At 41.2% G+C, this 72,089-nt stretch overlaps 3 protein-coding genes across 3 annotated transcripts in view; all 3 read left to right on the top strand.

Annotated features, from left to right (window-relative positions):
- LOC308381211 (uncharacterized protein) overlaps positions 1–18,920 on the top strand; it is a gene marked incomplete at both ends in the record, with an annotated part of 32,447 nt that extends 13,527 nt beyond the window's left edge. Inside the window, 6 exons of the mRNA XM_080858732.1 lie at positions 7,644–7,783; positions 16,132–16,277; positions 17,562–17,633; positions 17,872–18,026; positions 18,212–18,327; positions 18,758–18,920. Coding sequence (XP_080714858.1) covers positions 7,644–7,783; positions 16,132–16,277; positions 17,562–17,633; positions 17,872–18,026; positions 18,212–18,327; positions 18,758–18,920 — 792 coding nt within the window. The remainder of the gene's footprint in view (positions 1–7,643; positions 7,784–16,131; positions 16,278–17,561; positions 17,634–17,871; positions 18,027–18,211; positions 18,328–18,757) is intronic.
- Positions 18,921–25,689: 6,769 nt separating this feature from the next.
- On the top strand, positions 25,690–28,239 carry LOC308381210 (CD209 antigen-like protein C; the record flags this gene model as incomplete). The annotated part of the gene is given in 8 exon segments (XM_080858731.1): positions 25,690–25,723; positions 26,067–26,192; positions 26,470–26,544; positions 26,696–26,733; positions 26,737–26,767; positions 27,006–27,157; positions 27,531–27,646; positions 28,077–28,239. Coding segments are annotated over 8 exon segments (735 nt in total).
- A 2,240-nt stretch (positions 28,240–30,479) lies between these two features.
- Positions 30,480–62,321, top strand: LOC308382084 (uncharacterized protein; the record flags this gene model as incomplete). Its single annotated transcript, XM_080859767.1, has 10 exons — positions 30,480–30,590; positions 30,783–30,944; positions 31,740–31,814; positions 32,313–32,387; positions 58,613–58,684; positions 59,295–59,369; positions 61,021–61,092; positions 61,338–61,492; positions 61,734–61,846; positions 62,159–62,321. The coding sequence occupies exons 1-10, from the start codon at positions 30,542–30,544 to the stop codon at positions 62,319–62,321; spliced, it is 1,011 nt and encodes a 336-aa protein (XP_080715893.1). The 5' UTR covers positions 30,480–30,541.
- Between the last annotated feature and the right edge of the window lie 9,768 nt (positions 62,322–72,089).

Raw genomic sequence — 72,089 nt, 5'->3', positions numbered from 1 at the left:
CTCGTGGTTGTCTTTGCTGTTTTTTTATCTAATGTTTTGTAAGTCACTTTGGACGAAAGCATCTTGACTATAACTCCAAATGAAAGTTAATGTACTGAGAGCCAAAGCAACACAACAGCTTCAGGCGCGGTGGCCATGCGAGACAAGCCTGTGTGGAATTCATCTGCTGTGTCTCTGTGAAAATAAGCAATGATCATTTTAGACCCAGGCTCCGCCAACACTTGTCCTCTTTGAGAAGGCCCTTGCGCCCACAAGCACTCAATGACGTACCTTTCCAATGTAAAACTTGCTCACAACACTAGCAGGCATGGAAAAAAAAGCTCATTGTGACAAGTATGCATTCTGTGGAATGTTGCAAGAATTATTTTTCCACAATAAGTGTGTGTTCTTTTTTTTCTGGGCCCTCTCTTCGTGTACAAACTCATCCCTACGAGCGTACTCTAACACTGCACACAACGCCCCCTGCACCCATGCAAGCGTTCCCTGACAGCATGATTAATTAGGCGGCAATTAATGGCTCGTTAAAGTCATTATGTGTGTGCTCAAAATCTCTCTGGCATTTAAATCGTTTCTGAGAGCACAGTGCAAACCTTAGCTGGACGAGGTGTTGCGTCAGATAAATGTCCTTCAGCAGGTATGCTCATTATGTCACAGTCGTCATACCTTGCCAGATAGCTGCTGGATCCAGGCCATAACCAGGCCATAACCAGGCCATAACCAGGCGAGAACCAGGCCATAACCAGTCCATAACCAGGCCATAACCAGGCGAGAACCAGGCCATAACCAGTCCAGAACCAGGCCATAACCAGGCCATAACCAGGCCATAACCAGGCCAGAACTCAATCTGAGAGAGCTGTTTGGGTCCACCATCATCACCGCACGAGCATAAGAGAGAAGGGAAGCAAAGGTGAAACATTTCAGAGATCTTTTGAAGCAGTCCTGCCCTGGTCACAATCACTTCCCCTTGTGACAGCACGGCACAGTCGTGTCTCACGTCTGCAGCAAAAGCATGGCCCTCCCATTGTGATCATGGAAATGGAAATGGAAAATGTAATAGATATTTGAAAAAAATATCCTTTTTTAGCATCTGTGAGGAGAAGTTGTATTTGGGGTCTAGGTGCCAGCAAGGTGCAAGTTACATAAGAAAGATAAAATATTTTGAAGTCCGTAATGCACTGACATGTATTGGCTATGACGTTGGATTGAGCGATGAATTGCCACTTCCCTTAGCAGGAAGAACGTTGAAGATTATTGACATACATCCATTGCCATGGTAACAAGCAGCATTGACCCAATCCAGTCAAATCAAGGGTGCTGAAAAAAAGAACTTAGCACAAACAAGCAGCAATGTGAACAGGCTTGCCTTTGCTGAGTGCATGGCCCCAGCAATCATCACAAATTTAGATTAATTACTATAAATATAGACACAAGCAACCACACGAAAGTTTCTCTTGGGGTGCTGGAGGCTGGCCAGAACCACACATTAACATCGGGAGAAATGGAGGTCACTGGAAAGTGAAGTGCTTGATATAAAAGGGTGTTGCTGGCTTCTGTCAGTGAAGACAGTCATGGTCGTCAGCAGGGCGTTTCAGCCCCACGGCCTTCATTGCATGTGACAGTCTGTGTGTGTGTTTATGTGTGTGTGGATGTGTGTGTGTGTGTGTGTGTGTGTGTGTGTGTGTGTGTGTGTGTGTGTGTGTGAGTGTAGTGGGGGTGTGTGTTCATGTGGTGTGTGTGTGTGTGAGCACATGTTTGTGTGTGTGTGTGTCAAACGTGGTTCTTAGCAATACTTGATTGCTAAAGTGAGGTCCGCTCTGTCGGCACTTGTGAAGTGTGCGGCAATTCATTTCCTGAGTTACCCAGATACACAAATACAACACAGGGGAAATAACACAGCCACATGGTGCATCTCCTCTGAAGAGGACAGATATCAGATGCTGGGAACGATAACAGATGACGTTACCTTCGGTGGTATCTTACAGTCAGGGGGTGGAGAAGTGTAGGTGTTTTGGTGGTGTGTGTGTGTGTGTGTGTGTGTGTGTGTGTGTGTGTGTGTGTGTGTGTGTGTGTGTGTGTGTGTGTGTGTGTGCGTGTGCGCGTGTGTGTGTGTGTGTGTGTGTGTATGTGTTTGTGGGGGGGGGGGGGGGGGGGGGTTTGGGGGTTATGGCCTCCTTTATTTGGATTCACTTCCGATAATATGGTATTCCTAACTGAAAATATGGTATTCCTTACTGATAATGAATTTGCATCAACACGGCTTCTTAAATGAACTAGCACAATGGCTTAGTCAGTGGTTTGCAAGAACTGCTAACAGCAATTTAAGCAGCTTATACAACAACTATCTCCCAGATGTCTCCTAAAGCAAGCAAAGATGTACACAAAATAAATAACATGTATAAATAAAGAAATATACAGTAAAATAAAATGTCAATTGAAACAGTGGATGTTGCAATGGAAGAAAGGGTCTTCATCAGGCCCTAAGAGATGAGGAAGGGTGAACTTTCTTGGTGCCAGAGGAACCAAAAGAACTGAAGTTCTGGGCTGTGCCAAAGGAGGAAGTCCAAAAAGAGCCTCAGACTGGCAAAGATCGGAAGTCGGTGCTTTCACCGAATAACAGGAAAGACGCCTTCAGATCAATGGCCGTTTTAGGAGTGATGTCGGAAGAGAGAGGAGAGAGAGGGCGAGAGAGAGAGAGCGGAGAGAGAGGGAGAGAGGGAGAGAGGGAAAGAGAGACTAGAGACTGGTATCAGAAAGTTACAGCATGTTCTTTTCCACCCCACAAAACAACACAAGCCATCCAGGCTCCTAACACTGACTAACCCCTGCTAACCACCCCCACCCCCACCCCCATCGTTCTTGTTCTTTCCCCTGGTGCTTACGCTCTTAGGCGGATCATCCTGGATCATTCTTGTTCTTTCCCCTGTTGCTAACGCTCTCAAGCGCATCTCACAGCGGATTATTCCGGAACACATTCGGGTGTATCAGCCCTGCATCAGGACCAGATTCCTTCCAGAAACATCTACTAATTGAAACCTCTCGCAGTGAAGCAAGAGTCAGTGGAGAGCTGCACTATGTTCTTCTCTACCTCCCCAAACACCCTTTTGTCCCAAATCTAACCAAAGCCAAGCTTGGCTTTTCTCCCAAACTGCACTTTTCATCCCGGAAAGCCTTCCCCTGGTGATGAAATGGCACTACGTCGTGTAGAAAAGCGCAGCCCTGCACTGCACTCACAATCGCAACCTTGGGCATGGAGGCCGGCCTGCTAGCAATGATGCTAAAACCCAGGAGTGCTAGCGTCTGTTGCTTTCACGTCTCTTAAGTTGTCGGCAGTGGGGTTTACACACACACACACACACACACACACACACACACACACACACACACACACACACACACACACACACACACACACACTAGGAAAGGGATCCCTATTGGCTGCTGAGATACAGGAGCAGTCATTCACACATCTCTACCATCCTTTTATGGATTTAAATTCACTTCTATCTGTGTCATACATGCATGATCCAAGCTATAGCTCCATAGGCAATACATGAGTACAGTAACATATTGACTCAGTCATAATGATGTATAGTTTATAACAGCTCCATAGACAATAGATGAGTATACTAATATATTGACTCATAATGATGTATAAATTATAATATATAATTGATATGCACTTCACCTGTCACCTTAGGGCCTGTATGCATGGTCTCTAAGAGAGGTCTACTCATGAATGATTTTCAGAGACGTTCATCTGTGTATGGCAGCCAGGCAAAGGCATGTGAGAGAAATAGAGATCGCTGTAATGCTGACGTTAAGCTGAAGTTCGGAGTGGCAGGAGAAAACTAGCCCATCGCACGGAACATGGACGCTTGCATAATTCCACCGCCGTGCACAGCTGCCTCGGCGCTACAAGTGCAGGCAACCCCTCAACGTTCAAAACAGAACAGGTATGCAGAGTATGTGTCTCAGCATCACACCCACAGAGGTGAGCGAATGAAACTTTCGTTGTCAGTGACGATGAGTCGTCTGGCTGGGGTGTCATAGCAGATCCACTCGAGGATGACGCAAAAGGTAACTGCAGTGTCGTATTGCTGCAGATCACAGACTTATTTAAATAAAATAAAAAATATCTTCAGATCTCTCACTAACAAAACCTTAAAAACACCTGAATACTTTCACAGAGTGGAAAAGGTGAGATGTAGATGCACCGATTGTGCAGCTGTGTGTGTAAATATTTTTCAGCCGGCATGTTTGGTAGCATAGGGGACCCGTGGCTTGGTTGCACCCCTCTCCGCGTCGCGTCACCGCACCTTCACACACCACTGGGCCGGGGAAACATCCGGCGCAGCTCACGATACCGTTAGCGCACGCTTACGCTCGCCGCTCGGCGTGACCAGATGCGGGAAGGGATTTTACGAAAGTGTACAGTCACGAACAGCCCCCATGCCTTAAGAGCACCTGATTGAGCTGTCAATTGGTTGGGATGTTGGTACCAAGCCCAGAAAAAAGCGAGAAAATTACAGTGCATTCCTTAGAAAGTTACCTTGCAAAAACAAATCTTAATTTTCTGAATATGCCAGTGCTGTCATTTTAAGAAAGACCTAGCAAGATAAACTTAGCAGTATAATGCTTTTGGATAAGTGTTAGTCTAATGGGAAGTTCAAGGTTGCCTTAGGCAACACTTTGTTTTGGGGTGGGGGGGGGGGCAAGCTGCAAGCTAGTTTAGCATTTTTAATAGTTAGATATTCATCCATATCAAAGTAAACTCTATGGTAATGTCTGCTGGTAATGAATCAACATACAAACAAACAACAACAACAACAACAACAACAAAATTGTGTATCCTGTCATGCAAATTGTTTTGTCATGGCACATTGAACCAATGTTAAATATAATAGCATATTTGGCTGGGCCCTGGCACTTCCATAAGTTGCACATTGCACAGAGAGTAGGGAGAGAAGAAATGCTTTCTATGAATGTCCCCATACTGGGTATTAGTTAATTAACAAGTTAAGATGAACAGCACGATATTTAAAAAAAAACACAAATAACAAATCATGTAGTACAGACCATGCATAAGATTCTTACATTCTTACATACATGTGTTGTAATTAATGCTTTATTTATAAATGAATTGCTGGAATCTTGATGTAACTTAACAAATAAGAACAAGTGACCAAAATAATGTAATTGCTATTGAGTACAAAGTTGAAAGTTCAATTCCATTTCAATTCAGTTAGATTTTTCTTTTTTTTTTAAGCGACATCAACTCTTTCCACCATCTCATTTACAGAACCCAAGGCCTAATCTTTTAAGTTCACGGAGGGAGCCAGCGCAAGTCGAGCGCGAGTAATCAAACAAACACAGAGGTTTTGGCACCGCAGAGGAATGCGCCCGGGGACGTTCGAGTAGCACAGCCTGCATGTTTACTGCTGATGACCCAGCAGCACAACATCTACTCTGCTGGTGGCCGTGAAAACAGAGCGCAGCATCAGTGTACTGTATGACGGACATGCGTGATGCTGGATGAGTGTGTAACATCACCGGACTAGGTTTAAACTCACTACTGTGGTCGGTCAGAAAAAAAGCTTTTTCCTGGTATTAAATGACTGAAATGTGCAGAGGAAATGTGAAATCTGTTATCTGTAAATGTGTTAATGACGTGACTCCAGATGTAAATGTGTTAATAATGTGACCCCAGATGTGTTAATGACGGGACCCCAGATGTAAATGTGTTAATAATGTGACCCCAGATGTGTTAATGACGGGACCCCATATGTAAATGTGTTAATAATGTGACCCCAGATGTGTTAATGACGGGACCCCAGATGTGTTAATGACGTGACCCCTGATGTGTTAATGACATGACCCCAGATGTGATAATATTGTGACCCAAGATGTGATACGGATGCCCTGCCTCCAGGAGGGATGTGTGCCTGTCAGATCAGGGCCAAGGCCAAGTCCAGCCCTGAGAGCGCCCGATGGTAAATAACCCATGTGTGTGTGTGTGTGTGTGTTTGTGTGTGTGTGTGTGTGTGTGTGTGTGTGTGTGTGTGTGTGTGTTTGTGTGTTTGTGTGTGGGTGTGTGGTGAACCCCAGGATGCCATGAGTGTCCCTTCTATAGGCATCTTCAGTCTCTATGATGGCGGGGGTCCAGCTGTTTCATTTTCCTGTTTGGCTTTCTACAAAAACGCGTCAGAACAGGAAGAGAGATCGAATGTTTTCCCCAAGGGAAACACACACACACACACACACACACATACACATAAACACACAAACACACACAGACACACACACACAAAAAAACACACACACACACACACACACACGCACACACACATGCACACGCACACAAAACAACACAGAAGCATATGAATGCGCACACACACCCATTAACACACACACTATAACACACACACACACACACACACACAATAATACACACACACACAAACAACAAACACAGATATTCAGACACACTTTGTCTTTTGTCTTTTTCTGTCTCTTTCTTTCTCTTCTCTGTCTCTTTCAGTTTAGTTTCGCAAAGCTTTAAAGGCATGACAGAACAGCATTTATTTTTTGCATTGCCAAAGCAGACATAAGTCAGAACAGAACATTGTTTTCTCTCTCTCTCTCTCTCTCTCTCTCTCTCTCTCTCTCTCTCTCTCTCTCTCTCTCTCCCTCCCTCTCTATCTCTGTCTCTCTTTCTCTCTCCCCTCAGCTTGGCAAGAGCACCATGTCTGTCTGTATCAGGACAAATATGCCAGGCTGGCAGGAGGAAGTGGTTATGAAACAGGCAGCAGCATGGCATCACTGGACAAAGATATGCAAATGCGTTCACACACACACAGCCATACACTCAATCATGTACAAAAACATACATTGTGTATCTATGTATCCCTGCAGTCTTACTGTAAATCCTCACATTAGACAAGATACATTATAACACTGTATGTATTCACAAGTGAAAACATAGACATTGAGACAGTGGCCAAGGATACCACTTGCATTAGGACGTGTGATTGGTGTGCTGTAGTTGGTCAACATAAGAAGCTGATCAGTGATGGATAATCTCTTCTTCTACTGTTTTCACCCAAGCCATAAACCCATGCTTCTCTTACAGATCACCTGGTGGAGCAAAACCTCACATGAATAAAGCAGGTAAGTACAAGTCTAATGAGGGAAAAGACCCTATTGGGAATTAATAACACTTAGTGGTCCATAATGTCAACTAAACTATTTATCAAATTTTCCACAAACCTTCAATAGTACTGACTGCCAAGTTTAACAGCTACCAGGTTACCCACCTTGAACATAGCCTGACCTTAACCCTAACCCTTTATGTAAGTTTATTTGACCCTAACCCCTAATCTAAGTTTATTTGTATTTCTCACATCAATCTAATGCTTTTCTTGAGTGCTGAAGAAGGCCGTTACAACAACATTGGTCTGATACCATTTTATTGCAGTTGGTCCCTGTTTGTGTCACATGCTAGTGCCAGCTAACAGCTGTGACAGCAACACTACCGCATCTCTCACAGATTGACAGCCAAGGTCAGACATAAATATCACACCCACCGCAGTCTGGGTGGATCTTCAGCAAACAAAAAAGCCACAAGAAGCCTCATCTTATCGTAGGGGAACATCAGCTCTTCCTGGTACAGCGTGGCAGAGATCCAGAGCGTGGCAAAGATCCAGAGCGAGGGAGAGATTCAGAGCGGCCGTGCTTCCCCCGACAGGAGAGGGGATTGTGGGATGGCGCAGAGCCAGCTTCAAAGGTATTCGTGTCCTACCTGTGTTTGGGCATCTGAGGCTGTCAGTTAGTCTCACTGAAACCTGATACAAAGGCTTCAAGCCAAGAGGTTGCAAGACACAAGGAGTAGTATCTATATCAAAGTTTTTATTGCAGCAGTGTGTGTGTGTGCTTTCATGTGTGTGTGTGTGTGTGTGTACGTTACTGTGTGTGTGTGTGTGTGTAACTGTGTATGTGACTGTATGTGACTGTATGTGTGTGTGACTGTGTGTGTGTGTGTCTATATGAGTGTGTGTGTGTGTGTGGGTGTGTGTGTGTGTGTTTGTGTGTGTGTGTGTGTGTGTGTGCGTGTGCGTGTGCGTGTGCGTGTGCGTGTGTGTGTGTGTGTGTGTGTGTGTGTGCGTGTGCGTGTGCGTGTGTGTGTGCGTCCGCGTGCGTGTGTGTGTGTGTGTGTGTGTGTGTGTGTGTGTGTGTGTGTGTGTGTGTGTGTGTGTGTTGTGTGTGTGTGCGCGTGTGTAGGGGTGGTGGGGATCCTCTAGAGAGTAGTCAGTCTGTCAACATTTACTCATATATCAACGAATGATTTGGCCATGGCAGCTATCCAGCTGCTGTCAAAGCACACACTAGTTAGTTTAGACGCTTTTGGCATTTGTGTTTTAGGTTTGTAAAATATTTGTGTTTTAGGTTAGTAACATACTTGTGTTTTAGGTTCGTAACATTTTTGTAAAGTATTCAGAGATCTTTTGTTTCCTGCTTACACACGGGCTTAGATGTGCATGACTACACAGACATTGCCAGATGTGATGGCTGGATCACGCGTGATATGAGGAGACCCTTGAGATTGTATTTACTGCTGAAACTGACAGACATTGAGAGTGCTCCTTTGGTTCGCAACAGCTTTATACGTCTCAGTTCTCTATGTTTTCATCCTATACGTAAACAATACATACTATAACGTAGCCTTTTGCTCCCAGAGATGTGTTTGTTCCAAGGCTTTGAACCGGTTCACGGAATGAAAACGAAAACCAGAAACTTTTGATGTTTTGCTAGGAACAGAAACGAAACCAGAAACTTTCAAAAAAATTATGTTCCGGATCAGAATCGTTTCCCTAAAATAATGGTAACCGGTTAATAACGTTATTTTTTCGCTCTTTCACAAGATTCCTAAATGCAATATGATTGGTGATGTTCTCTTCCGGTCGTTCACTTAGAGAACCTTGCCGAGCGCCGCCAGCTAGTAGCCTTATCGGATCAAATCTATAGCCACCAGTCTCTCAAACTCAATCTTAAGAAGAGGTAAATATTGTACCAAGTATCTCACACATGTTTGTTTTTAAATAGGAATTCTATAAGATAGGCTACGAATTTCTAATGCATTGTTGTAAAAATCTGCAGGGTCAAGTTAATGAAATTATAGCTAAGTTGGACAGTTAGCATTGGCAGTAGACTACCTGGCTATTGCCCAGCATAACCTACCCTAGTTTGTTAAGTCTTTATTTAAAACGTAGGCTAATACGGTAGTTCTCATATTTGGAATTTTAACTTTTTTGTTCAGATGGGAAGACATTGCGAGAATCCTATGCGGCAGCATTATTCATTTGACCCCGCGACTAACAAATCCAAATACAACATTGATGGATGTATGTAGATACCATTGTAGTTTTGTAATATTTGTATTGTCTCTTTTGACAAAAATGCACTGATTGGGCCCTGACGAAGTTTGGCCAAATGCTGTTATGTTTTGTTTGCCCAATAAACAACATGGCATACATTTTCCTTGTCTTAACTCATGTATAATACTTACAAAATGTCAGAATTACAGTTGCCGCTTACATAATGTAGCCTATAGTGCTTTTTTAATGTTTAATGACAAGATAGAGACATATAAGATTATTTTAAAGTCCTAATGATCAGCCTACTTATTTGTATGTCCCGCAGCTGACATGGAACACTATTAACCGGTTCAGGAACTTTATTTTTTTGTTCTAACCGGTTCAGGAACGTCAATTTTAGGGTTGGAACGAAAACCGGAAACGTTAAAATACTGTTTCTGTTCGGAACGAACCAATTGGGAAAAAATTCTGGTTCAAAGCCCTGGTTTGTTCAAAGGAAGTGTGTGTGTGTGTTTACCCACTGTCCGAAACTCTCATCTGAGTGTTTCCAGCTGTCCATATATGACTTAAATAACCAAAACATTTTCTTCGCAAAATTATCATTCTTTCAGGAAAGCTAGAACACAGCGTGATATACTGCTCTGTATGTCACCTGTTACATCAAAGACACATAGGTGTGTGTGTGGAGGTCTTACACGGCACAGATAAGGGTGTTTGAGAGTGACAGGAAGAGAGAGAAAGAGGAAAACAAGAGAGAGAAAAAAAGTAAAAGTGAAAAAGACTGGAGTGAGAGAAGAGAGAAAGCAGGATGTTAAGAGAGAGAAAGAGAGAGGAAGTGAGAGAAGAGAGGGCAGGATGTAAAGGGGGTTTGTGAAAAGATGGAACAGGTACAGTAAGGATAGATGGAAAGAGAGAGAGAGAAAGAAAGAGAGAGAAAGAGAGAGAGAGAGAGAGAGAGAGAGAGAGAGAGAGAGAGAGAGAGAGAGAGAGAGAGAGAGAGCAAATTGGAGAAACACTGTCAAACCTGGTGTTTTGGTTTTGGGTTGGAGAGTCAACCAACACAGGTCATTACACCACGACCACCCCAGGTCATTACACCATGACCACCTCAGGTCATTACACCACAACCACCCCAGTTCATTACACCACGACCACCTCAGGTCATTACACCACAACCACCTCAGGTCATTACACCACAACCACCTCAGGTCATTACACCACAACCACCTCAGGTCATTACACCACAACCACCTCAGGTCATTACACCACGACCACCTCAGGTCATTACACCACGACCACCTCAACCTAAAGACTCATGCACTCAGATAATTAGAGCCAACCAAATTATGATTAAAGAAAAAGACATCACTGGACAACTAACAAAACCCCAGAACAAAATGGAAACGTATGTAACTTTAAGCAGACAGTACACTGTGGCAACCTACTTGACCTAAAAACTGAGGAAAAACACAGACTGGGTGAGCAGTGTAGAAGTACTGGCACAGACAGACCTGGCTGCACATAGAGGAGAGCTGGTGTTCTTACTGTGACCAGGGAACAGTAAAGACAGAGCTGCACCTCCTAACTCACTAAAACCAATACCTACAAGTCAAAGAGACCATTATTTTGCAAAAATAATAAAGACTTTCCCAGACTTCCTTTACCTAAGGGACCTAGAGAGACTCCAGGCTCTACTAGGAGAGAGGGAGGACTACTGTTGACTGGAAGCAAGATATTTAGCAGCCTACCATGAGCTCCGCAGCTCTTTGAGCTCCATGTCCCACATGGCTAATACTTAATGTTTACTTATTAATAATGATCTTGTTATGTCTCGTCTCACATGGGATTCCAGACATGTCAAAGCACCATATATAAAGTCTGACCAATCGAAGAGAAGGGATCGTCTCGCCATGGCAACAGGCTAAGACTGGTTGCTCCTCAACACACAGGAAGTGCTGCAAGGACAACAGGAAGTGTCCCGGCTCGGCCAGCCAGGGCCGATGAATTCCAGGAAGTTATTGTACTTTTGTGGAATGGGCTCTGGAATGGAATGTGTCTGCCTCTCTTTCTCTCTCTCTCTCTATTTTTCTCTTTCACTCTCTCTTTCATAGGGCCTGGCTGTCGAGCAGGCTGCCGATTAAAGCCTTTGAAGATAATGTACACAGTCACTCTCACTCACACACGCACACACAGACACACACAGCTCCCTCTCCACCTCAAAAGACAGGAAATTCATGAAAAATGACAACATAAATTAAAAATGCTCTGATAGGAAAATAATGTGGGTTATAACGTGAAAATAATGCTTGTTATAAAGTCACTGATATTAGGTTTTGGTGGTCTGCATCAGACCAGGGAGCACAGTGCAATCCTTAATGGATGACATGCTTATTTAATTGCTTAATAATTGCTTCATTAAAAAACATTACAATTTAATTTAATTGTTTTGATTCAGCAACATGTGACTACATATACCCCACTGGAGGACACACACAAGACATACACACACTGTTGCACTGATAGTGCTAGGTGCTATGACCTATGGCCCCTAGGTCCTGGGTTTGATTCTCAGGGCGCACACACAAATAAACAAACACACACTAATACACAGACTAATATACACAATAAACACAGACTACAAATTAAACAAAGACTAATATACACATTAAACACAGACTAATATACACATTAAACACACAGTAATATACAAACGAAACACACATTAATACACACATGAAACACACACTAATACACACACTATCAAAGCTGTATTTGTGCTGAAATTCCCCTGGCTAGGAAATTATCAAGCTAGCTTGGATTACCTAAAGCCTTTTGATTTACCATGCCAACCAGCTCAACAGTTTAACTTCAACTTGAGCTTGCCAACTACCTTAATGTAAGAGTTAGCTAGCTTGCAAAGATCTATCACTAACTATTTAAAATACGTCTTGTTAAATAGCATTTAGGAAATTTCTTAGACAAAATATCAGACCGATTGATATCCAGTTATGAATAAAAATGAGGTCCCTGTGGCAGTTCCTGATCTATATCTCTCCCTACCTTGGCATCCATCTATCTCTCTGCCATCTGCGGCATCTGACTGACAGCAGAGGGAGTTGATCAGCCAGGTGGGGAAACCCATTGCCTTTATGAAGGGAAACCCTGTGAAACTTCTGATGTTAAACCAGAATTTTAAGACTTAATGGTTGGAGTGAAAAGATGTTTTTTTTGTCACGGTTTTAATTTTTTTAAGACAGAGACGAAGTGAAAATATATACATTGCTGAAGATGCAGTAAGGCTCAAGATCCCATGATGACACTGAAGACTGAAGAGTATATGTGCCCTGGGACAGAACTGGTCCAATTGGACCCCGGAACGCGCCCCAGAATTACAAGTGAGGAAAGCTGGCAAACACTGGTTTTCTGAGACAACTCTGCTCCTGTCCAGGCGCCTCCATAGCTGGTAATACCTGCCCGAGCCCTAATCCTCACCTCGTATCTCATGTGAAAGCTCCACATCGCACTTTTCCTCTGAGCGGATTGGGTTTCCTCTGGCCCGCATTCTTCCGAGGCAGGACCTTGTTTGATCTTCCGTGGGGGGGCTCTGCTACCTGACTAATTGGCCCGGGTGGGCTCTCTCTCTTCCCCCCATTAGCGGGGTGATCACTCTGATGTCCTGGATTGTTCTTCCTGACAGTTGCTCTTCCTAACGCGTGGACAGAGCTCCCCCCCGGCCTCCTGGGGGTCGGAGGTGGGGGGTCAAAGGTGAACCCCACAGGCGGCTGCGCTCCAGTGGCAAACAAATTGTCCACAGATCACTTCAGTGACTGCAACCCCCCCCCCCCCACACACACACACACACACACACACAGTGAAATCCTCCAAAGCCCCTACACACCCAAAACAAACAGAAACCTCACCTTTGGCTAGACCTGTCGCCATTCGACATCATTTTTCAAAAGGCTCATTTATGTGAATACACCCACAAACAATCTCTCTTTGCAGGCCCATAAAAATACTATGACACAATATAACAGAATTTGTTGTAAGGATGACATTAGCCAACTTAGACGTTCTTGCGGGATCTAACGGCTCGCCAGCTGCTGACAGATGTGGCATGTCTGTCCGCTGGGGTGTCTGTTTGTGTGTGTTTGGTGTAGCAAATTGCATGTTGGTTGGCGCTGATGATGTGTTTGTCAATGGAGAGGTTAACAGGTCTGACCTCAGGGTTCTTTTATCGCCTTGACAGCCAGGTAAAGGCGGGAGGAAGATTCGACATCAGCTCTTAACTGGAGTTAAAACAACATTACGTGGTCTGGAGAAGGGACAAAACAACAGCTCGAAAGAGAGGTGGAAATGTTTTAATATTTAATTTCTTATGAATATATTTTCAGTCTCTGTAGAAGATTTCTCCTCATGGTCCTCTAGCTGTCCGTTGTGTGTGTGCATTCAGAAGAAAGGGAAACAAACAAAGGATCTTTGCCGGACAAAATAACTCTTCAAGCCAATCGACAACATTACGTCAGGAGCCCTGAAGTGAGGGGAGTATTTGATTGGCTGTTGAGTTGCAATATCAAAAACAATTTGCCATGATCGAGGAATGTGCCTTTAAAGGTTAACCTTGAATGACCTTTGTGGTGATGAGCTTATATGAGACAAGAGGAGCGGGGCTGGGGCATGGTGCCCACATGAGGTTGGCTCGCGCCCGCTGATCAGTGCCAACTCTCATCCCGCCATGGCCAGAACCCAAAAATAGCACATGGCTCCTGCGCTGATTGTTTACGCTGAAGACGCGTTTTGATGAAAACAAACAAAGAGGATTATTTCTAAAATAAAATAAAATAAATAAAGAACAAATCGGCAGTTGGCTTATTTTACTGATATTCATTTTTTTTGTTGCATAGATAAACATTAGGTGAATCTGTGCTGTAGAAAAGTAATCAATGTAGATTATAGATTGTTGTCATCGGTTTTTTATTTTTGGTTTTATTTAGATTAATAGGGTTATCCCTCACCTAAAATTCTACAGGAAAAGTGAATCACAGAGTTGGTCGTAACTTCGACTACATCCATAATGAAATAGTTAATATCTTGGTTCATAGAAGTTGAGCACTGAGTTGAGAACTCTTTTTTTTCTATTTTCTAACTGTCTGGTTGTGTAAATCTTAGTAAAATATTGTTGGGTGTTATCTGCTGCTATGATAAATGAATATACTATGGTGACTGGTGATTTTTTTTACCAAAGCTCACGCACATGAGGTTGCCCTGGGTGAAGATCATTTCATTTAGAAATAACCTGGACTGCATGAGACTCCCATGAAAGATGCTTAGTCTATGCACAATGAGATCATGTTTCTGTTCTAAGTAGCGAGGTCATTTGCCTCATTGTTGGTTTGGACATCTTGACCAGTCACCCCCATAGACTCCATAATATTCATATTCAATATTCATAAGATTCATAATCACAACACAACAATAGTTACATTATTCACTCATATCTAGCTTGTCCATCCAGAACAAACACCTTGCATGGTTTCATTTTCTGCAAGATGCAGCATTTCATGAAGTACCAACTTGTACTAAGATGATGACTTTGAGAAAGGCTCTCTGAAGTAGGTAGACTTATACAGTGACATTTTTGCTGTAGAAGACCAATGTAGTTTAAGAACTCACTTTGACCTCAAAAGCTATGGATTGGCCCGGTCTCTTGCCTGGGCTGCTAAGACATACCATATGAGAGCCTATGTTTGCGGAGCATGTGCCAACGTATCCCATATTTTCCACAAATATCTCAGACCCGATTATTTATATTTTAAATTCAAATCTCTTAAGATTAAGCTCTCTACAGGATGATGGCGTGTAGAAGAAATGTCTTTGCCATGGCAGGAGGTGAACTCGGAAGTTCCACTTGTTTTCTCAATATGGATACGTGCTGCCATCTAGTGTTAGTAAAAAGAACTGCCTCACTAAATGTCTTATCTTACAGAAGAAATGGTTTCTATATCCACATTTGCCAGGTTGAACTACTCAAAGCCTCAGTTATGGAAGATATCATATAACAACCTCAGTCAATAATGATGACAGTGGTCAATCAATATACTTCAAATGTCCATATACATTGTTAACTTTAAACATCCTTGTGATCATGGTAATTATGCATTTCTGTTGAAGAGGCTGAGCTCTCAAAGTCACTAAGGTGATATCTCCAGGTCCCATTCCAAAGCTTTGTGAACTGACTGAGTAAAGATCCTATAGACATGCTGTATGTGCAGAAGCTGCATGATTGAATGATAAGGTTCAGAAGACGTTTACAAAGAGAAAAGGTGTGAATAATGCGGTGTGGTGAGACGTGTGAAAGAGCAGGGTTTCAGTCCCTCCTTAACTTCCTCATGATACTAAGAGTCTGTGAGGGTGAAGGTGAGGTCTTACTCAGTGTGTGATCGCTAAGCTGACACGTCTCTCATTAGCGCACATTAATCATTATTATACTACTGTAGTGTCAGAATGGACCATGTCTATGGGAATATGAATGCGCCTGCAGTCAGGAAGGACAGTAAGTAACATCAGATTTGACTCTTGCAACCGACTATTAAAGAATGATCATGTTACAAATACTGTTCATTGGCTATCGTGTATAACTTGTCATATTTGTAACTGTATTTCAGCTGTAGGAAGCAGAAATGATTCATTAGATGAGGTAAAGATGTAGTTATTAATTTAATAATTGAGGAGTTTTATTTCACACAGTGTCTGGCTCCAGGTTCCCTGAGGCCACAGATCCTCCGTGTGCCAGTGGCGGAGGAGAAGTTTCCAAGTCCAGAAGGGTTGCTCTGCTTCCTCTGGCTCTTGGCCTCGGCCTCGGCCTGCTTTTCACCCTTCCAGCTCTTGCTGCAGTGGTCCACCTCTGTGAGTTTCCTTTCAAATTCAAAAGTGCCTTATTCACATGACAAATAGAACATTTGCATTGCCAACGCAGTCATTAGATACAAAGAACAACAAATCAAAACATAAACAAAGATACACAGGTAGGTTGGGCACAGGTGATACGTTTAATATACATATAATCATTTTCTGCTCACACTTTATTACATGGTACATTATGGTAATTATCTCATACTTACATCTCAGTTCCTCTTTGTGCTTGAGCTTGTACACATTTTGGTCACACTGTTTTTAGATGGTTTCCTACAGTCAGTCTACAAATGCTCGGATTTTAAAACAAAGTATCTGTTGAAACTCTTTTAACTACAGTTTATGATTAAGGTGTTGGGTTCGGTTAAGGATATGTTCAGTGAACAATTAGAAAGATTGAACTTGAATTTCAACAAACTACTGTGAAATATCTGGAGGCGGACTGTCCAAACCCAGGGGTGTGAATATCTCTGCCTGTTCACCTCAGAGCTGTTTACTTTCACTCTGGCCAGTCTTATCTCGCCCCTGTGTCTGGCATACTTCCTACAGGAAGTGTTTAAATAAATGTCAAAAGAGATATTAAATACAACTCCATATGTAATGTAATGATCCGTAATAAATACAACATTTCTGAATGAAATGAATTCTGAATTCTGAATATGCCAGTGCCTTTATGACGTATAATGCATGGATTTCCTCTATGGTTTAGTGTAACACATGCATGATTCTGACCCCTAAATGATTGCATTGTATGCATACTTTGGTAGATACCAATGAACAAGCAAAGCTTCATCAGATAGAAAAACTGCACAGGAATCTGTCAGCAACCTTGAATACCACCGGTGAGTTTGCTGGACAGTACTGCTTTTCCTGTATTTTTTGTATTATTATTTGGATGACAGTGACTTGCTATAACATGCCATAAAGATAGAAGTTGAACTGAACTGAAAGTTCAATGTAACATTTCTGGAGGCGGACTGTCCAAACCCAGTGGTGTGAGTTTCTCTGCCTGTTCACCTCAGAGCTGTTTATTTTAGCTCTTATCACTCTTATCTTGCCCCTGTGACTGGCATACTTCCTCCCCTCCCCTTCCCCCTTATTTTTCACATTACAGGAGGCGTTTAAATAAATGGCAAAAGAGATGTGAAATAAATCTTTGTATGTAATGTTACGATCCGTGAATATCAGCAGAGTGGTAATATACCCGTGAAAGTGGACTGAAAGTTTTGTCCACTTCTGCAATGTCATACTCTCCAACTGCCATGGTCTTTTTTATAGACTTAATTGCAGGGGTAGAGGACCTGCTTGTCAAGCAAGAACATTTGTTGACCCTCCAAAAGTCTTTTGATGGTAAGTTTCAAATAAAGATTATTCATTTAGTCAAATGTGAAACAAGCTTAGAAAGAACTTTCCACCTCCCCCAGAGAGTTTAAGAAGGGAACATTTAGCGACAATTGCTGACTTGTACTTTCATTGAATGCAAACAGCATGGTGTTTGACATGATGTTACACAGTACTCTAAAGGCTGCATTGGTGAAACATAGTGACAGCACTACCCACTGATCAGTGTTGTCATGTGTGTGTATAGCCACCTCTGGTTGTAGGGTCTGTCCTGATGGGTGGGCTCACAACAGTGGGAAGTGCTATCTCTTCTCCTCCACTAGAAAGACCTGGAGTCAGAGTCGAGATCACTGCATCACATTAGGGGGGCATCTGGCCATTGTGAACAATCAAGAAGAACAGGTGAAGTAAAAGGGTGTTTTATTCGTTATTGCACCCTATGCTTTTTTCCAGAACATTTTTGAAAATGTTCTTTTAAGTTGGTACATGTTATTATTTTTTGTTTTGTAAAAAAGCCTATAGATGGTTTGGGCTTTTTCATGTAGTTAGACCATTTAGGAATAAATATCTCTGATCTCTCCCATTAGAATTTTCTGTCCCAAAGTGCCATTGAGGATTTCTACTGGATGGGACTGACTGACCAGGAGACAGAGGGACAGTGGATTTGGGTGGACAGCACACCTCTCAGTGAGACTGGAGCCGTGTAAGACATGCCTCATATGTTCTCAACACAACCACATTACACTTACTTGTATGTGTCAATATTCTACATATTGTTTCATGTACAATGATGTAAACATGCAGTGATACACTCAAATGTATCAATCTGGCTGTGCTGTTCAGCAGTGAATAGAGGCGCTGCTACTGTCCTGCTCTTCTCATGGTAACACTTGAAAGCACAGCAAACTTGTGCTTGTCAGTCAGACGCAGCACAAAGACTATGGAGGCAGTAGGTTTGACACAGCACAGCCTCACTGCCATTGCAGATGCAGAATTGTGTTTGTGCTGCCGCCCCTTCTTCAGTGAACTTAGAGACGGACAGATACGTAGTATAACTGTTCATCATCTTCCATATAGAGCATGTCTACATCATGGTCCATTGTGTTTACTCCATCCACCCTGTTTGTTTACAGATTCTGGCAGAAAAGGTCTGATGGACAGGATGACCCAGATAACTGGAAGGGGCAAGACCCTTCTGGGGAGAACTGTGCGCTTGTCTCCAAATTTAAAGGCTGGCGTGACAACTCCTGCAAGAATCTGTGGAGATTTGTGTGTGAGACGATAGCCACTGATTAGACCCATTTATATTGAATATTCAGCTGCTACAGTATACAGTATATGGAGGCTTTAAAAAAAAAAAAAAACAGGGCTCTCAATGCAATCTCTATGGCTTCCGTGAGGGCTCGCCCCACCGTGCTTTCGTCATACGTAACTGTGTATAAGGACGTCATACGGCTTTGATCAAGTCACATTTTCTCAAGATGGCTAACGTTCAGTGCAACAACTTGATTCGCTCTTTGAAAGAAACTCCTTTTTGTCGGCGTACTAATGCAGATAAATTGACAGCAAAACAATTTGGACCTCCTAGACTAAATGTATCCATTCAACAGGTTCATCCAAGAATTGGTATGAAAGGAAATCGTGGCTAGAAGGCTGTGAAGTGGCTTAAGCGGTCTGGAGTCTGTATTTCTATTTACCACTGTCACTTTTCATAGGTCTCACAGTGTGAATGTTCGCTACTTGCACTAACACTGAGTTATTTTCTATGTGATGACTTATTTTGCTTTTGTAAGCCAATACTTTCAAGATCAGTCAATAAATATTGTTGGTTTTGATTTATATGTTGCCCCCTTCATTTTGTTAGTGGACATATCATGTGTCCTGTTAAGCTATTTTATATGACTTAAAATTAAGAGTAATGTGAATAATTAATAAGTGGGATAACTTATTGTGGAGCCACATCATTTTTGCTTAAGAAGGCTCCTGGATGCAACTTTCTTCCATAGCTTTCCACCAGTAACTATAGCTACCCTATGAATTCAGGAGCTGCCACTGGTTATGGAGCAACACTCAGCCTCAGCCTACTCAACTACAGTCTTGGCCAAGTCTTGGTCCTGACCGTGGATGCATCGACAAAACTAAAGATCAAAAGAAAACTGAAATACCCCCCCCCACACACACACACTCACACACACAAGGACAGGCAACCCATGAGCAAGAATGAAAACCTCTTGTCTACAGTGCCCCGAGTGGCCATGTTATTTAAGGGATGGTACTGGTCCCCTTATTCCTCTTTCATCCAGAATCTGTGAACAAACAGAGTGGATGGAGTAAACACAATACATCATGATGTAGACATGCTCTGTATATAAGATGATGAACAGTTATACTAATTATCTGTTTCTAGAAAAATTCTTGCGTGAAAAAAAAATGTGAAAAAAGACGTGTTCTGAGAAAGGTCACACATTTGTGGTTCCATCCAATATAAGGACACATTTGTGGTTCTTCCCCAAATGAGGAACAGAGGTGTCTTTGAGAGTTAAACTTCTTCAACATAAATGCATAACTACCATGATCACAAGGATGTTAAAAAGTAAAAAATGTACAGTATATGGACATTTGAAATATATTGATTGACCACCTTCATCATTATTGACTGAGATTGTTTTATGACTGGGGTCTCAAATCCGGCCCGTCAAGAGATTTTATCTGGCCCGCCGGCCCCTCACAACGTTGAAAAAAGTTGGATTGATTTGAATGGGCCACCCCATTGTTACCGCAGCCATTACGCCCCATTCTTTATCTTCAATCACTATTTTGACATTAAAACATTTTTAATATAAGGGAAAAATATTCCAAAAATCAAAAGAGGTTGGGGTACCTGTCTGTCAAGGAATCGTATTTCCGCTGGGATTTGTACTAGAACGGAAGTAAGTACGTAATTCCAGTCTCTGGTTTGTTAAAACTTGTAAAATATGCGAATGTCAGCACATTTGATTCTAGAAGAAAAGCCTGTGGTATTCAACAAGTAACGAACTAGTCAGTTGGCGAGCGATTGGATAACTGGATAGCCAACAAGCAGACCTACAGTTTAGGTGATGTGCTCTGAGTGCAAAAACAAGATGCAGACTAGCAAATACATTTTTACACATGTAGATAATAAAAAAGACCACTTATCAATGCTATTCAGTACACCACATACCGCAACAAATTCCAAATGCATACATTAAACGGAATTCAGTACTCACTTCCGGTTTTAATACCGATCCCAGCTGAATGATCAGCAGTAAACTATTAATTTGTAATCACTATACATTGAAATATGCTGTATTTTGGCAGAAACAAATTCAATTATATACTTGAAATATATTTAGTATAAATACATTTATTCAGTTTTCTGCAGTTATTTTTTGCCAACACTAGATGGCAGGGCGTATCCATATAACATGTAAGAAAACAAGTGGAACTTCGAGGTCTCCTCCTGCCATTGCAAATACATTTCTTCTACACACCATCATCCTATATAGAGCTAAATCTTAATATATTTGAATTTTAAATATAAATAATTGGGTCAGATATTTTGGGAAAAATAGGATATTTTGACACATGCTCCGCAAACATAGGCCCTCATGTGGTATAGCCTACGCAGCACAGGCAAGAGACTGGGTCATAGCTTGTGAAGTCAAAGTGAGTTCTAAAACTACATTGGTGTCTTACAGCAAAAACATGTAAAAGTATGCCTACTTCACAGAGCCTTCTCAAAGTCATCATATTAGTACATATGAAGACAGGGTCTTGTGAAGGTCAGAGAAATATACCTTTAGTTCCCACTAGCCACCAAAGCTATGCTCTAGTTCTGTGGTCCGGGACAGAGCCTTCCCCCCTAGATGTAAGAAAAGTTTTTTCACTGCATGGCATCGCCAACTACACCTCCATATAGACACCTATTAGCTTGCTAACAAGCTTTTATCAGTGCGACCAGGGTTTTTAGGTGTGTTTTGCTTGCCTTTTAGGCAGTTAACTTGCTAGTTTTAGACCCAAAGTCCTACTGTTGCTTGACATTTTCTGTTTTCAGATTATTAAAAGGCCTGGAGGACAGGACGAGCCACACAACTGGAAGGAGGAACCGGCGGGGGAAGACTGCGCTTGCTTCGTCAGCACAGGAGAATGGCACGACAACTACTGCGGTAAAACATACAGATTTGTGTGTGAGGCACTTGTCCCTGAATAAGACCCAGCGAGTGTTTGAGAAGAGAGGAGTGTTTGCATTTCGCTTCCATTGTATTTTGCTATGTGTTTTGCAAATGGTCTTTGTCACATATTGCAAAAGGTACTTGGATTTCCCCTTTTTTATGTAAAACTGTTGTGTGCCTGCTGCTGAACTGATGGAGCAAGCTCTTAACAAACTTCAGATGTACTATATTGATGACTTTGAAAGGGCTCTATGAAGAAGTTGATTTACACTTTGACATGTTTTTGCTGTAAGAGACCAATGTAGTTTTAGAACTCACTTTGACTTTACGAGCTATAGAATGGCCCAGTCTCTTACCTGGGCTGCTAAGACATACTTACACCATATGATGAAATATGAATGACTACAACTACATTCAAAGTTCTGTTTAAAGATGGTTCTTTTCCCAAAGTATCTCAGACCCGATTATTTATATATTAAGATTTAGCTCTACATAGAATGATGGTGTGTAGAAGAAATATCTTTGCTATGGCAGGAGGTGACCTCGAAGTTCCATTGGTTTTCTCAATATGGATACATGCTGCTATCTAGTGTTACCAAAAATAACTACCTTAACAAAATGTCTTCAGTTATTATGGACTAATGTGAACAGCACAATGGTTTCTACATCCACATTTGCCAGGTTCATCTCCATTTCTGTTATAGAGGCTGAGCATTACGTTACAAATTACTCAAAAGGCTGCATTGGTAAAACATAGTGACAGCAGTACCCACTGATCAGTGTTGTCATGTGTGTGTGTAGCCACCTCTGGTTGTAGGGTCTGTCCTGATGGGTGGGCTCACAACAGTGGGAAGTGCTATCTCTTCTCCTCCACTAGAAAGACCTGGAAACAGAGTCGAGATCACTGCATCACATTAGGGGGGCATCTGGCCATTGTGAACAATCAAGAAGAACAGGTGAAGTAAGAGGGTGTTTTTTTCCGTTATTGCATCCCATCCAAATGTTTAAAGTTGAAGATTTTATGACGAACTTGGAATACATTTTCCATAGCGTGACTTCAGATCAAGGTATCCTTCAGTGAAAGTATATTCTCTTATTTGTATTTATTTGAGTAAAATTTGATCCATTTCTGAATATGTTTGAAACTTGCCCCTGAATAAGACTCACCGAGTGTTTGAGAAGTGATTGCATTGCATTTCCATTGTATTTTGCGAATGGTCTTTGCCACATATTGCAAAATGGATACTTGGAATTACACTGTATTTGTGTGTCTGCGGCTGAACTGATGAAGCAAGCTCTTAACAAAACCAAAGTCCACAGGAAGCACATACGTATATGATTAAATGTGAACATGTAGGTTAATTTGGATGAAAGCATCTGCTGAAGTAATACGTATGAAATGACTCAGCTTTGTTTATAATTCTCTTGTTTACATTTCTGTTTTGCATTGAGATGCATGATAAACAACAGCACGTCATGACTTAAGCACTTGGCCACCAATGTCACCAACTCTCATGTCAATGAGGAGATGAATGTCTTCACTTTGTTCCTTGTCTTTGCTTGTATGGAGACGTAGCACATCTATCATAGTTAATTCAATCATAATTGTTGGAATACACACACATGATCGCGGTGATGAATTAGAACTGGCTCTACCACTGATTCTGCTGACATGTAAATTGAAGCATCTGATCAAATTTATCCTGCATGGATTGCAGATTGATTTTCACAGGATCTGGATGTGTGTGTGTGTGTGTATGTGTGTGTGTCTGTGTTGAAGGTTTGGGTGCTCTGAAGTTCTATGCCTACGACATGCGTGTGTGTGTGTTTGTGTTAAAGGTTTAGGTGTTCTGAAGCTCTATGCCTACGACATTGTGTGTGTGTGTGTGTGTGCGTGTGTGTGTCTGTGTGTGTGTGCGTGTGTGTGCGTGCGTGTGTGTGTCTGTGTGTGTGTGTCTGTGTGTGTGTGTGTGTGTGTGAAAGAAAGGTTTGGGTGCTCTGAAGCCCTAAGCCTGTGACAAAATGTATTGTGACATGTTTGGAGACGTCAGTATTTCCTTATGTGTTCAGGTGCTTAATTACCCCCCATAACCCAACTCTAAAGGCTACCCAGTAGGTTACAGGTTACCCCAAATGAATGGAGAGAAGCAGAGGCTGTTACAATATGAAACCAACAGTTTATTAACAATTTGGTGGTTATGACGGCATACCCAACCAGGAGGTTGGTCACACTAAATAATACAACAGGAAAACGAGAAAAGTAAAGAAAAGAAAGTCAATGATGGTCGGACAGCTGTGACACCAAAATAAAGAGACACTAGCCTAACCGTGTATTCTTACCAGTAGCTCAACTAACGTGAATATCTATATAGTTACACACAGTTGCAAAACACTGCAAAGAGTCAAATAAAGGCTTAAAGGCTGATTCATGCTTCCTTACGTAAGCGTAAGCGCAAGCGCAAGAGGCCGCGCAAGCCCCTTGCGCGACCCTTGCGCGACTTCTTACGTCTTGCGTGCGTCGGCCCCTTTTTCTAGACTTGCGTCATTTTTTACGTAAGCCCTTACGCGAGCCTCGCAGCCTGCATTCTATCAACGAATGATACGAGATGAGGTTACTAAAATATTCTGCATGTCTACTCAGTTTTACAGTGCTTCCCAAGTAAAGGTTTGAAAATAACTTCAAGCTTCAGACTTTCTGTTAGGGAACCTGTTATCTATCTGCAGAGCAAATGTCAGGCTCATACAAAAACATTAACGTGAATTACTTGATGCTAATACCTAGCGCGGTGTCTATAGGATTTTCCATATACGTTAGCATTAAGCTAACGTATTTTCTACCACAGTAAAACATGCAATACTATGTGATTGTTTTTAGAAAACGAATGTTACGAGATGAGATTACTCAAATGTAGTCTGCATGTCTGCTCAGTTTAACAGTGCTACCCAAGCAAAGGTTTGAAAAGAACTTCAAGCTTCAGACTTTCTGTTAGGGAAACCGCTTTCTATCTGCCAGGCAAATGGCAGGCTCATGACAACACGCGCAACCTTTGGGAGCATGAACTGCACCGAGTAAATTTTGCGCAACCGTTAACCCCCAACGCTGTAGCATGCAGCCGCCTTAAGGCTGATTTATGGTCAGTTACATAAGCGTAAGCGCAAGCGCAAGAGGCCGCGCAAGCCCCTTGCGCGACTTTTTACGTCTTGCGTGCGTCGGCCCCTTTTTCTAGACTTGCGCCATTTTACGCAAGCCTATTGTTCTGGGTGTGAATTGCTTAGCAACACCCCCAACGCAACGCGTAAGCACCTAGCAATTCATGCTCCCTTAAAGGCCCTTGCATGCTTCTAAAGGGAGCATGAATTGCTAGGTGCTTACGCGTTGCGTTGGGGGTGTTGCTAAGCAATTCACACCCAGAACAATAGGCTTGCGTAAAATGGCGCAAGTCTAGAAAAAGGGGCCGACGCACGCAAGACGTAAAAAGTCGCGCAAGGGGCTTGCGCGGCCTCTTGCGCTTGCGCTTACGCTTATGTAACTGACCATAAATCAGCCTTTAGAAGCATGCAAGGGCCTTTAGTGCCTACTGTGGTTCGCTCACGTAGAGCGACAAAGCATCAACCAATTACCCCTCCCCTCGCACAAACAAACATAAATGACCACTTGGTAGACAGCTAGCCTGCTACAAAAGGAGGGCTACAGTAATTCGTAAATCACGGCAATGCAGCGCTAGTAGCAGCAAGACGTTGTATTAAAACAGCCCACATACCTATGCCACAGCGTGAAGTTGCGACAAGTGTACTCCTCTCGTACTACTACCATCCAGTGACGGCGACTTCTGTCCCATAACATCGGAGAGCACCCCTATATCCGCGGTAGGATGACGTACCCATTTACCACCACCGTGCCCACAGGTGGGTGCAATCAACAGGAGCCTAATGAGCATGCTCACACTTATAACACCAGGCATCTGCACAAGTTAATTCTCACTCAGTAATTGAGCTCTTGAGCTGCGTGGGAAAACTGAATGGATTAGCTTTACTATTTAGAGAATTATTAGTTTTTAAACAAACTACCCTTGATAAGTGGCTGAACATGATTTAAATGCATGATTTATATGCCAAGTGAGGATTAAAATGGATCACACTTTCTGCAAATGTTTAAGACATTATTTGATTAGATTTGATCATTTGTTCAAATTATTGTTTCTTTGACTGAGAACAGATTTGATTTATCTTTCTCCTTTCACAACCACAGACTCTCCAGGTCTGACTGGCAGTAAAGGAAACGTCTCCACATCCAGAGGACTTCTTCTGTTGTCTCTGGCTCTTAGCGTCGGCCTGCTTTTCACTCTGGCTGGTCTTGGTGCCGTGGCCTACCTCTGTGAGTTTCTGTACATGTTCACCTGTTAGCGTTCCCTCATAACTCTTTTCTTTCCACTTTTGTCACATCTGTTGTGATAGAATACTATGGTGGGTCTCTCTACATATTCACTCAGGTCCCCACTATGCTAATATATGTATGTAATGTCTCTTGGATTACTTTGTTGGTGTTGAGTTGAGTAGTAATACCCATGGTACAACTCTATGTCTGATCCACAGGTCTACATGTTTCCTCACAATGCTTAAATAAATAATGTAAAGTATGTGTTCTTTGGCAGATTCCAATGCACAGACTAACCTTGGCCTGATAGAAGCAATTAACAAGAACTTGTCATCAACATTGAATACCACTGGTGAGTTTGGCTGATAATCTGATAATAGTGTTTTAACACATTGTGCATTGTGCACAAGTGCATGGGAAAAAAAAGAAAATTGAGCATACTTTCAGCATACTTTCAACATTATTTCATGTTTCCCATTTATGTAGAAGCTTTTTTTCTATAGATTTAACTGCAGGGGTAGAGGAACTGCTTATCAAGCAATAACATTTGTTGACCTTCCAAATGTCTTTTGATGGTAAATTTAAAATAGAGATTATGCATTTAGTCAAATGTGAAACAAGCATAGAAAGAACTTTCCACCTCCCCCAGAGAGTTTAAGAAGGGAACATTTAGCGAAAATTGCTGACTTGTACTTTCCTTGAATGCAAACAGCATGGAGTTTGACATTTTGTTACACAGTACTCTAAAGGCTGCTTTGGTGAAACATATTGACAGCACTACCCACTGATCAGTGTTGTCATGTGTGTGTGTAGCCACCTCTGGTTGTAGGGTCTGTCCTGATGGGTGGGCTCACAACAGTGGGAAGTGCTATCTCTTCTCCACTAGAAAGACCTGGAAACAGAGTCGAGATCACTGCATCACATTAGGGGGGCATCTGGCCATTGTGAACAGTCAAGAGGAACAGGTGAAGTAAAAGGGTGGTTTTTCCGTTATTGCATGAATTTTATTGACCTATTTTGAGTATATACCTTTATGCATTAAATCAGAACAAATGTTTTAAGCTGTAGATTTTATGATGAACCTAACTTAACTTTATGTATCTCACAAAATAAACTTTCCATAGCATGATTAACATATCAAAATATCCTTTAGTGAAATTAAAGTCTATTATTTTTTTTGCTTTCACTAAAGGTTTATTTTAGTAAATTTGAAATATTCCTGAATATGAAGTTGGTGCATGTTCTTATTTTTGTTTTGTAAAAAAGCATACGGATTGTTTGGGCTTTTTCATGTAGTTAGACCATTTAGGAATAAATATCTCTGATCTCTCCCATTAGAATTTTCTGTCCCAAAGTGCCATTGAGGATTTCTACTGGATGGGACTGACTGACCAGGAGACAGAGGGACAGTGGATTTGGGTGGACAGCACACCTCTCAGTGAGACTGGAGCCGTGTAAGACATGCCTCATATGTTCTCAACACAACCACATTACACTTACTTGTATGTGTCAATATTCTACATATTGTTTCATGTACAATGATGTAAACATGCAGTGATACACTCAAATGTATCAATCTGGCTGTGCTGTTCAGCAGTGAATAGAGGCGCTGCTACTGTCCTGCTCTTCTCATGGTAACACTTGAAAGCACAGCAAACTTGTGCTTGTCAGTCAGACGCAGCACAAAGACTATGGAGGCAGTAGGTTTGACACAGCACAGCCTCACTGCCATTGCAGATGCAGAATTGTGTTTGTGCTGCCGCCCCTTCTTCAGTGAACTTAGAGACGGACAGATACGTAGTATAACTGTTCATCATCTTCCAAACAGAGCATGTCTACATCATGGTCCATTGTGTTGACTCAATCCACCCTGTTTGTTTACAGATTCTGGAAGAAAGGTTTTGATGGACGGGATGAACCAGATAACTGGAAGGAGGAAGACCCAGCTGGGGAGAACTGTGCACTTGTCTCCAAAGTTGGAGATTGGCAAGACAACTCGTGCAAGAATCTGTGGAGATTTGTGTGTGAGACGATAGCCACTGATTAGACCCGATTAGATTGAATATTCAGCTGCTATATATGGAGGCTTTAAAAAAAAATCTTTTCATTAAATTTACACAGTTATTGCTACAATATGGTTGCAAGGAACCACTTTTCTTTTTCACAAAACAGGGCTCTCAATGCAATCTCTATGACCTCTGTGAGGGCTTGCCCCACCATGCTTTCGTCATACGTAACTGTGTATAAGGACGTCATACGGCTTTGATCAAGTCACATTTCCTCAAGATGGCTAACGTTCAGTGCAACAACTTGATTCGCTCTTTGAAAGAAACTCCTTTTTGTTGGCGTACTAATGCAGATAAATTGACAGCAAAACAATTAGGACCTCCTAGACCAAATGTATCCATTCAACAGGTTCATCCAATAATTGGTATGAAAGGAAATCGTGGCTAGAAGGCTGTGAAGTGGCTTAAGCAGTTTGCAGTCTGTATTTCTATTTACCACTGTCACTTTTCATAGGTCTCACAGTGTGAAGGTTCGCTACTTGCACTAACACTGAGTTATTTTCTATGTTATGACTTATTTTGCTTTTGTAAGCCAATACTTTCAAGATCAGTCAATAAATATTGTTGGTTTTGACTTATATGTTGCCTCCTTCATTTTGTTACTGGACATATAATGTGTCCTGTTAAGCTATTTTATATGATATAACATTTGAGTAATGTGAATAATTAATAAGTGGGATAACTTATTGTGGAGCCACATCATTTTTGCTTAAGAAGGCTCCTGGATGCAACTTTCTTCCATAGCTTTCCACCAGTAACTCTAGCTACCCTATGAATTCAGGAGCTGCCACTGGTTACGGAGCAACACTCAGCCTCATCCTACTCAACTAGAGTCTTGGCCAAGTCTTGGTCCTGACCGTGGATGCATCGACAAAACTAAAGAAAACTGAAATATCAGCATTCATTTTTTGTGTTGTTTCGGTTGTCTTTTCATTTCATCCATTCAAGTCCTTATGAATTCTATTTAACATCTTTGCTTGACACCATGATTTCCCCCCCCCCCCCCCCCCCCCCCCCCCACACACACACACACACACTCACACACAAGGACAGGCAACCCATGAGCAAGAAATAAAACCTCTTGTCTACAGTGCCCCTAGTGGCCATGTTATTTAAGGGATGGTACTGGTCCCCTAATTCCTCTTTCATCCTCAATCCAATTTAAGTACATGGCATGATTGACATATTAGGCTTCAGTGTTACCCTCAAACATACGGGAGATGCTTTGGAGGTCAGGATCCTGGTGGTGCTGACTGAATGAGATAATGTTCTAAGTGACAAGGTAATTTGCCTCATGTTGGTTTGACATTATTCACTCATATCTAGCTTGTCCATCCAGAACAAACACCTTGCATGGTTTCATTTTCTGCTAGATGCAGCATTTCATGAAGTTGGTACTTCATATGTACTAAGATGATGATTTTGAGAAGGCTCTGTGAAGTAGGTAGACTTACACTTTGACATGTTTTTGCTGTAAGAGACCAATGTAGTTTTAGAACTCACTTTGACTTCACAAGCTAGAATGGCCCTAGATTGGCCCAGTCTCTTACCTGGGCTGCTAAGACATACTTACACCATATGATGAAATATGAATGACTACAACTACTTTTAAAGTTCTGTAGATGGCTCTTTTCCCAAAGTATCTCAGACCCGATTATTTATATTTTAAATTCAAATATCTTAAGATTTAGCTCTATATAGAATGATGGTGTGTAGAACAAATGTCTTTGCTATGGCAGGAGGTGACCTTGAAGTTCCATTTGTTTTCTCAATATGGATACATGCCGCTTTCTAGTGCCACTAACCAAATGTCTTCAGTTATTATGGACTCATATAAACAGCACAAATGGTTTCTACATCCACATTTGCCGGGTTCATCTCCATTTCTGTTGAAGAGGCTGAGCTCTCAAAGTCACTAAGGTGATATCTCCAGCTCCCATTCCAAAGCTTTGAGAACTGACTGAGTAAAAATCCTATAGACATACTGTATGTGCAAAAGCTGCATCATTTCCCGAGCATCACTAAACTATTGACCAATAATGTTCAGAAGACATTTACAAAGAGATGTATCGATACGTCGAATATCTGTGACCCATGAGGTTGTGGCTGTGAATGTTTAACGCTGATAAGGTGACCGTGCTTTGTTTCGGCCCCTTCTTAACTTCCTCATGATACTAAGAGTCTGTGAGGGTGAAGGTGAAGTCGCACTCAGTGTGTGATCGCTAAGCTGACACGTCTCTCATTAGCGCACATTAATCATTATTATACTACTGTAGTGTCAGAATGGACCATGTCTATGGGAATATGAATGCGCCTGCAGTCAGGAAGGACAGTAAGTAACATCAGATTTGCAACCGGCTATTAAAGAATTATCATGGTACAAATACTGTTCATTGGCTATGTATAACTTGTATAACTTGTCATATTTGTAACTGTATTTCAGCTGTAGGAAGCAGAAATTATTCATTAGATGAGGTAAAGATGTAGTTATTAATTCATTATTGATGAGTTTTATTTCACACAGTGTCAGGCTCCAGGTTGCCTGAGGCCACAGATCCTCCGTGTGCCAGTGGCGGAGGAGGAGAAGTGTCCAAGTCCAGAAGGGTGGCTCTGCTTCCTCTGGCTCTTGGCCTCGGGCTCGGCCTGCTTTTCACCCTTCCAGCTCTTGCTGCAGTGGTCCACCTCTGTGAGTTTCATATTCAAATTTAGAAGTGCCTTATTCACATGACAAATAGAACATTAGCATTGCCAAAGCAGTCATTAGATACAAAGATCAACAAAATAAAAACATAAACATAGATACGGAGATAGGGAAGGCACAGGTGATTAGTTTAATATAAGTATAATCATTTTCTGCTCAGGCTTTATTTCGAGGTACATTCTGGTAATTGTCTCATACTTACATCTGAGTTCCTCTTAGTGCTTGAGCTTGTACACATTTTGGTCACAGTGTGTTTAGATGGTTTCGTACAGGCAGTCTACAAATTCTCAGATAAGAAACAAAGTATCTGTTGAAACTCTTTTACCTACAGTTTATGATTAAGGGGTTGGGTTTGGTTAAGGAAATGTTTAGTGAACAATTAAAAAGATTGAACTTGAATTTTAACAAACCATTTGTGAAGTCTCTGGAGGCGGACTGTCCAAACCCAGGGGTGTGAATTTCTCGGCCTGTTCACCTCAGAGCTGTTTATTTTCGCTCTGGTCAGTCTTATCTCGCCCCTGTGTCTGTCATACTTCCTCCCCTCAGTTCTTTTTCACATTACAGGAAGTGTTGAAATAAATGTCAAGAGATATTAAATACATCTTCATATGTAATGTATCAATCCGTATTTAATACAACATTTCTGAATGAAATTAATTCTGAATTCTGAATATGCCTGTGCCTTTATGACATATAATGCATAGATTTCCTATATGGTATAGTGCAACAAATGCATGACTCTGACCCATAAATGATTGCATTGTATGCATAATTTGGTAGATACCAATGAACAAGCAAAGCTTCATCTGATGGAAAAACTGCACAGGAATCTGCCAGCAACCTTGAATACCACTGGAGAGTTTTTCTGGACACTACTGCTTTTCTTGTCTTTTTTATTTTTTTTTATTTGGATGACAGTGACTTTGTATAACATGCCATAAAGATAGAAGTTGAATTGAACTAAATGTTTACTGTGAAGTTTCATGAGGCGGACTGTCCACACCCAGTGGTGTGAGTTTCTCGGCATGCTTACTCAGAGCTGTTTATTTACGCTGAAGTCAATCTTTTTGCAGCTGCATGCATGTGTGAGGTCGCCCCTGTGCCTGTCATACTTCCTCACTTCAGTTCTTTTTCACATTACAGGAAGATTGAAATAAATGTCAAAAGAGATGTTAAATACGTCTTTATATGTTATGTAACAATCCATAATTAATACAAATGTTCTGAATATCAACAGAGTGGTAATATGCCAGTCCCTTTGTAGTGTATAATGCATGGACTTCCTGTATGGTATAGTGTAACACATGCATGATTCTGACCCCTAATGATTGCATTGTATGCATGCTTTGGTAGATACCAATGAACAAGCAAAGCTTCATCTGATTGAAAAACTGCACAGAAATTTGACAGCAATCTTGAATACCACCGGTGAGTTTTTCTGGACACTACTGCTTTTCTTGTCTTTTGTGTATTATTATTTGGATGACCGTGAGCTTGTATAACAGGCCATATAGATAGAAGGTGAACTGAACCGGAAGTTTTGTCCTCTTCTGCAATGTCACACTCTCCAACTGCCATGGTCTTTTTTATAGAGATTGTAAGATTGTGCATTTGACAACACTGAATGTGAAACAAGTCTAGAAAGAACTTTCAACCTCCCCCAGAAAGTATAAGAAGAGAACATTTAGCAACAGTTGCTGAAGTGTACTTTCCTTAAATGCAATCAGCATTGTGTTTGACATGATGTTACACAGTACTCTAAAGGCTGCATTGTTGACAGCACCACCCACTGATCTGTGTTGTCATGTGTGTGTGAAGTCACCTCTGGTTGTAGGGTCTGTCCTGATTGGTGGGCTCACAAGAGTGGGAAGTGCTACCTCTTCTCCTCCACTAGAAAGACCTGGAGTCAGAGTCGAGATCACTGCATCACATTAGGGGGGCATTTGGCCATTGTGAACAGTCAAAAAGAACAGGTGAAGTAAAAGGGTGTTTTATTCCTTATTGCATCCTTTGCATGTTTTCGGAACAAATGTTTTAAGTTGTATATTTTATGACGAATTTGGGATGAACATTCCATAAGATGATTAACATATCAAAGTATCCTTTAGTGAAAGTATAGTCTCTTATTTCATTTTTTTCACTAAAGGTATTATTTTATTAAATTTGATTTATTTCTGAATATGTTATTTTAAGTTGGTAAATGTTGTTATTTTTTGTTTTGTAAAAAAGCATAGAGATGGTTTTGGCTTTTTCATGTAGTTATACCATTTAGGAACAAATATCTGTGATGTCTCCCATTAGAATTTTCTGTCCCCAAGGGCCATTGAGCATTACAACTGGATGGGACTGAGTGACCTGGAGACAGAGGGACAGTGGATTTGGGTGGACAGCACACCTCTCAGTGAGACTGGAGCCGTGTAAGGCATGCCTGATATGTTCTCAACACAACCACATTACACTTACTTATATGTGTCCATAGTCTACACACTGTTCTATGTACAATAATGTAAACTTGCAGTGATGCTCTCAAATGTATCGATCTGGTTGTGCTGTTCAGCAGTGAATAGAGGCGCTGCTACTGTCCTGCTATTCTCATGGTTACACTTGTAAGCACAGCAAACTTGTGCTTGTCAGTCAGACGCAGCACAAAGACTATGGAGGCAGTAGGTTTGACACAGAACAGCCTCACTGCCATTGCAGATGCAGATTTGTGTTTGTGCTGCCGCCCCTTCTTCAGTGAACTTAGAGACGGACAGATTTGTAGTATAACTGTTCATCATCTTCCATATAGAGCATGTCTACATCATGGTGCATTGTGTTTACTCCATCCACCCTGTTTGTTCACAGATTCTGGAAGAAAAGGTCTGATGGACAGGATGAACCAGATAACTGGAAGGAGGAAGACCAAGCTGGGGAGAACTGTGCCCTTTTCACCAAACATGGAGAGTGGCATGACAACTCCTGCAAGAATATGTGGACATTTGTGTGCGAGACGGTAGCCACCGATGGAAGCCAGACTGGATTAGATTGAATATTCAGCTGCTACAAATGGAGGCCTTTAAAAAAAGTATTTTCATTAAATGTAGATATTGCTTCACTATGGTTGTAGGAACCACTTTCCAGACCAACAAAGGTTAATGCGTGTTCTTCTTTCTGTGCTTTGCTGAAATGCAATATTTTATTAAAGGACCCTTTCTTGGTGAATGTAATTAATCTAACTCCACTCAATTTAGGAACTCAGCCTTCATCCCTGTTCTTTTAATACTATATTGCTACTCGATTCAGACGGTTTGCGTTGCGTAAACGGATGACGGCTGGCATGTTGTTGTGTTGATAACGGGGACGTTTAGAGTGAGATTGACAGGTCAACAACCAATCACGCCGCCAGCTAGCTATTAACCTTGTTATTAGTCGCCTTGCTAACATTAGAAAGCTGGCTCAGACGCCGTGCAAATCACCTCAGAGGTATTCTTAAGCTACAACAATGTTTTTTTTTTTTTTTTACATAGTAAATCGAAGCAAAAAAGGTCAAACCAACAAACTGCTGACTTTGACATGATGTTACACAGTACTCAAAAGGCTGCATCGGTAAAACATAGTGACAGCACTACCCACTGATCAGTGTCATGTGTGCTGCCTCTTCTCCTCCACTGGAAAGACCTGGAAACAGAGAGATCACAGCATCACATTAGGGGGGCATCTGGCCATTATGAACAATCAAGAAGAACAGGTGAAGTAACACCAACCCAAGTAAACAAAAGAATGATGAAATGTTAAGAAAAACTTCCAAATCAAACATTAGCAACTGTTTCCAAAACACACCAGTTAGTGTTCTAGCAAGCTTTTTCAGTAATTCCTGTGCTATATTGATAGTTAGTTTTCTAGTTTTAAACCAATCTTCTCTACTGTTGCTTTACCTTTGGCTAAATGTGTTGTGTTCCCTTTACTTGACACAGTTCTGAAAGAAACAGGTATAATGAAAGACGCATAATGAAAGATGGCGCTCTCTAGCTGCAGAGATGGAGATATTTCACACCTGCTTTAACATTAGAATACCTCTTTTTTCAGAGGCACTAGAAATACACTGCATACACACAAAAAAGAATATAGAATGTTCTCAGGTCATTCCTTCATCAACATCAACTAATTTCTGTAGCACACATGGCTCTATTAAAAAAAAACAGCGTGACCTCATCACCTCATGAAAGCTCTTTGTCTCTGGAATGTCTGGTGTTGGTCAACATTAATTCATTTATTGTTTGCTGACATTAATTATATAGATTTTTGGAATCAGAATGATTTTGAATTACTTTTGCGGATTTAGTGAAATTTGCTTCCGGTACAGCATGGTATGATCAGTTCAATAATGTCAGTGATCAGACAGGCATCACATGACATGAGAACAGTGATTAGCAGATTTCACCTGGCAATATGCACACATGAGAACTCACAGATGCCCCACACAACACAGACGATTCTTACACGAGTGGATATTAGAGTGCAGGTGCCTCTGTCAGTGTTCTTTGCAGTGGGGGAAAGGGCATCAGCTGGAAGAGGTGGTGACAGGGTGAGAGGGGTCCATACATTTATGGGGGAGGGGGGGCTGTCTGTTTTATTTTAGGTTTGTGATAAAGTCATTCAGCTGATAAGAGGGGGGTGCCTATAATTAACTATACACAGCAGTATTGTGCGTGCGTGACTGTGCGAGCTGCTGCCCCAAACTGTCATGGATAGGGTGACAATGCTCTCAGTGATGGCTGTGTACAACTGGAGAAGGAGGCTTCATTTTTCCTAAGAATATTTTGAGCCGTCTTAGGAAAAACCATCTATGCTGGCCTGTTTTGAAAATGTGGTCTGTGTGTCGATGTTCCATTTCAGCGCATTGCTGATGTGGCTGCCAAGACATTTGAATGACTTGGTTATAGTTATGCGTTCTCCTGAAATGTGTATGGGGGGTTTTGGGAAGGGGGTTGTGGCTGAAATCTATATTGAGTTCTTGTGTTTTGGATCGGTGGATTCGAAGGTTGTTGTCAAGGCACTGAGTGACTGTTCAGGCAACTTCACGACATCGGTCTTCGTTGTTATCTGTTTTGAGTCCAATTATGATTGTGTCATCAGCATATTTAAGTTTGGTGGCTGAGCTGTGGTGGGATGTCAAGTGGTTTGTGAAGAGGAAGAAGAGCCAGGGTGAAAGGTCACTATGCTGAGGGTCAGAGGGCGAAATAAAGGGCTATTCATCACAACCCTCTGTTGTCTTTGCCACAGGAAGCAGGCCAGTAGCAGAGGCAGGGGGCAATAATCATTGATTTAATTGGTTATTGTTTTGTGTTTTATTGTAGTGCTTGCTGTACTGTTATGTAAAACCAAAAAATTGAAATTCATCACACTGTGCCTAAGTCACACTGGCCCTGAGTCCATCATTGCCTTGATGTTTTTGTACATTTTGCTTAACTAAAAACATTGATGCACAAATGGAATATATGATTCTATTCTAGAAGACCTCAGCAATAATATTAGAAAAGGGTTCAATGTTTCTGTGGTTGTTCTTTTTATGTCTCTAAGACGAAAACTCAAAAATAAAAATATCCCGGACGAGGGATATAGACCTTTTAGTGTTAATGTCATTTTCAAATAAATAGCCATTTATGGTCTGTCCCCTCTTAGACATTCCTGATCAAGAAAGCCAAAGGACAGATCCACTGGATGGGACTGAGTGACCTGGAGACTGAGGGTGGACAGCACACCTCTCAGTGAGACTGGAGCAGCGTAAGACATGATTCATATGTTCAGCTCACCTCTAGATGAGACTGGAGCCGTATAAGACGTGATTCATTTGTTCAGCTCACCTCTAGATGAGACTGGAGCCGTGAGACATCACCTCTAGATGAGACTGGAGCCGTATAAGACATGATCCATACGCTCTCAACACAAACACATTGCAATGGGCCGCATGTCACAACCTCGAATGTGTACATATAGCAAACACTTATAACATGGCTGATGACCCTGCAGCTGACACATGGGCACCGGAGGAGGACGACAAGAATCGACCAAAGCCAACTCCCCGGGAAGTACAAGGTCTGGTGCTACCAGTTTACACTCTACAGGAGGGTAATGTGGCCCCTGAAAATTAGTGAGTTCCCCTCATCGATTGCAAGTAAGATGGATGGAAAAGCCAATTCATTCATCCGAAAGTGGTTGGGGCTGCCACGGTGCCTATCTGAAACAGGTCTCTTTGGGAGGAACACACTGCAGCTGCCACTGCAGTCCATAAGTTTGGGCTACATGCAGGAGAAGACCAGGCTGGTTCTCGAACTACGGGAGTCCACAGACCAGTCGGTAAGGAATGCAAAAGCCAAGATTCCAACCGGCCGCAAGTGGAATGCCCAAACCGAGGTTGACCAAGCCGTCGGTCGGCTGCAACATCAGGAGATCATGGGCAGAGTCCAGGCAGGAAGAGCAGGGCTAGGATGGGGAGAGGCGCCACGCTTCTGGTCCAAGGCCAACCGTAGGGAGAGGAAGGAGATGGTGGTGTCAGAGGTGACGAGGATGGAGGAAGATCGCTACAAGATCAAGGCGGTGTCGCAGGGTCGACAAGGAAGCTGGACAACCTGGGAGGGTGTTGCAAACCGGAACATCAGTTGGTCAGACGTGTGGAAGATTCCACAGGCAAGACTTAGCTTCCTCATCCGCTCAACCTACGACACGCTTCCCTGTCCTCGGAACCTCCACCAGTGGTTTGGGAAAGAAGAATGCTGCTCACTCTGCAATGCCCCCAACGCAAGCCTCCAGCATATCCTAGCAGGCTGCAAGATCGCGCTTTCACAGGAGCGCTACAGATGGCGCCATGACCAGGTCCTGAGAAAGCTAGCTGAAGAGCTGGAGGTGTGTCAACAAGGCAACAACGAACCACCACCAGCAGAGGACCACACCAGCTTTATCTCAGAAGGAGGGGTAAGGATAAACACCAGGTCTAGAGGAATATCAAGGCCCTTCTCTCCCGACCAGGAGTGGAACATGAGGGTTGACCTCAACAGGCAGCTCCGATTCCCCACGGAGATCACCACCACATCTCTCTGGCCAGACATAGTTGTGTGGTCAACAAAGGCAAGATCTGTGCACCTCATCGAGCTCACAGTACCACTGGAGGAGGGCATTGAGGCCGCCTTTGAACGGAAGAAGGCCAAGTACTCAGAGCTGGCTGCTGAGTGCCGGGAGGCTGGCTGGAAGACTACCATCTACCCAGTGGAGGTCGGATGCCGAGGGTTCTTGAGTTTGTCAACCACACGCCTCTTGAGGGATGCAGGAGTGACCGGAGGAAGGCTAAGGAAGGCAACAAAGGACTTGGCAGAGGAGGCTGAGAAAGGGAGCTTTTGGCTCTGGCTGAGGAGGAAGGATAGGTGTTGGGGGAAGAACAACTAACCCCAGTCAACAGACAGACAACGCAGGGGAGAACAACAATCAGCTGCAGAGGGTGACAGGGAGACGTCCCTGTCACTGCTCCGCCACCAGGAGACGTTCCAGAATTAAAGGAGTGAAACGTTGGTGAATGGTGGTTTCTGGCTGATGACCATGCAGCTGACACATGGGCACCGGAGGAGGTGCGACAGGCAGCAATGCCCAGCAGGTCTTAACATCTTGATGTACATTTACTGACTGGCCAAGCCTTTCGCCTGGGCTGCTAAGACATACTCATAACCTGAGGGCCTAAGTTTGGGGTGAATGTGCCAACGACTACATTTGCACTTCTGCTTTAAAGATGGCTCTTTTCCCCAAAATTCTTAGACCCGATTATTTATATTTTGAAATGACTATCTCTTAAGATCCAGTTCTATATAGGATGGTGATGTGTAGAAGAAATGTGGATCAATGCTTTCTGTCACAGAGACACAGAGTGTTAAAGGTTTGGGTGCTCTGAAGGAATAATGGGGTTTTTACATGTTACAGTGTCTATTTCTTGGTTACTTTTAAAAAAATCTAAGCAAAACCAGTCAAACGAACCAAAAAACTGCTGACTTTGGCATAATGTAACATAGTACTCAAAAGGCTGCATCAGTGAAACATAGTGACAGCACTGCCCACTGATCAGTGGTGTCATGTGTGCTGCCTCTTCTCCTCCACTTAAAGACCTGGAAACAGATATGGTGTAATAATCTATAATGGTGTGTATAAGAAATGTGGATCCATGCTGTGTGTCACACAGACCAGGTTAAAGGGTTAGGTGCCCTGAAGCTCTATGCCCTTGATGCCCAAATAGTTGTCATTTTTGGTGACGTCAGTAATTCCTTATAACACAAGGCATCCGCAGAGGTTGATTCTCACTCAGTAATTGAGCTCTTGAGCTGCGTCTCGATAGCACACCAGCTAGCTGACTCTCAATAGCACACCGTCTAACTTTGTGATAACTGATAATGGTCCAAGACAATGGGAATGGTAAGGAAATGGCAGATTCTCCATATTCTCCTGACCGCCATGAGTCACCACAGGGTAAGTCATTTCAGGTGGCTCTCATTCATTTGCTTAAGCTTACAGGAAACTGAATGGATTAGCTTTAGCGTTAGCTTTAGTTTTTTAATTAAACACTCTTTATTAACCAATTTAATGAACTGCTCTTAATAGGTCGCCTGAATATGATTTAAATGCAGTGTATATGCCAAGTGAGGATTCAAATGGAACACATTTTCGACAAATGTTTCAGAAATGATTTGATTCATTTATTTTGCGGTTCATTAATCATTCGCTCAAGTAATTGCTTCTTTGGCTGACAACAGGTTTTATTTATTCTAGTGCTGTCAGTTTAACGCGTTATTAACGGCATTAACGCAAACCCATTTTAACGCCATCAATTTTTTTTATCTTTTTGCCCTCCCAAACTGTGTAGTAGGCTAACGTTACGTTTGAGTGAATGGTGAGCACGATACGGCGAAATGGATGATGAAAGGCTTCTGAATAGAAAGTTTACCTTTAAAAGTTGTGTTGTGCAAAAGAAGCGAGCTTCACTGTTGTCTGAAAATGTCAACAGGCAGCTGGCTGAAAGCACAGGAGTAGGCTTACCTTTTATTGGTAACCTAACTGTTACGGTTCATTGTTTTTGAAACAAGAGGCCTGACTTGCAAACTTGAAAAAAAGAAAATATTAAGCCATGGTTTAACTGCACTATAGGCTTAGTCCTTGTTTATCTGAAATGTGCACTTTATAATTTTGTTTTGTACCGCCCTGTTTGGCAATGTTGTTTTTCAATCAAATAAAACATTGCATAAAGCAAGCCAATCCACTTTTCCATGTTGATAAGAGCATTAAAATAAAATAAAAATTATGGAAAAAATGTATTGAAGGGACATTTAGAATAGATAAAAATGTGCGATTAATCGCGATTAAATATTTTGATCGTTTGACAGCACTAATTTATTCAATTTATTTACAGATTCTCCAGGCCTGACTCAGCAGCCCAGTGGCAGTAAAGGAAATGTCTTCACATCCAGAGGACTTCTTCTGTTGTCTCTGGCTCTTATCGTCTGCCTGCTGGCTGGTCTTGTTGCCGTGTCCTACCTCTGTGAGTTTCTTATCATGTTCTCTCTACACATTCACTGAGGTCCACAGGCTTTCCTTCAAGATGAAAGGGGCCTGTAGTCAGTATATCCCTAGTGGAAAGTTCCTCTGTCAGCCGTGTGTGTGTGTGTGTGTGTGTGAAAGAGAAAGTGAAAGAGAGAGAGAGAAACATGTGACTGAAACCCCAGGTGGTTGCTTTAACTACATCATGTGCCTTTAAGGCACAGACCCCCAGGTTGCAGGTACATACAGTGGCTGATATTTAACATTTCACATTAACACCTTTTTTAAAGTATTTTGACAACATTCCAGTTGTTGCCAGTAAGCTCTGAGCAGGGTGTACACCTGATATGAAGGTAGGTGAGGTGATCCTGTATGGCTACATTCTTTACATTGGGCGTAATTAAACTGCCTAGACTGCCTGTTGATAAACCAGCTTCTCGTGACAGACACTTCGCTCATCTTTATTGCAAGTGGAGAGAGAGAATAAATATGTGTAACTAAGTAACAGCCAGTTAACACAAGTAAATAACCGAAGAGGGCCTTTAAAATATTGAGAGTAGGGGTGTAAAAAATAACCGATATATATCGATATCCATGTAGCGTGTTAAAGCCCCATTATGCAACAATTATACTTCAGAATTAGGGTAAGGATAAGCAGTTTAACCTTAAAATAACAGCTTAAAAAAATTGGGCGAGGGATATAGACCTTTTAGTGTTAATGTCATTTTCAAATAAATAGCCATTTATGGTCTGTCCCCTCTTAGACATTCCTGATCAAGAAAGCCAAAGGACAGATCCACTGGATGGGACTGAGTGACCTGGAGACTGAGGGTGGACAGCACACCTCTCAGTGAGACTGGAGCAGCGTAAGACATGATTCATATGTTCAGCTCACCTCTAGATGAGACTGGAGCCGTATAAGACGTGATTCATTTGTTCAGCTCACCTCTAGATGAGACTGGAGCCGTGAGACATCACCTCTAGATGAGACTGGAGCCGTATAAGACATGATCCATACGCTCTCAACACAAACACATTGCAATGGGCCGCATGTCACAACCTCGAATGTGTACATATAGCAAACACTTATAACATGGCTGATGACCCTGCAGCTGACACATGGGCACCGGAGGAGGACGACAAGAATCGACCAAAGCCAACTCCCCGGGAAGTACAAGGTCTGGTGCTACCAGTTTACACTCTACAGGAGGGTAATGTGGCCCCTGAAAATTAGTGAGTTCCCCTCATCGATTGCAAGTAAGATGGATGGAAAAGCCAATTCATTCATCCGAAAGTGGTTGGGGCTGCCACGGTGCCTATCTGAAACAGGTCTCTTTGGGAGGAACACACTGCAGCTGCCACTGCAGTCCATAAGTTTGGGCTACATGCAGGAGAAGACCAGGCTGGTTCTCGAACTACGGGAGTCCACAGACCAGTCGGTAAGGAATGCAAAAGCCAAGATTCCAACCGGCCGCAAGTGGAATGCCCAAACCGAGGTTGACCAAGCCGTCGGTCGGCTGCAACATCAGGAGATCATGGGCAGAGTCCAGGCAGGAAGAGCAGGGCTAGGATGGGGAGAGGCGCCACGCTTCTGGTCCAAGGCCAACCGTAGGGAGAGGAAGGAGATGGTGGTGTCAGAGGTGACGAGGATGGAGGAAGATCGCTACAAGATCAAGGCGGTGTCGCAGGGTCGACAAGGAAGCTGGACAACCTGGGAGGGTGTTGCAAACCGGAACATCAGTTGGTCAGACGTGTGGAAGATTCCACAGGCAAGACTTAGCTTCCTCATCCGCTCAACCTACGACACGCTTCCCTGTCCTCGGAACCTCCACCAGTGGTTTGGGAAAGAAGAATGCTGCTCACTCTGCAATGCCCCCAACGCAAGCCTCCAGCATATCCTAGCAGGCTGCAAGATCGCGCTTTCACAGGAGCGCTACAGATGGCGCCATGACCAGGTCCTGAGAAAGCTAGCTGAAGAGCTGGAGGTGTGTCAACAAGGCAACAACGAACCACCACCAGCAGAGGACCACACCAGCTTTATCTCAGAAGGAGGGGTAAGGATAAACACCAGGTCTAGAGGAATATCAAGGCCCTTCTCTCCCGACCAGGAGTGGAACATGAGGGTTGACCTCAACAGGCAGCTCCGATTCCCCACGGAGATCACCACCACATCTCTCTGGCCAGACATAGTTGTGTGGTCAACAAAGGCAAGATCTGTGCACCTCATCGAGCTCACAGTACCACTGGAGGAGGGCATTGAGGCCGCCTTTGAACGGAAGAAGGCCAAGTACTCAGAGCTGGCTGCTGAGTGCCGGGAGGCTGGCTGGAAGACTACCATCTACCCAGTGGAGGTCGGATGCCGAGGGTTCTTGAGTTTGTCAACCACACGCCTCTTGAGGGATGCAGGAGTGACCGGAGGAAGGCTAAGGAAGGCAACAAAGGACTTGGCAGAGGAGGCTGAGAAAGGGAGCTTTTGGCTCTGGCTGAGGAGGAAGGATAGGTGTTGGGGGAAGAACAACTAACCCCAGTCAACAGACAGACAACGCAGGGGAGAACAACAATCAGCTGCAGAGGGTGACAGGGAGACGTCCCTGTCACTGCTCCGCCACCAGGAGACGTTCCAGAATTAAAGGAGTGAAACGTTGGTGAATGGTGGTTTCTGGCTGATGACCATGCAGCTGACACATGGGCACCGGAGGAGGTGCGACAGGCAGCAATGCCCAGCAGGTCTTAACATCTTGATGTACATTTACTGACTGGCCAAGCCTTTCGCCTGGGCTGCTAAGACATACTCATAACCTGAGGGCCTAAGTTTGGGGTGAATGTGCCAACGACTACATTTGCACTTCTGCTTTAAAGATGGCTCTTTTCCCCAAAATTCTTAGACCCGATTATTTATATTTTGAAATGACTATCTCTTAAGATCCAGTTCTATATAGGATGGTGATGTGTAGAAGAAATGTGGATCAATGCTTTCTGTCACAGAGACACAGAGTGTTAAAGGTTTGGGTGCTCTGAAGGAATAATGGGGTTTTTACATGTTACAGTGTCTATTTCTTGGTTACTTTTAAAAAAATCTAAGCAAAACCAGTCAAACGAACCAAAAAACTGCTGACTTTGGCATAATGTAACATAGTACTCAAAAGGCTGCATCAGTGAAACATAGTGACAGCACTGCCCACTGATCAGTGGTGTCATGTGTGCTGCCTCTTCTCCTCCACTTAAAGACCTGGAAACAGATATGGTGTAATAATCTATAATGGTGTGTATAAGAAATGTGGATCCATGCTGTGTGTCACACAGACCAGGTTAAAGGGTTAGGTGCCCTGAAGCTCTATGCCCTTGATGCCCAAATAGTTGTCATTTTTGGTGACGTCAGTAATTCCTTATAACACAAGGCATCCGCAGAGGTTGATTCTCACTCAGTAATTGAGCTCTTGAGCTGCGTCTCGATAGCACACCAGCTAGCTGACTCTCAATAGCACACCGTCTAACTTTGTGATAACTGATAATGGTCCAAGACAATGGGAATGGTAAGGAAATGGCAGATTCTCCATATTCTCCTGACCGCCATGAGTCACCACAGGGTAAGTCATTTCAGGTGGCTCTCATTCATTTGCTTAAGCTTACAGGAAACTGAATGGATTAGCTTTAGCGTTAGCTTTAGTTTTTTAATTAAACACTCTTTATTAACCAATTTAATGAACTGCTCTTAATAGGTCGCCTGAATATGATTTAAATGCAGTGTATATGCCAAGTGAGGATTCAAATGGAACACATTTTCGACAAATGTTTCAGAAATGATTTGATTCATTTATTTTGCGGTTCATTAATCATTCGCTCAAGTAATTGCTTCTTTGGCTGACAACAGGTTTTATTTATTCTAGTGCTGTCAGTTTAACGCGTTATTAACGGCATTAACGCAAACCCATTTTAACGCCATCAATTTTTTTTATCTTTTTGCCCTCCCAAACTGTGTAGTAGGCTAACGTTACGTTTGAGTGAATGGTGAGCACGATACGGCGAAATGGATGATGAAAGGCTTCTGAATAGAAAGTTTACCTTTAAAAGTTGTGTTGTGCAAAAGAAGCGAGCTTCACTGTTGTCTGAAAATGTCAACAGGCAGCTGGCTGAAAGCACAGGAGTAGGCTTACCTTTTATTGGTAACCTAACTGTTACGGTTCATTGTTTTTGAAACAAGAGGCCTGACTTGCAAACTTGAAAAAAAGAAAATATTAAGCCATGGTTTAACTGCACTATAGGCTTAGTCCTTGTTTATCTGAAATGTGCACTTTATAATTTTGTTTTGTACCGCCCTGTTTGGCAATGTTGTTTTTCAATCAAATAAAACATTGCATAAAGCAAGCCAATCCACTTTTCCATGTTGATAAGAGCATTAAAATAAAATAAAAATTATGGAAAAAATGTATTGAAGGGACATTTAGAATAGATAAAAATGTGCGATTAATCGCGATTAAATATTTTGATCGTTTGACAGCACTAATTTATTCAATTTATTTACAGATTCTCCAGGCCTGACTCAGCAGCCCAGTGGCAGTAAAGGAAATGTCTTCACATCCAGAGGACTTCTTCTGTTGTCTCTGGCTCTTATCGTCTGCCTGCTGGCTGGTCTTGTTGCCGTGTCCTACCTCTGTGAGTTTCTTATCATGTTCTCTCTACACATTCACTGAGGTCCACAGGCTTTCCTTCAAGATGAAAGGGGCCTGTAGTCAGTATATCCCTAGTGGAAAGTTCCTCTGTCAGCCGTGTGTGTGTGTGTGTGTGTGTGAAAGAGAAAGTGAAAGAGAGAGAGAGAAACATGTGACTGAAACCCCAGGTGGTTGCTTTAACTACATCATGTGCCTTTAAGGCACAGACCCCCAGGTTGCAGGTACATACAGTGGCTGATATTTAACATTTCACATTAACACCTTTTTTAAAGTATTTTGACAACATTCCAGTTGTTGCCAGTAAGCTCTGAGCAGGGCGTACACCTGATATGAAGGTAGGTGAGGTGATCCTGTATGGCTACATTCTTTACATTGGGCGTAATTAAACTGCCTAGACTGCCTGTTGATAAACCAGCTTCTCGTGACAGACACTTCGCTCATCTTTATTGCAAGTGGAGAGAGAGAATAAATATGTGTAACTAAGTAACAGCCAGTTAACACAAGTAAATAACCGAAGAGGGCCTTTAAAATATTGAGAGTAGGGGTGTAAAAAATAACCGATATATATCGATATCCATGTAGCGTGTTAAAGCCCCATTATGCAACAATTATACTTCAGAATTAGGGTAAGGATAAGCAGTTTAACCTTAAAATAACAGCTTAAAAAAATTGGGTCGCTACAATGACTTTTAATATGGAGAATCGCCTCCGTGCCATTGCGATACAAGGGTCCTTAGGCATATAACTGCGTTCTGTAGTTTTGCCTGCCGCAGCCCGCCGCCCTGACTTGTTGACTTTCTGCAGATCTAGTAAGTAGCTTATTTGCCGTCTTGCTTTGTCTTGTATTGCACTTGCTTGATGTTTGACTGTGTAAGGACAGTCGTTGAGTAACTAGTTTGTCATAATGTCAAAGCCAGCACATTTCAAGAGATTTTGTTAGTTTTAGCTGCTAGCATGCCGTTCGCGAATAGCTATTGATCCGTTGTGTTGTGCTGCTTTAAATACAACTACATTGATACGTGAAGTCCCGTTTCGGTATTAAAATGACATGAACCGGTCCTTGCGGTGGTTTGAAAGTTATAAACCGGTTCACAAGCATTTGTCTCTCCGTTAAGTTGCTACGCAAAACACTCACTCGCTGACCTGGTGCAACTGATCGCAGTCAGAACAGCCTGTCATTGACCAAAGCCCGCATAGCATAAGCCAATCGGGCTGTATTCTCACAAATAACGAGCCCTAACGAGGTACTGGTAGGTATTATATAGACCTGGAGGGAATGACAGATTACAACTCCAATTCATTTCAACAGCCAATGCTATGCTAGCTACACCATTAATTTCAATGGCCAATGCTATGCTAGCTACTTCAGCCAAGAAAGAGAAATCCTTTTCTACTGCGTTCACATCAATTTTACAGACAGCCTCGGATTTAAATAATTATATTAATAATAAATATGAGAATATTTGTATCATTAACAATTGTGTTTAACATTTATAGTCATGATTCCGAGACATCATAATGTCCTAACATAAATAAAAGCACTATACGAACTCTGCAAATGGCAATGAATAAATAAATAAGCACTAAACTCAACCGCGTGGATACAGACATAGTGGAATAGAATTGACACATCTACATTCTGCAACAGTACCTTCACCTCTGCACCGGTGAAATTAGGACTGCGCTTACCGGTGCTCGCTTTCCGCTTTGACATGATTTTGATCAGTCTGAAGCTGCTATCGCGTTGCCTGTGGAGTGTGCACACATTGCAACTAGAATGCGTTTCGTGAACGAACTGCGAGAGTGTGCTTGCTCTGTTGCGGCCATGACCGAGAGAACAAGTGCCTTAGAATTGGGGCAGGTGTCTGCTCTCCAGCTCTCCCTGCTGGATGAGCATGCACAAATGAGTATGCATGAGTGAGTATGCATGAGTGAGTAAACATGAGTGAGTATGCATGAGTGAGTATGCATGAGTGAGTATGCACGAGTGAGTATGCATGAGTGAGTATGGATGAGTGAGTAAACATGAGTGAGTATGCATGAGTGAGTATGCATGAGTGAGTATGCATGAGTGAGTAAACATGAGTGAGCATGCATGAGTGAGTATGCATGAGTGAGTAAACATGAGTGAGTATGCATGAGTGAGTATGCACGAGTGAGTAAACATGAGTGAGTATGCATGATTGAGTATGCATGAGTGAGTATGCATGAGTGAGTATGCATGAATGAGTAAACATGAGTGAGTATGCATGAGTGAGTAAACATGAGTGAGTATGCATGAGTGAGTAAACATGAGTGAGTATGCATGAGTGAGTAAACATGAGTGAGTACGCATGAGTGAGTAAACATGAGTGAGTAAACATGAGTGAGTATGCATGAGTGAGTATGCACGAGTGAGTATGCATGAGTGAGTATGCACGAGTGAGTAAACATGAGTGAGTATGCATGAGTGAGTAGAGCCCTGGTATGGAAGGTGTCTCTTAATATTCCTAGTTATACAGTTGAATGGAGAGGGAGAGAGAGAGAAGAGGAGCGTGCGCAGGTGTCAGTGAGAGTTGTCAGTGAATCACAGGTGCAAGCCAGTTTAATGAGCCTATTATGATGTCATAATGCCTCAAAGTTCTGCCATGCAAGTCTATGGAGAAAAAAGGTGATGGAAAAAGAGAAATAAAAAAGGAGTGGCAAGGAGTACCGCCACGAAAAATCATAGCAGGTTGCACCGGATCGGGCCGGACGTTTCGGTGTTTGAATGGCGTCTGTACCTCGAACGGGCGAGGCGTAGTTAGCTGCAAGAAAAACGGGGAGAATAAATAAACTAGAAAATGCATTTCCTGAAGGAAATACCAGTGCATGAAATGCAAAGGTTAAGAAAGGAAGAAGAAAAGAAAGAAGAGTGAAAGAAGGAAAGAAGAAAGGAAAGAAGAGTGGAAGAAGGAAAGACAAAAGGAAAGAAGAGTGAAGAAAGGAGAGAAGAGTGGAGCTCAATGGTGTTTTGAGCCCTCAACTTCGACTGCCAGGCAGCGGCTGCCTGGAAGGTGGTTCCGCCCCCAAAACTCTTATCCAATCAATGTGCTTTCCAACTCCAAACCTCTGGTTCCGCCCCCAAACCTCTGGTCCAATCCAAACACTTTGAGCCCCAATTCAAACTTTCTGTATAGTGCTCTCATTCCAGCTCCAACTTCATTCCACCTCTCAGCAACGAGTGAAAGCTCCAACTTTACAAAGGTATGTAGCTAATATATTTCTATTTTAAACATGAAATGGCTAATTGTGTTTGCTTTAGGGCTGTACATGTAAGATGGGCCAGCTAATGTTATGTTTAGCATGCAATATGTTAACCATATTTAAAGATAGATCGTGCTAATCTTAGCTGTGGTAATGTCTTTTCAACCTGCTAGCTAGCTCAATCTGGTTAAAACATTAGGTAACAGTAAGCCTACAAAGTAAGATTTATTACTGTAGATTAATCACTGTATAAAATGGGCCGGCTAATGTTATCTATACCATGCAATATGTTAACATAAATATAGATTATGCTAATCTTAGCTGTGGTAATGTCATTTCAACCTGCTAGCTAGCTAAATCTAATTTTAGCTGTGGTAATGTTATTTCAACCTGCTAGCTAGCTAAATCTGGTTAAAACATTAGGTAACAGTAAGCCTATAAAGTAAGATTAATTACTGTAGATATGTATTTAAGTGATTAATTACTGTAGATATGTATTTTAGTGATTGTTAATGGTTAGTGGTTATCTTTCAAATGACGTTGAGCTGCTTTGGAATAAGGGTAACTCTCAGGCAGCCAATTGGTTTTAGATACCTGTGAGGCACTTGATGTTGAGACTGGTTGACTACCAGGCTGCTTACTAACACTGGGTAACTCTCAGGCAGCCAATTGGCTTTGGGTGCCTGTGAGGCACTCGATGTTGATACTGGTTGACTTCCAGGCTGCTTTGGAATAAGGGTAACTGTCAGGCAGCCAATTGGTTTTAGATACCTTTGAGGCACTTGTTGAGACTGGTTGACTTCCAGGCTGCTTACTAACACTGGGTAACTCTCAGGCAGCCAATTGGCTTTGGGTGCCTGTGAGGCACTCGATGTTGATACTGGTTGACTTCCAGGCTGCTTTGGAATAAGGGTAACTCTCAGGCAGCCACCAGTTGTTGTAATAGGCTTTTTAATAGACTTCATACAGGTGACTTTGTGACAGCCAGTGGAGAGGAATCTAGGCATGGTGGATTAACGTTATGCTTTAGACTGCTTAACACTGGCCATGTAGCCTACAGTTCAGGTCATCACAAGATAAAATAGTTTAGGATGTGTGTCTCAGGGAGTCATAGGCTTATGTTTTCATACTTTTTCCCCGTTTCAGGCAATGGAGAAGAATTGGCTGAAGTCAATCGAAGATGGCTTAAAGAAGGAAAGGGACCCTAGAATCAAGCAATCCTTTGATATTCTTGAAGGGAATATTCCTGAGGATTTTTTTGAGGAAATTAGATTTTTACCATTTTCACATTATTCTGTATCAACTTGGTTACTGTGTGTATGAGTGTTGTACTTGGCCTTGGCCTTTCAATAAAGAATATGTCACACCCCATCAGTCATGTCTCTCCTCCATCATGTGTGTCCTCTGATGATACATTTTTTTTAAATAATTAATGTAAGTTGGGGTTTCATTAACTTGTGACACTCTACTGGAATAAACCCTTATGTGAAGCTGTAGAAATAAGTGTTGAAATTTATTTATTTCATTTCAGGCCCAGCTAGCTAAATGATCAGACTAGTTAAATCAAGATGCCAAGTTCAATACACTTCCAATTCAATACACATACACAGTGATGTAGAACATCTAGTTATTTTATTAATTAACAACAACAAACAACAGATTTTTTTATTTTTATTGTTAATGTTTGCGATGTGTGTGTCAACACACTTTTTAAAAACGTCAACTACCACCTCTACCATTCCTGGTCCCAAGGTGAGTGTAAGGAGTCCAAAATCCTCATTTGAGCACACCTGGTTGGCGAGGTGCTGGAGCTGTTGTCTGGAGGAAAAGATAAAAACATAAATTCAGGATAAATAATGTCTATTATACCTGTCAGAGCCCAGATATAGGATGTGGAATATTGCAAATTACTTGAACTCCGTGGCTCTCCCTGTGGCCATAGTGGGGTTTAGAGCAGGCAGCATGGCCACTTCTTTAAAATCAATGGCTGCCTGAGAGTTACCCTTATTCCAAAGCAGCCTGGAAGTCAACCAGTATCAACATCGAGTGCCTCACAGGCACCCAAAGCCAATTGGCTGCCTGAGAGTTACCCAGTGTTAGTAAGCAGCCTGGAAGTCAACCAGTCTCAACAAGTGCCTCAAAGGTATCTAAAACCAATTGGCTGCCTGACAGTTACCCTTATTCCAAAGCAGCCTGGTAGTCAACCAGTCTCAACATCAAGTGCCTCACAGGTATCTAAAACCAATTGGCTGCCTGAGAGTTACCCTTATTCCAAAGCAGCTCAACGTCATTTGAAAGATAACCACTAACCATTAACAATCACTAAAATACATATCTACAGTAATTAATCACTTAAATACATATCTACAGTAATTAATCTTACTTTATAGGCTTACTGTTACCTAATGTTTTAAACAGATTTAGCTAGCTAGCAGGTTGAAATAACATTACCACAGCTAAAATTAGATTTAGCTAGCTAGCAGGTTGAAATGACATTACCACAGCTAAGATTAGCATAATCTATCTTTATGTTAACATATTGCATGGTAAAGATAACATTAGCCGGCCGATTTTATACAGTGATTAATCTACAGTAATACATTTTACTTTGTAGGCTTACTGTTACCTAATGTTTTAACCAGATTGAGCTAGCTAGCAGGTTGAAAAGACATTACCACAGCTAAGATTAGCACGATCTATCTTTAAATATGGTTAACATATTGCATGCTAAACATAACATTAGCTGGCCCATCTTACATGTACAGCCCTGAAGCAAACACAATTAGCCATTTCATGTTTAAAATAGAAATATATTAGCTACATACCTTTGTAAAGTTGGAGCTTTCACTCGTTGCTGAGAGGTAGAATGAAGTTGGAGCTGGAATGAGAGCACTATACAGAAAGTTTGAATTTGGGCTCAAAGTGTTTGGATTGGACCAGAGGTTTGGGGGCGGAACCAGAGGTTTGGAGGTGGGAAGCACATTGATTGGATAAGAGTTTTGGGGGCGGAACCACCTTCCAGGCAGCCGCTGCCTGGCAGTCGAAGTTGAGGGCTCAAAACACCATTGAGCAAGAGTGGAAGAAGGAAAGAAGAAAGGAAAGAAGAGTGAAAGAAGAAAAGAAAGAAGAGTGAAGTAAGGAAAGAAGAGTGGAAGAAGGAAAGAAGAAAAGAAAGAATAGTGAAATAATGAAAGAAGAAAGGAAAGAAGAGTGGAAGAAGGAAATAAGAAAAGAAAGAAGAGTGAAAGAAGGAAAGAAGAGTGTAAGAAGGAAAGAAGAGTGAAGAAAGGAAAGAAAAGTGGAAGAAGGAAAGAAGAGTGGATGAAGGAAAAAAGAAAGGCAAGAAGAGTGGAAGAAGGAAAGAAAAATGGAAGAAGAAAATAAGAAAGGAAAGAAGAGTGGAAGAAGGAAAGAAGAGTGAACAAGAGTGGCTCTGGATGAAGAGATAAAGAGAGAGTGAAAATATTGAAAAATGGAGTGCAGAAGAGAGATTGAGTGTGAGAGAAAGTTGACAGAGAGAGAAAGATGGAGAGATGGAGAAAAAAAAAATAGAGAATGGATGGTGTCTTAATGTTCCTAGTTACAGTTAAATTGAGAGGGATAGAGAGAGAAGAGGTTCTTTGGATTTGGCACAGGTGTCAGTAAAGCACAGGTGCAAGCCAGTTTGAAGACCCTATTATGATGTCATAATGGCCCAATGTAAGTCAATGGGAGAAATTTATATTCGTTTTTCTTTAATATCTTAAAAAGTATAAAGTTTAGAAAAGTGAAAAATACATAGCATAAGTGTCGTTTACAAGACCTACGCGACAAAGTTTGAATGAAGTTTCTACGTTAAGCGGTTCGGGCTGAATTAATCGCAGAAAAAGGTAACAAGAATAAGAAGAAGAAGAAGAAGAAGAAGCCTAGGAATAACAATACAGGGCATTTCATGCACTGTAATAAAGAAAACTTGACAACAACAATACTGTGCTTCCCTTCGGGCAAGCACACTAATTACATGCCCTTATAAGGATGCGTTGCTGTATGCGAGTTCAGGTGATTGAGAAAGCATGTTCAATTTAAGAATCAGTACACAGCTAAGATCACATTTCCAGGCATTCATGAATCCAGCGGAGATATTTTCTCAGGTTGGTCTTTTGAAGTTGGTAAGAAGATATTTAAGAAGACATTTATGAAAATGTTCGAGAAAGAGGTCCATTGTTTCCTCACACCACAGTGTTTTCAATTGTTGAACTGCATCGAAAAGCATTGAATTGTTTCGCATCGAATCGCACTGAATCGTTCTTGAATCGCAGCGTGCCCATGCAGGGGCGGAGTGGGACACAAAAATCCACCGGGACAATTCTAACTGCACCGGCCCACCACCGGCCCACAACGTGCCCACAACTGGCCCAACCCGCATCCCCTCCACCTCCCATATATCAACTACAGAAACAAACGGGCGGCTTTTGATCATTATTGTTAGATTTAGAGTTGATGTGTGGGTGACAGACATGACAGTGACAGTGACAGTGTATTTGTATATGTACATTTCTGGAAATACGGAACAAATCGACTCCCGTATTGGTTCAAATGTTATGCTAATTCGCAACAATGTGTCCTGTCAACTCACTCGCATCTAGTTGACGGCTGGTTGAATAAATCCGTAATTCTTGTACATTTTGATGCACTTTCCTCCTGCATCCGCCTCTTTTTCAGTCTGGCCTTTTTGCCCCCTCCTTTCTCCTTTCTCTTATGTCCCTCCATCAGATACGCTTCGCCTGCTCTCTCTCCCTGATAGCCGCTAATTTATCTCCCTAGGTTCACTTGATAAAGGCAGAACGATACACAATTCCCATGATGCTTTGCTCGACCATTCTACATTCAACAAAAAAACGAATTAAATCGCTGGCCAATTTATATTTGTGGTCATGAAAGTAATGGAGCGTCTGAATAAAAAGAATTACATCAATATAGGAGGCTAAACAAAAATCAGAAGGTTGGATTAATGGGAGTGAGTTTGACAGACACCACCATAGGTGTGATGTACAGAGACAAATAGTGCTAGTGGTTGGACTTAGTAATATTGTAACTTTCGGAGAATTTAGAGATTTTCACGGGACTATGCTTTGACGTACATGCATCTTCGATGGGCCGCTCATAGCTTTGACTCAACGGCTGCGAAGGCCGGCCTGCAGGCTGATTCTCGAGAGATAATTGGCCGACAGGCCCACCGGGAAAAATCCCGGTGCTCCCGATGGCCACTCCGCCCCTGTGCCCATGTATCGAGATACGAATCGGATCGGCTTTTTCATGAGAGATTCACACTCCTAATTGAGAGTTAAGCATATAAAAAGAAAGGAATACCATATAATCTAAAATGTGACCTGAGTTCTCTTGCGGTAAAGAAGAATTTTTAGCTTATTTGGTGATGTACATACAGCCACAGAAAAAATTAAGAGACCACTTCAGAATTGTCAGTTTCTCTGGTTTTACTATTTATTGGTATGAGTTGAAGTAAAATGAACATTTTAGTGTTATTCTATAAACTACTGACAACATTTCTACAAATTTAAAATGCAAATATTCTCATTTAGAGCATTTATTTGCAGAAAAATGGCAATTGGTCAAAATAGCCAAAAAGATGCAGTGTTTTCAGATCTTGAATAATGCAAAGAAAACAAGTTCGTAGTCATTTTTTTAAACTACACAATACTAATGCTTTATCTTAGGAAGAGTTCTGAAATCAATATTTGGTGGAATAACGTTAATTTACAATCACAGCTTTCATGTGTTTTGGCATGCTCTCCACCAGTCTTTCACATTGCCGTTGGGTTACTTTATGCTACTCCTGGCGCAAAAATTCAAGCAGCTCGGCTTCTTTTCATGACTTGTGACCATCCATCTTCCTCTTGATCATATTTCAGAGATTTTTAATGGGATTCAGGTCTGGGAATTGGGATGGCCATTACAGGCTCCTGATCTGGTGGTCCTTCATCCACACCTTTACTGGCCTGGCTGTGTGGCATGGAGCATTGCCCTGCTGGAAAAAACACTCCTCAGAGTTGGGGAACATTGTCAGAGCAAATGGAAGCAAGTGTAATAATCTGGGACGAGATGGGATTAATAGCAGTGTAATAATCTGGGATGAGATGTGATTAAAAGCTGTGTAATTATCTGGGATGAGATGTGATTAATAGCAGTGTAATAATCTGGGATGAGATGGGATTAATAGCTGTGTAATAATCTGGGATGAGATGTGATTAATAGCTGTGTAACACTCTGGGATGAGATGTGATTAAAAGGTGTGTAATAATCTGGGATGTGATTAGTAGCTGTCTGTAGGTAAAGTCTCTGTTTTTACTTTGCTGTTGTTGTTGTGTAGTTCATCCCCATGGTACAACTCTATGTCTGATCCACAGGTCCACAGGTTTCCTCACAATGCTTAAATAAATAATGTAAAGTATGTGTTGTTTGGCAGATTCCAATGCACAGACTAAACTTGGCCAGATTGAAGCACTTCACAAGAATTTGTCAGCAACCTTGAATACCACTGGTGAGTTTGGCTGGATACTGTAAATGAATTCATTTAATGTGACTAAAACATAGTTACCCATAAAAAAGTGTCTTTTAATGGTGGGTTAACACACATAATTGCGTTACGCCATTTTAGTATGAATTGCAAGCTCATTACCAAAGATTTACAATGCAAGTATTGTTCATGACAAGTGTGATTCCTAGTCCATCAGTATCAAATGCAACGTTCAAGTTACATATTAATTTGCAATATGTCCATTTGAGATACGTACATGTGATCTGGACTGCTGCACTAGGACTAATGTGTTGTTCATTAACCAATTTAACTCGGGCTGCTTGGGAATTCCAGACACCATTTCCTGAAACCATCTGTTTTCTAAAAATGTTTACTTACGGAAATCGATACAAATTTGTTAATAGTATGTGAATATAAAGTTTTCCAGTGCCTTCCCAGATTAAATGTTAATCATAGAAAATGTGTCCACTACCAGAACACAATGATCAAATAAGTTACCACGGTGTTGTGTGTCTGAAATGAGGAAACATGCCACCACCTAAATCAGGTGTTCTGTTTGGGGAGAACACAGAGTTAGACAGGCCCAGGGTGGGGAATCGGGAGAATCGGGAGAGGTCCCGGTGGGCCCCTTCACTTCTGGGCCGGTCGAGAATTTTTTGACATTTGTGACGTTAGTCCATCTTCTCTTAAAGTAGGCTACACATGTTTCGCATTCTGACACCGCAGCCTCTACATGGGTTGTACCATGCAAGGAAGTTCTCCCCTCCCAAATAGAGTTGGGTGGGTCCATAGCCCGTCTTTTCCAAAACGTTTACTCAGATACGCTACCGATAGCTGGGCCGGCCCTAACGCAACGATACGAGTCAGGGAGGATGGATGGGAGGAAGAGGGCAGGCGGGGCTGAAAAAGCCAGGTTGAAATAAAGAAAGGCATTGGAGGGGGATGCTGCAAAATGTGCCAAGCTTTCCGATTTATTATCAAGAGGTAAAAACACAAGTGGCAACTGGTAAAGAGAGACATAGGTCCACCTAGTCCACCTATTCGCAAGCAAAATATTGAATTGAAATATTAGCAATTAGTAACAATTAAAGTATGAATGTCTTATATATGCATAGTCATATAATTAGATGTATTAATTGGGAATAATGGTATTCTTGTACATTACAGTCAACCTTATGCATTTAAATGTACCTTGACCTCTTGTGGACTCATCTCTGCAGTCAAGGGCAAGTAAACGTTTTTGACTATGTTGGTTGACTTCAGTGCCTGCTGTTTGGCCTGATGCCCCTTACTTCCAATGTGCCTTGTCACATCCAGCACACCTTGATTGGCACAGGAGTTCTCTTGGCGGCAGATAGAACACCAGTATGCTCATTTGTTTTTTAACTGACATCTTTGAAAGACAGATGCAATGATTAATGCATCCATGGCCAGGAAATTTATAACAAATAAGAACTAATGAGTTTGCTACTCACAACTTCACCAGGCGTGAAGAAGCCTCGGAATCTGAATAGAATGTTCAAGCAAACACATTTACAAAAAATTATAAAAATAAAAATTAGTGAAAAGGCAGGCTGTAGCCTAAAACTGTGTTGGCTACAAACACTCATTAAAAACTGATGCTAATTATCTGGGATGTATTCTTTAACTGCAGTCAAGTTGTCATTGCTTGTGTCAAACCATTGTGAATTTGTCGTAAAATTAAAACAGGAGACAACTTACTCAGTGTCGGTTCTACATGGAATTACGCCCGGGCGAGACCCCTTCTGAGCGCCCCGTACTTGCGTACTTGTATTAGACAAATCACAGACAAAGGCACAGACACCTGTGCTAATATGTGATTTAGCTAACATTACTGTGGAAACATCAAAACACATTTTTTAACTTGAGCCAGGAACATAATTATACACTTTTAATTATACACAGGATGGTCCGTTTGCTGGAAGCCAGTAGGGTTTTTTGGAACGTTGGAACTTGTCTCACTGGTCCGACTAGAAGGTTATGTCATTGGCTTTTTCCATTGGACTTTGTTGATGATTCAACAGTGTCATATTGTGTCTGTGTGTGTATGCACAGATACTCTGTCCCCTCTACCTTTCAGGCTATTTGTTTAACTTCCACTGTGAATCATTCTTATTTGATTTATCATGTTATTAATCACTCATTGCATTCATCTACCTCATATGTCAATTTATGTAATGTAACCAATATGTTTTGCAGAAATTTGAATAAGGTGCTTGGCTAGTAATTTGTTTTTAATGTCAACACATTTGGTTTAATTCTCGCAGTATTATATTTTTTGTAATCTAGAATATAAGAAATAATGCGAATGGCAAATGTTCTAGTACAAAACATATCATGTGAAATATTAAGAAGGGGGGGGGGGGGGGGGGGGGGGAGAATATAGTGTGCTGGAACAAAGAAAGGGCTCAATCAAATTCTTGCGGAAGTGCTTTCAGTCACATTATACCGACCCACCCGTAGACGTTGTGTCACTTCATGTTCTCTTTATGTCAGTAACTATGCAGGAAGATAGGCGCCAGTCATGAGGTGAGACATCTCTGATGCTGAGGTCATTCATTGTGGCATTGTGTTAAATGTCTTAACGTCTGTAGACCTGTGGAAAACATGCTGAAAAGCGTTTTGTTTTAGAAGACTTTGATTTGAAGGCCATGGGGTGTAAGTAAGACAGGACAAGACATAATAAAAGGTTATTGTAAAAGCAAAACAAACCTATATTTATTTAATTTTTGTAGAAGTTTGCGTACTTGTTTTAGACAAATCACAGACAAAGGCATTTTTTTCTGATTGGCTATTGTGTAGCCCATTTCTTTATTTTGATTGGCTGATAAGTGGCACCTCACGGCAGAACTCCAGGGGATTCGGTGAAACGTGCTTGATTCCTCCATTGTGAGGGCAGGTCATGTTTGCGCTCTGCGGCACGTTAAATAGAAATACGATGTGTGGCGGGAGTGCATGAGGAAATACCGAAATGAGGGATTGTCACGCTCAATGCGTGACACTTGAGAGCCCTGTGATAACAAAATTCAAACTTGATCTGTGTATACAGTAAAATGACTCCTGCTAAAAATGATGAGCCCGAAATGTGCAATGAGGAGGCCATGACTACAGGGACAGGTAGAGAGGTTAACCGAGGCAATAATACGATTTAAAGTTATTTAATGTAAGAAAGAGCAGTATATGACAGTACTTGATGAAAGAAAGGAATGCCAGGGGAGATTTTAGATGATGAACCAGTAGTCTCATCTGATGCTGCCTTTGAGGTAAATGTCCATAATGTTATTCTGGACACTGTGGCAGGTAGCATGGATAGGAGGTTCTAGCAAATCCAATTTCCACTACCATTGAGAAAGTGGGCCGGTCTTGGGCCTGAAATTCCCGGGCTGAAAAGTGTCCCCACTCCGGCCCTGGAGGTAGAGTTACCTAACTGGAAATGATAAACGTGCAAGATTTAGCCATGTATTTTTTAAGTATTCTTATTTACCCTTATGTCATGGGATTTGTTGAATCATCATTTGATGATTAAAATGGAACATACTTACAGGAAGTGTTTAAGACATTATTTAATTCCTCCCATTTTTGTAGAAGCTGAGCTGATATGAAAGTTTTGTTGACTTCTGTAATTTCTTTCTGATGTTATTTTTTTATAGATTTAACTGCAGGGGTAAAGGAACTGCTTGACAAGCACGAACATTTGTTGAACCTCCTATTGTCTTTTAATGGTAAGATTAAGCATTTAGTTAAATGTGGAACAAGCATAGAAAGAATGCTGGATATAATCTGGGATGAGATGCGATTAATAGCTGTGTAATAATCTGGGATGACATGCGATTAATAGCAGTGTAATAATCTGGGATGAGATGCAATTAATAGCAGTGTAATAGTCTGGGATGAGATGGGATTAATAGCTGTGTAATATTTTGGAATGAGATGTGATTAAAAGCTGTGTAATATTTTGGGATGAGATGTGATTACTAGCTGTGTAATAATCTGGGGTGAGATATGGTTAATAGCTGTGTGATAATCTGAGATGAGATGTGATTAATAGCTGTGTAATAATCTGGGATGAGATGGGATTAATAGCTGTGTTGTTATAATCTGGGATGAGATGTGATTAATAGCTGTGTAATAATTTGGGGTGAGATGTGATTAATAACTGTGTAATAATCTGGGATGAGATTAGTAGCTGTCTGTAGGTAAAGTCTATGTTTTTACTTTGCTGTTGTTGTTGTGTAGTTCATCCCCATGGTACAACTCTATGTCTGATCCACAGGTCCACAGGTTTCCTCACAATGCTTAAATAAATAATGTAAAGTATGTGTTCTTTGGCAGATTCCAATGCACAGACTAAACTTGACCAGATTGAAGCACTTCACAAGAATTTGTCAGCAACCTTGAATACCACTGGTGAGTTTGGCTGGATACTGTAAATCAATACATTTAATGTGACTTAAATATAGTTTCCCATAAAAAAAAAGTCTGTATATTTTTCTCTACAATGTCTGTTAATGGTGGGTTAACACACATAATTGCGTTACGCCATTTTAGTATGATTGCAAGATCATTACCAAAGATATACCATGCAAGTATTGTACATGACAAGTGTGATTCCTAGTCCATCTGTATCAAATGCAACGTTCAAGTTACATATTAATTTGCAATATGTCCCTTTGAGATACGTACATGTGATCTGGCCTGCTGCACTAGGACTAATGTTTTGTTCATTAACCAATTTAATTGGGGCTGCTGGGGAATTCCAGACACCACTTGCTGAAACCGTCTGTTTCAATGTTAAGTTAGAAAAATGTTTATTTACAGAAATGCGATACAAATATGGTAATATATATAGTATTTAAATATAAAGTATTCCGGTGCCTTCCCAGATCAAATATTAATCATAGAATATGTGTCCACTACAAGAACACGATGAACAAATAAGTTACCATGGAGATGCTTTACAGGGTGTTGTGTGTCTGAATTGAGGAAACAACCTAAATCAGGTGTTGTGTTTGGGGGGAACACAGAGGTAAATTAAATATGTAGAGTTACTAAACTGGAAATGATGAGCGTGGGAGATTTAGCCATGTATTATCGAAGTATTTAGGTTTCCTCCGGTAGGCTTTCTTATTATTATGTTAGTACCATGGGAGTCAATGGCAGCCCCTAGAACCATATGGTAACTTTTTGTGAAATTTGGCACACTCATTAAGGACAGTCCCTTCTTCATTCACACCAAGTTTCATGGCTCTCATTACACCCCTCTAGCGCCACCAACAGGTCAAAGTTGGACTTTTGTAACACACGCAACTTTTGAACCGTGTGACCGATTTTCAAAAATGAGGCACCATTGGATTCCCTGGATCAAGACGAATTAAACCCACCCCATGGCGTCAATTTCCTGTTATATAGATTTTCTGCTATTTCCGGTTTTATCAAAAACCTTTGAAAGCCTACTCCTCCTACAATGGCAAATCTTCTTCAAAATCAGCAGAGATGATCTTCAGACCTAGCCTCACAAAAGTTACTATTTAGAATTTTGATCCTCATAACCGTTTGTCCTGTACAGCCACTCAAATTCAGCAGAAAAGGCGCCAAACAGGAAGTGAAGTCAAATGTCAGCAAATATTTGAGTGATATTGACGTTATAGAGTGTGTTTAATTCGTCTTGATCCAGGGAATCTAATGGTACCTCATTTTAGAAAATCAGTCATACGGTTCAAAAGTTGCATGTGTAAACTGTGTATTGCATTTGAAATTTAATATCCCATTGGTAAGTCTGCAGCATGAATTTTTCTTTACGGTGACAAATTGTCACAAAACTACATTTTTCCCTGGTTTGCAATGTTTGGAGGAGGAAACCGCCATCGCTGCTTGCAGCTATATTCTTATTTAAACTTATGTCATGGGATTTGTTGAATCATCATTTGATGATTAAAATGGAACATACTTTGAGGAAGTGTTTAAGACGTTATTCAATTCCTTCCATTTATGTAGAAGCTGAGCTGAACTGAAAGTTTTGTTGACTTTTGCAATTTCTTTTTGATGTTATTTTTTATAGATTTAACTGCAGGGGTGGAGGAACTGCTTGTCAAGCACAAACATTTGTTGAACCTCCTATTGTCTTTTAATGGTAAGTTTCAAATAAAAATGTGTGCATTTCACAACACTGAAAGTGAAACCAGCATAGAAAGAACTTTTCACCTCCCCCAGAAAGTTTAAGAAGGGAACATTTAGCGACAATTGCTGACTTGTACTTTCATTTAATGCAAACGGCATGGTGTTTGACATGATTTTGACATCACACAGTACTCAAAAGCCTGCATTGGTGAAACATATTCACTACCCACTGATCAGTGTTGTCATGTGTGTGTGTAGCCACCTCTGGTTGTAGGGTCTGTCCTGCAGGGTGGGCTCACAACAGTGGGAAGTGCTTCCTCTTCTCCACCACTAAAAAGACCTGGAGTGAGAGTCGAGATCACTGCATCACATTAGGGGGGCATCTGGCCATTGTGACCAGTCAAGAAGAACAGGTGAAGTAAAAGGGTGTTTTATTTGTTATTGCATCATATTAATTTTTTTTTTAACAAATGTTTAAAGGTTGTAGATTTTATGACGAACTTGCAATAAACTTTCCATAGTTGTGAATAATATATTAAAGTATCCTTCAGTGAAAGTATAGTCTCTTATTTGTATTTGTTTGAGTACATTTGATATATTTCTAAATATATGTTAGGAATAAATATCATAAATATCTGTGATGTCTCCCATTAGTATTTTCTATCCAAAAGAGCCATTGAGAAAGTCTGGATGGGACTGACTGACCTGGAGACAGAGGGACAGTGGATTTGGGTAGACAGCACACCTCTCAATGAGACTGGCGCCATGTAAGACATGCCTCATACGTTCTCAACACAACCACATCACACTTACTTATATGTGTCAACAGTCCTCATACTGTTCTATGTACAATGATGTAAACATACAGTGATACATTTAAATGTATCAATCTGGTTGTACTGATTAGCAGTGAATAGAGGCGCTGCTACTCTCCTGCTATTCTCATGTTTACACTTGTGAGCACAGCAAACTTGTGCTTGTCAGTCAGACGCAGCACAAAGACTAGGCTGGCAGTAGGTTTGACACAGAACAGCCTCATGGTGCATTGTGTTTACTCCATCTACCCTGTTTGTTCACAGATTCTGGCGGAAAAGGTCTGTTTGGCCGAATGAACCGGATAACTGGAAGGTGGAAGACCCTTCTGGGGAGAACTGTGCACTTTACACTAAATTTGGAGACTGGCTTGACAACTCCTGCACGAAGCTGCGTACATTTGTGTGTGAGACGGAAACCATCGATTAGACTGGATTAGATTGAAAATTCAGCTGCTACATATGGAGGCTTTAAAAAAAAATCTTTTATAAAATTGAGTTAGTATATGGCAACGACAGAACAAGCGTTCTGAATAGCAAAAAGCGTAGTCATGCCAGCCGCGTATTGCCCTCCTCAACGGTCAATAGGATCCGTATTGCCCGCTGACGACATTTTCAAAATGAGCTAAAGCAATCAGTCTATCCAGACGAAAATGAAAACATCAATAGCCATGAGGAAATTCAGAAGAAGTGAAAATGTGTAATTGAAAGTGATGATGAAGATTAGAAACTATAGTTTGAATCACTTGTGTTGTTACTTTACTGTAAATTAAAGCAGTTTTAGCTGAGCCGTGTTGTCCGTTTTCTATTGAATATTGTAACTTGAAGTTGGCAAGTAATTGGTTGCTACCTTACACCTGAAACACATTGTGTCGTGAGAAAACTTGAGAGCTGAACAAAACGACATGTTTTCTACTTACAATTACCATTTCTTTTCATTTAAAAAATGAAACGAGCGAAAAATCCCACATAATAAACAAACCACGACCGTTCAATCATGCCTGTATATATCAAACTCGCTATCGCTCGGTCGATACATTCATCATAATCATCAAAATCATTATTTATTAGGGGAGAATTGACTGAGCACAGGGCTCTTTTGCAGGAATGCCCTAATGAGGGTACATAATACAGATAAACAATAAATAAACCAAACGAAATTATACAACTCAGAAATTAAGTATAAAAAAAAAACATAAAGTACAAAATTAAGTCAGAGAATTATTTAAAACAACAGCACTGAGGCACATCCTTAACAACTAAAGGGCTCTTAAATTGGTTTACAGACAAATACTGGGTTAGTTTCAAGTCCTGTTGAACATTGCTCCATTTATGGGGAGCAAAGAACTTAAAAGCTATTTTACCTTTTAATTTTGATAACGGGAATTTTAAGGGAGATAAGGCTCTGTGTTATGACAGATGGATTTTAATTTTAAAAGTTACATGACATGAGATAATAAGGCATTTTTCCCATTAAGGTTTTATGAACAAATAAAAGACAGTGTTTACATTAGAGCCTCAGTTTGATATTTCCTGGCATGACCTCACTCTCAGTTAGTAAGTAGTTATTATTGCTTCACTATGGTTGTAGGAACCACTTTCCAAACCAACAAAGGTTTATGCGATTTCTTCTTTCTGTGCTTTTCTGGAATGCAATATTTTATTTAAGGACACTATCTTTGTAAACGTAATCAATCTGACTCCACTCAATTTAGGAACTCAGCCTGCGTCCCTGTTCTTTAAATGCTATATTGCTACCAGATTCAGACAGTATGCTTTTGCCTTAACCGAAGACGGCTGGCATCTCGGAGAAGTTTATAGTGAGATTCCCAGGTCAACAACCAATCACACCGCCAGCGAGCTGTCTACCTTGTCGTTAGTTGCCTTGCTAACATTAGATAGCTGGCTCAGACGCCGTGCAAATCGCCTCAGAGGTATTCTGCAGCTACAATAATGTTTTTTTTTACATTGTACCGTGTCTATTTCTTGGTAACTTTAAAACAATTAAAATAAATCTAAGCAGAAATAGTCAAACAAACTAACAGACTGCTGACTACAGTACTCAAAAGACTGCATTGGTGAAACATATTGACAGCACTACCCACTGATCAGTGTTGTCATGTGTGTGTGTAGCCACCTCTGGTTGTAGGGTCGGTCCTGATGGGTGGGCTCACAACAGTGGGAAGTGCTATCTCTTCTCCACCACTAGAAAGACCTGGAGTGAGAGTCGAGATCACTGCATCACATTAGGGGGGCATCTGGCCATTGTGAACCATTAAGAGGAACAGGTGAAGTAAAACCATCAAGTAAACAAAAGAATGTTGAAATGTTAAGAAAAACTTTCAAACCAAACATTGCCAACTGTTTCCAAAACACACAAGCTTTTATCAGTTATAACTGTGCTATTAGATTTCTAGGTAATTTTCTAGTTTTAAACCAAACTTCTGTACTGTTGCTTTACCTTTGGCTACATTTGTTGTGTACCCTACACTTGACACAGAGAAACAGGCAATATTTAATGAAAGATGGCGCCCTCTAGCTGCAGAGATGGAGATATTCCACACTTGCTTTGACATTAGAATACCTCTTTTTCAGAGGCACTAGAAATACACTGCAGGGACCTCTATGGGAGAGCAGAGTATGCAGAGTGAAAAAACAAAAAAAAGAATATAGAATGTTCTCAGGTCATTCCTTCATCAACATCAACTAATTTATGTAGCACACATGGCTCTTTTGAAAAAGAACCAGCGTGACCTCATCACCTCAGGAACGCTCTCCCTCTCTGGCATGTCTGGTGTTGGTCAACATTAATTAATGCATTGTTTGCTGATGATATTTATTATATAGATTTTCTGAATCAGAATAATTTTGAATGAGTTTTGCGGAATTAGTGGAATTTGCTTTCGGTACAGCATGGTAAGATCAGTTCAATAATGTCAGTGATCAGAAAGGCATCACATTAGAACAGTGATCAGCAGAGCACACAGTATTCACAGATGCAACAAGACATAATTTACTGTTGTGTAAAACAACAACATGGAATTCATCACAGAGTACCAAAGTCATACGTGGCCCTGAGTCCATCATTGTGTTAATGTCATTTCCAAATAAACAGCCATTCATGGTCAGAATGCGCCCGTGAAATTTGTCCCCTCTCAGATATTCCAGAGGACAGATTATGGAATCAGATCAATGCCATAAATATTTTGTAATCTGTAATATAGATTTTGTATCTGTAATATTGATTTTGTATAGTGAAACCATCTACACTTTCAAAACCTATCTACAGATATGGATTTCAAATACGAAATGTATCTACACTTTCAAAAACTATCTTCACTTTCACAATCTATTTACAGATACGGATTTCAAATACGAAATGTATCTACACTCGCAAAAACTATCTACACTTTCAAAAACTATCTTCACTTTCAAAATCTATCTGCATATGGATTTCAGTTACGGATTTCAGTTACGCATTACGGATTTCAAGTACGAGTTACAGATTTCTGTTACGAATTACAAAATCTTTTTGGCACTGTCTTAACTTCCTTTCTAAAGAGCCAATCAACGCTTTTTGCAGATTTTCTAAAGCGCCAATCAACACATTGTATCCTGTACTGACTAGCCAATCAGTGCTAGCTTGCTGGGAACTGGGAAAGTTGAGTGAAACGGTGTATGCAGCTGTCATGGATCAGAGACCGAGAAATGGCACAAGTAAGAAGTCCTATATTTGGAGTTGTTCATAAAGTCATTGTAAAACGCACAATCAGTCAGTGGTTTTCACTCCACACTTCGTTCCACCTGTTTCAATGATCCTTGTCGTTGTATGGAAGATATTAGGATCTGCTTTGGTAGCTAACGAAAGCTAACGTTAGCATTTTCGTGACCGATCTCCAATTCACATTTAATTAAGTTAACCATGAACAGTATTCATATGACCCATTATCACGATGAGAACATTTAGCAGACAGACTGCTATTGTCTTGTTCTCCAGACACATGCAAAGTGATGGTGGGGGTATACCGTTAAGTGCATATGCATCCTCAACAACTGGATAATGACCAGCCTGATTTCAAAACCACCTTGCAATGTAATTTTCGTTTCTTTTCATGGCACTTTGGGGTAGCCTATTTGTAACCATTTTCTGAAGTCTTCTTTATTGTGTATTTTTTGTGGAAGCGAGTTTTCTAGCGTCTCAGTGGAAGAGATATATGAGGCAGCAAGCGAGACCAATTTCTTAGTTACAATGCGTTCTGAACCCAAGCGATCTCTGAATCGCCAGAGCCTAAGATTAACTAAATAGAACAGGTGTTCATCAGCCCTTTGGGCCAGACATAAGGCATGCTTGTTAAACTTCCCCCAAGGCGTTCGGACACCGAATTGTATTCAAACCATGCGGGGTAGACCCCAGATCTCTCCCTAGGCAGAGCAGTGGCAGATTTAGGTTATAAGTATTGAATAATAATGAGCGGGCCAGCAGTTGCCAGCAAGCTAGCGCTGATTGGCTAGTCAGTACAGGATACAATGTGTTGATTTGCGCTTTAGAAAATCTGCCAAAAGCGCTGATTGGCTCTTTAGAAAGGCTGCAAAAACAGTGCCAAAAAGATTTTGTAATTCGTAACAGAAATCCGTAATGCGTAACTGAAATCCGTATCTGCAGATATATTTTGAAAGTGAAGATAGTTTTTGAAAGTGTAGATAGTTTTTGAAAGTGTAGATACATTTCGTATTTGAAATATGTATCTGTAAATAGATTTTGAAAGTGAAGATAGTTTTTGAAAGTGTATATACATTTCGTATTTGAAATCCGTATCTGTAGATAGGTTTTGAAAGTGTAGATGGTTTCACAGATACTAAATCTATATTACAGATACAAAATCTATATTACAGATTACAAAATATTTATGGCATTGATCTGATTCCATAACAGATCCACTGGAGTGACCTGGAAACAGAGGGACAGTGGATTTGGGTGGACAGCACACCTCTCAATGACACTGGAGCCGTGTAAGACATGCCTCAAACGTTCAGCACACCTCTAGATGAGACTGGAGCCGTGTAGGACATGATTCATATGTTCAGCTCCAGGCATGAAAATGGGTCAGGGGTGAAAAGGTGAGAAAGATATTACCCCTCTAGGGGGGTCCGGGGCCATGTTCCCCTGTAAGAAAAATGTAAATATTCGATATTTTAAAGCATCAATGTGATTTCCAACCTGGGGAGAGCTGGAGAAACTTAACTTTAGCCATGAGTCAAAAATGATTATGGCCTCCTTACTTAGTATGCAAGCCATTTCATGCCAGCCTGTCACTGGGTCTAATTTTTTATGAACTGAAACAGCCAGTTGTGATAACCAATCAGATGTACAGGCGCCTTCACTTATAATTCTGAAGGCCTCGGGGAAGATTTCTTGGAGCCTGGCAACACTACAGGCGCCCTCACTGTTAATTCTGAAGGCCTCGGGAAAGATTTCTTGGAGCCTGGCAACACACGATAATATGATTGGATGAAAGCTCTAACATAAATAAACAACGCTGGAAGCTATGAAATGAAGAAAATGGACTATGGGGAATAATTTTATACATATTTATGAAAAGAAAATATTAAAACTCATTTTATTAAATTTATTTAATGATGATGTTTAGGCCAGCAGAGAAGGCCTTGCTGGCCCTGACGGACCACCACTGACAAAGATACAAGCATGTTATTTTGATGCTATTGCTGTATGTCAACATGCATTTTGCTAGATAACAGTATAATATCATGTCAGTAACCAAAATAATATTCAAAAGTCAGGGACATTAACTTAGCATAGCAAGAACTTTGCTAACCTCAATATACCACTTTAAATAGGGCCAAGTGTGGCTCATATCAGGGCTCAGTTGAGGCTGACTCTGGATCCATGTTGAATAGGCAGTTGGTCAGGCTGTCTGTTGAATGTTTAGTATAACATGCAAGACTAACTAGTGCATCTGCCAAACGCACATTCTGCTATCATTGGAGCTTACAGAGCCGCCTGATTGGTTTAAACTTCCAAAACATCAACGCAATTCATATTTTTGTGTAGGCAACATTTTGGCAAACTGTGTTCATAAAATGTTCATATTGTAGAAATGTAGCGGAGTAAAAGTATAGATAATAGCTGCAAAATGTAGCGGAGTCTAATAACACTATTTGCATTTTACAAACAAAAACATTTCAAAACTTTTGAGGATTGGGTTTAGCAGGACTCCAGATGTAATTGCTTCACTCCAGGGCAGTGGTTTCTTTGATATATATTTGTATAGGTGACAATAACTGCCAATCTTTCAGTAATAATTTAAGTCTTTCATGTGCCTGGTGTTATAATCCACCATGTGTTATACTGAAGGCCCATGATGGAGCCCATCTTTGACTTGGAAGTCTTGCTTTGGCCTGCAAAGGTAATACCTTCTTCTAGCCACTACGTGGCGTAGTGAGGAGGAGGGAGGTAGGATTGAGTGAGGCTATGCTTCTGCTCTCTCACGGGCTCCTCCAGCTGGGAATATAGAAAGCAACATCAATATCACTGAAGTCTGTTCTCTCTGAACGAGTGATGGATTAGAGTACAAAACTGTGGCCTACCATTGGGGGCACTGTTGAGTAGATCATATCTCCCTCTTCAGATGTAGTCGCTTAATGTCTTGTCTACTCCACTCTCATACACTGACACAGTCTGAAGTGGAGCAAGAGAGTTAAAGGTAAGCTCCTGATTAAAGGTTGCAGAGAGGTTAAAAAGGGAAGAAAATGCATATGTGTGTATTTACCATCAGTTAATGTATTATCAAATTGATTCAGGTACAACTAATGCTAAAAATATGTTGAAAATGGGCTATCATTAACAACCTCAATTTGTATTGTCAAATGTGAAATTAGTTAGAATTCTTAAAAGTACAATTACATATTGAACTACCCTTCAAATACAGTATACATCAGATTGAGTGTTTGTATTATATAGTGGCATGCTTACTGTAATTGATTGTTTTTTTTTTGCATGAAAGAAAGAAGGTTAGAATCTAATGCATTTCATAAAAAGCTGCCCTGGAACATCTTATATATTTGTATTATGTATAATCACAAGATACAGTTGAAATCCTTGCTGTGGATGCTACATTTCTTTGGACGTAAAAGATTCAATCAAAGTGTTTTTGCAGTTTACACTTTCCAGGACTCATTCATGGTTCTGATCATTACCTGATCTCAGTTTTATTTTTGTTATTTATTTAAAAAAAATCTTCCATTTACTCTCATACAATGATCATATCACTCAATCATAAATCGACAATTTTTGATTGATCTTTAAAATTTGAGTTTTGGATTAATTTGTTTTGAATTTATTAACTTCTTTAACAAGATATAAATATATGTTTACTTAATGTAACACTTTTTTCTTAGAGCTAATTTATCAAGGTGAACTGACAGAATGTGCCAGCAATCTCAAAGAAAAAACAAAAAGAACCATAAACACAATTTTTGACCGTTAGACTTCTTATAGATTATATTTCAAAGTAACACAAGTCATCACAGTGTGGTTTCATCTGTGGCTGGTTAAGTAGGCCAGATGCCCTAGCAGCCTTTTAGTACAAGTTTTGTACGTTAAATCTTGAACAAGTGTTCCATCACAGCTTGTAGAGAACAAACCTACAGGTACACACGACCACAAACACACACACACACACACACACACACACACACACACACACACACACACACAAACACAAACACACACACACACACACACACACACACACACAAACACGACTACAAACACGCACACACACACACACACACACACAAACACACACACAAACACACACCATACAATACTCAGAAACATGCTTACAGACAATAAGTAAATGCATTAAGTAAACTGTCATTGTTGATATCACAATAAATACATTTTAGACAGCAAATATATCATGGAGTCATCAAATATTATTTAAAGAACTGATTTCATTTTGTCAGGATATCCAAATCTCCATTGGTAAAGCATCTTCAGGGCCAGCTGTGTTCTTCCTGATATCAGCAGACGCACCAGTGACTCTGAGCTCCTGACTGACAAGCAATGGCTCAAGAAAGGAATGACGGCGCTATGTTTATCATCCTCCCTGCATGTGTGTCTGGGGGATTTTTTATTTGGCTGGGGGCTATGTTTTACCTTTACTGTTACTGGCGAGGTGTTGGCAGAGTCTCCACCTTCATCCTCTTCCTCCTCCTCAGTGACATCCTTGATGTGGGTGTCACACCCTTTATCTTCCAGAAAATTCTCGGCGGGGAACAACCTGATGAATTGCCTACCGACTGGGGCCTCCCCACGTTGTTTTTTGGGACACGGCTCCTTGCCCTTTACCTCCACCAGCTGGTGACGCTAGAGAGCATTCTCCATCTCAGACACCCCCAGTATTCAGCTCGCATTTCCTCTCCTCCCAACTCCATGTTCATCTGTCTCTCTGTGTGGATTAGTGTGGTATTTCTCAGTCGCATATGTAGCACCAACGTTCCACCATATTTCGGTTTCAGCATTTATATAGTCTTGTGTTTGGTCCCTCTGGTCATGGCTTTTGTCACATGTGTGCTAGCCCTCACTGACTGTCCAATCAACTCTCAAGCCTCCTCACCTGGGCAGGGAAGGATGGCAGCCATACTGGTTACCACGGCATCAATTGTGACGTTTGTGTTTGTTTACCTGCCTGTCCTGGTAGTCATGTGCCTGGCACACTACCCATCACACCTTGTATACCGCCCCCCCCTTTACCGTGTGCCAGATTTTGTATGGCTGATGTCCACCTCTGCTATGTGTTTGAGGTTGATTACTGACCCACTGCTGTGTGTGCTGGCCTGCTTACAGATCAGAAGGCAGAGCGCTGCCACCACTGAGAGAGATACGCTAGTAGCGCTCTAGGCTGATCTGGTATCAGATTGATTTTATCTCCTGATGCTGTTTAATACCTTTTATTGAACTGATCATTAGTTTTTGCACATAGCTGATTTGTGAAGAAGAGAAACACTGATGCTATTTTGGGTATGTATGAATGTGGTGTGCATCCACATGTCACAAAATGGATGCCCTTTTAGACTGCTTGCTTTAACAAGAAGGAACAACCTTCCGTAGGTGTTAAGTCATGTTGAATACATTTTTAAATTATGGACAGGGGACAACTGCTCATTTAGATTTGTGTCACATTAAAATAAAATGCCATTTTCCTCATTATTCTACTTTTTCTTTTTCAAGTAATAAGACAATGTAAAACATTTGTAAAAAGGAAAACAAATAAATAAAGTACATATTTGAGACGCCTACTTTATTTTTTATTTTATTTATGTAAGAAAATAGAAAAGAGAGCAAGAGAAGGGTGAAGTGGCTGGGTCAATTGAAGTATTAAACTACATAAGTGTTGTGTAGCGCTGTTCTGCTGCATTTGGCTATACTGGTAAGACCAGTGGTGTAGTCCAGGGAATACGTAGGTATACAGAGTATACCCACTTATTTTTCAGTCAGCAGTGGGTATACCCACTTCTCAAAACAGGGTGTTTATCCTGTGGTGTAAGGACAGCCTAAACAAGTTAAGAGTATAACCACTTCTCCATGGACCACTACACCACTGGGTAAAACCCCTAAAACACCTTCAAGAATTTCACTTATTAAACCGTATTTTTTCCTTCAGTCCATTTAGTGAAAGCTCCGGAGGATTTTAAAGCATGTTTACTAAAATATCAATGAATTAACACAGTTCAAGCAAGATATTCATACAGCATATTACATACGAGGAAATTGAATGTGCTTCATATTATCTGCCAGTGTAAACAGCAAGATTATGAGACACAGTTATAAATATATATTTTATACTTGAAGTTAATTGTTATTCCATTCAGAAAAGTGTACTTGTTATACCCCTACTGAAAACATACTTTTGCAAAACAATTTTAGAACTGCTTATTCATTGGTGAAAAAGTTATTTTTTCTAAATATACAAAATAAATATATCCCACAGGTTGATGAAAGGTAATAAACATTTCAATAAACAATTTAATGCAAAAATAGAAACCTAATTTATATGTAAAACATTTTTAAAGTTGTTATTATGTTATTTTGCTCTCAGTACAATAAAAACACCTAAATATGAAGTTTACAAGTTGAGAGAATTGTGACCTTTTCTCTTACACACACAGGCTTCTG

This window comes from Sprattus sprattus (assembly GCF_963457725.1).
Source record: "Sprattus sprattus genome assembly, chromosome: 20".
NCBI classification, from domain to species: Eukaryota; Metazoa; Chordata; class Actinopteri; order Clupeiformes; family Clupeidae; genus Sprattus; species Sprattus sprattus.
This window is presented reverse-complemented; position numbering and strand designations above follow the sequence as displayed.